We start from the raw sequence: 64416 nt of genomic DNA, 5'->3' as shown, positions 1-64416 counted from the left end.
CAATCAGTGTCTCCTATTGTGGATGGAAGTACCCAACTACTTGAGCCATCACCTTCTGTCTCTCCCAGGATCAACGGTAGTAGGAAGTTGAAATTGGAGTCAGAGCTAAACTTAATTCCAAGCACCCCACGTGGTGTCTTAACTGTTGCACCAAAAACCTGACCCTAATTGTGGGTTTGGTTTCCATTTCCCTGATAATTAGTGATGACCTGTTGGTCATTTGTATGCCTTGTTTTGAAAAACGTCTATTTATTTCTATGATCCATTTTCTAATTATCCATTTTGTTTTGTTTTATTTGCTTGTTTTGTCATTGAGTTGTTAGGATTCCTTAAATATTCTTCTTGTTAACTCTTTGTCAGATGCATAGCTTGCAAACATTTTCTTCAGTTCTGTGAGTTGTCTCTTAACTCTGTTGACTGTTTCCTTTGTTATGAAGAAGCTCTTCTGTTTGATAAAATCATATTTGTCTAATTTACTTTTGTTGCCTGTGTTTTTGTTTAGATGCCAAAAATCCTTGACCATTTCAGCGTGCTGATGTATATCTGCCCTGTTTTCTTTTAGAAGTCTCAAATTTTCAATTATTATATTTTTTTATTCCAATGTATTCCCATCTCCTTGTTGCTCCCCAAATGCCTCAATGGCTGGGGCAGGGTCACACTGGGCTAGGATTCAATCCAGGTCTTCCATGTGAGTGGCAGAGCCCCAAGTACTTGAGCTCCTCCCTTGTTGCCCCCCATGGTCTGTGTCAGAAGGGATCTGGAATCTGGAGCAGAGCCCAAACTTGAAGCCAGAAGCCCGTACTCTGATGGGGACGCAGGCATTCCTGGTGGCATGATTAACTAGGAAGGTTAGAATTCCCTCTCCATCAACTGTTCTGAATAGTTTGAGAAGAATTGGAGTTAGTTCTTCTTTAAATGTCTGGTAGAAGTCAGCAGTGAATCCATCTGGTCCTGGGCTTTTCTTTGTTGGGAGGGCCTTTATTACTGATTCAATTTCTGACTAGTTTATGGGTCTGTTTAGGTTTTCTGTGAGACAGATGTTTCTAAATGAGGTCAAATTCACAAGTTAGGACTTTAATATATCTTTTACAAGAGAACTCAAGTTTGTATATGAATACACATCTTTTGTTCTCTTGGATTTATACCTAGCAGTGGAATTACTGAGATCAAGACAACTCTGTGTTTAACTTTTTGAGGAAATAAAAAATTATCTCCCATAACGGCTGCATAACTTCACATCCCTACCAGAAATTTACAAGTATTAAATTTTCCACACACTCACAAATAACACTTGCAACTTTCATCTTTTAAAAAAGTGTAACCATCCTGGTACAGTATGGAACTAATAATTAAGATTGAACACCTTTTCTTGTGTTTATTGGTCATTTTTGTATTCTCCTTAGGGAAATGTTTATCCAAATCATTTGTCCAATTTAAAACTGCATTATTTGCTTTTTTTCAGTTGAACTATAAGGGTTATTTATTTATTTTGATTACTAAGCCCTAATCACATTTATGATTTTCAAGTATTTTCTCCCATTCTGGGGTTTTCTTTCTCATGTTCTTGATAATATTCTTTGATAAGCAAAGGTTTTAAGTTTTTGATAAAACTCAATTTGTTATGTTAAATGAAATAAGCTAGCTACGAAGATAAACACCTTGTGACTTCACTAATTTGTGGAGCCTAAAATAATCAAACTCATGGAAATGTAGAGTAGAATGGCAGTTGTCAGCTGCTGGGAGATTGTGACATGGGGAGATCGTCATCAAGGGGAGCAAAACGTTAGTTACACAAGATCAGTAAGTTCTGCATGGATAAGACATGGCTTGGTATCTGTAGTTAACAACACTATACTATAGAGTTGAAACTTACTACGGGTGAAGGCCTTAAGTATTCTTACTACTTGAATAAAAAGATACCCGTGTGAGGTGAAGGATATGATAATTAGTTTAACTGTGGTGATTATTTTCCAGTGTGTGCATAACTCAAAACATGTTGTACGAAGATGTGTATGTATATATATGTATTTTATTTTCATAATTTTATAGCTGTGCACACTGCTAGAGCTTAGAGTTGAGGCCACTGGATGGCCAATGAACTCTGAAGTGTAAGTAATATGGGGGCTGGCAATGTGGTGTATCAGGTAAAGCCACCACCTGCAGTGCTGGCATCCCATATAGGCACTGGTTTGATTCCTGGCTGCTCCGCTTCCAATTCAGCTCTCTGCTATGCCCTGGGAAAGCAGTAGAAAATGGCCCAAAATATGGGTCCATGCATCCATGTGGGAGACCCAGAGGAAGCTCCAGGCTCCTGGTTTTGATTCCACTAAGCTCAAACCATTGCGGCCAGTTGGGGAATGAACCAGCAAATGGAAAAGCTCTTATCTCTCTCTCTCTCTCTCTCTCTCTCTCTCTCCCCACGTCTCTCCTTCTCTCTCTGTGTAACTCTGCCTTTCAAATAAATAACTTTTTTAAAAAAAGAAAAAGTGTAGATAGTGTGCTACATGAGGAGAAAGTTTTTTCTGCTAACACCACAAGGGTCCCTGGCCTGATGAAGGGAGTTGGCTAGTGATTCTTGCTACAAGTATGAAAAAAATGTTATAGTTTTGGGGCTGGCATTGTGGCATACTGGCTGAAGCTACTGCCTGCTACCCCAGCATCCTGTGTGGGTGACAGTTCAAGTTCAATCTGCTCTGCTTCTGATCCAGCTCCCAGTAAACATGACTGTGAAAGCAGCAGAAGATGGCCCAAATTTTGGGGGGCCCTGAACCCATGTGAGAGCCCTGAAAGAAGTCCCTGGCTCCTGGCTTCGGCCTGGCCCAGCCACAGCCATTGCAGCCATTTGGGGAGTGAATCAGCAGATAGGACATTACTCTCTATCTGTCTTCATGGCATCTTTTATACTTTTTTTCTTATAATCCTCATATACACAGACTCTCATATAAGATATTGCCTGCAAAACACTTTTCTCCCCCTCTGTGTCCTGGACTCAGCCTTAGCTGAATGAGGGTTGAGCCAGACAATTAGCTTACCCTCTAGGACCACTAAATGCTCTTCCCATATTCTAACCAGCTCAGTCACTGACCCTTGGAAAATCTTGGCTTCACGCAACTGAACAGCAGGAATCAAATATTTCTCATTTGGTTTGAGTCAAGGATTAAAACCTCCCACTGCTTACACCAGAAATGGTGCTACCTTTTTTCAGTATTTTTAATATATATTTTTATTTGTTTGAAAGGCAGAGCTACAGAGAGAGAAGGACAGGAAAGAGAGAGGAAGAGAGAGGGAAATAGAGACGAAGAGAGAGGGAGAAAGGGTGAGGAGGGGAGAGAGAGAGAGAGAGAGAGAGAGAGAGAGAGAGAGAGAGAGAGAGAGTTTTCCATCTGCTGATTCACTCCCCAAACAACTCCAATGGCTGTGGCGGGGCCTGGCCAAAGCCAGGAGCCAGAGCTAGGAGCTTATTCTGTGTCTCCTATGTGGGTACAGGGACCAAGGACTTGTGCCATCTTCCACTGCTTTCCCAAGTGCATTAACAGAGAGCTGGATCAGAAGTAGAGCAACCAGGACTCAAACAGCGCTCATATGGGATGCTGGCCTTGCTAGTGACAGCTTCACTCACTGTGACACATTGGCCCCATTTATTTTCATCAGTGATCAGCAGAGTCCCCATGGCAGAGTTTTTTCTCTGCTTGTTCACTACAGGTGCCTGTGTGTGTGCACATGTGTGCATACATGTATGTAGACAAATAATTATTTTAGGACAGTCATAGCACTTCTTTTAAAAAAAAAAGGCTTTATTAATAACTTACTTATTTTTATTTACTACAGAGAGAGAGAAGGGAGAAATCTCCCATCTGCTGGTTTGCTTTCCAGATGCCTGCAACAGCTATTGCTGAACCTGGCCAAATCTAGTAGCCCAGAATCCAGTCGGGGTATCTCATGTGTGCAGGGACTCCAGTACCCAAATCATCACCCGCTGCCCCCAGGGTGTGCAACAGTAGGAAGCTGGAACTGGCAGTGAAGCCAGGATTCAAACCCAGACTCTCTGGAGTGGAATGAGCATGTCCCAAACGGCGTGCTAACAACTACTCCAAATGTCTGCCCTAAGCGTATATCGGAAAATGAACAAACCAAATCAAGATTCCCTATCAGAGCTCCTGCTGGGATCTGTTTACAATTCCTTATTCTAGTACGGTCTCTGCTACCAAAGAAATGTGCAGTGTCATCACATGGCCTTGGTGTTCCATTAGTATCACATGTGAGAGCTTCGCATGTGAGGGACATATGAGCCTCCCTCTCCAATGGAGGCTCAGTTATGTGGATATTTCCCTTTTTACATGACTCTTTTTTTATTAAACTTTTATTTAATGAATATAAATTTCCAAAGTACAGCTTATGGGTTACAATGGCTTCCCCCTCCCAAAACTTCCCTCCCACCCACAACCCTCCCCTTTCCTGCTCCCTCTCCCCTTCCAATCACATCAAGATTCATTTTCAATTCTCTTTATATACAGAAGATCAGTTTAGTATATATTAGGTAAAGATTTCAACAGTTTGCCCCCATATAGCAACACAAAGTGAAAAAAAATACTGTTGGAGTACTAGTTATAGCATTAAATAAGAGTGTACAGCACATTAGACAGAGATCCTACATAATATTTTTTACATGACTCTTCAGAGATAATCTGAGGAGCTCTGGCTGTGGAGACAGCAGGCAGGGGATACTGCAGGGAGGGACCACAGTTACCCAGCAGGACTAGGGATGACTGGCAGTCTGTCTGTGAGGGTGCTGGTACTGGGCACGAAGCAAACAGGGCCAGATGAATAGGGAGGAGCAATAGACACCTGATCTGGAGCAGAGAGCCCACTCCCCCATACACACATGGGACAGAAGCAGGTTACTCATGAGCCCACAGTCCTGTCCCCAGCTCTCAGCCCACAAACACCAGATTGATGCCCTCAAACTTTGGGAGATTTAAAATAGAAAGAAAACTTTTCCAAATCTCTTGAATGTTTTGATTTCTCTATGAGTTTAAAGAGCTCCAGGATTTACTATTCTTGCATAACTGAACTATGAGCCCATAAGCCAATAAGAAAACCTCTCCTGGGAAGCAGACACTCTGCAGGCCCTCAGTGGCTACTGGGAACTGAGTTTTTAACCTCCTTGGATCTGCAGAATTCTCTGCTCTCAAGTTGCTTGGAGATCTGAATAAGGATGTGTGGGGACACACTCCCCTGCTGGGAGAAAAGAAAAGTTCCATTGCTGTGGATTCCCTTCCTACGACTGCACCCCAAAAGATGCTTATGTGGATGTGTGTGCGTGTGCAGGCAGAAGGGTTAGGAAAGACACAGCGGAGCGCCTTGGTCAGTGGGCACATGAGGCCCAGAACGAACATCCACAGTTACTGATTTCCTTTAAGACAATGTGATCCCACAGTGCATTTATTTTTGGAAATAACAAATTCAAATCAAATAAACACGAAGGTGCTAGGTTGCTCTTTGTCTTGGTCCTTGGTTTGGTCCCTGTGGGATACATGGGGCCTGAGAGGACAAACATTCCTCATCTGTATTCAGGAGAGAAGACGACTGATGGCAGGGAAAGGCAATCTGGTGTCAGGAAAATAGGCAAGAGTGAGAGTGGTCGTTTTAGCTGCAGCAAGGGGCCAGCACAGGGAAGGCCAGGTCCCAGGAAAGGCTTTGGCTGAGAGGGGGGCCAGGACACGACTCACCAGCAGGCAGTTTATGGGTGTAGAGGGAAGGAAAGGGGACAGTGTGGGCCCTGGTACAGAACACCAAGCAACAGAGACAGAGGAATGAGACCAGCAGGTGACCTGGTCAGTCTGTCAATCAGGATTGACCTCAGCCAAGGCCTCAGGCTGGCGCCTGCAGAGCAGCAAGTAGAACAGGAGGGCGCCACCCAGAAGGAGGGCCAGGCCCAGTCTCCAGTGGTTCCTGAGTGACTTCTGCCACTCCCACAGCCGGGCCAGCAGCCAGGAGCCCCTGGACCTCTGCATGCGGGCCGCCACCTTCTCTGCCACCCTTCGGAGGCGCTCCTCAGGGCTGGCCCAGTGCAGGGCCTGCAGCAGACCGTACTCCTCGTTGGTGTAGTGGGCACCTCCATTCTCCCTTACCAGACGCTCCACCAGGCCCAGCAGCTGCTGCACCTGGGCCTCCTGCTCTCGGCCGGTGGCTCGGTTGTCAAAGGCGCAGATTCTGCCCCCGCACTCGGCCGTCAGCTCCCGCAGCGCCCGATTCTCTGTGCAGCGCACATAGTCCTGCAGGCAGCCCCCGGCCAGGTCCTCCTTCCTGGTGAAGACCGCGACTGTCCAAGCCATCACACCCTCCCCGAACATCTCCTTCACCTTCCTCACTGCCTCCTGGTCCTGGGCCGTGTAGCGGCCCAGCTGGGTCACCAGGAGCAGCACGTGGGGCCCTGGGGCCGAGAGCAGGTAGCAGCGACCTCTCTCCAAACCTCCTGGGTCTGTTTTGGGGACTTGGGAGTGGAAAATGTCCGGGGTGTCGATGATGTCCACGTGCCACCTGGCCCTCCTGCAGCTGGCAACGGAGCAGGTTCTGGTGACCGCCGAGGTCTCAAGCCTGGAGAGGAACCTTCTCTGGCCCAGGATGCTGTTCCCCGTGGCGCTCTTCCCGACTCCTGTCCTCCCAACCAAGACGAGCCTCAGCCTGGGCACCTGAGAGGACTGGCTGTCCTCTTCCAAACCTGGGAGAGCAAAGGATTCACAGTCTCATTGCAGTCAACCCAGAGCTCCCTTCAGGACAAAAAACTGTCTTTAGAACAAAAGAGAAGGAGATTTGAACGTTCCCCCTTTTAACCAAACCTTTAGAGCAGTCATCTGCTTATAGATGTTGAGCTCCTGGTGGTGGGGGTGAACCCTGGTTTTCCTTCTGAATTGGGTTTCCCTCATGCCCCCACTAGCCCAGTCCACCTGGTAACTGATGTTCACGCTAGTGCATGATTACAGCCTCTTTGTCCTCTTCTGTGGCAATCACAGCTGGTTTCTTCACCTCCCTTTATTCCTCAGGAACATAGGAGCAGGCTGGTCAGAGGACTGGGCATCTCAGAGGAGGGCTGGGACAGAGATCCAGCTACAGTACAGACCCCAGACTCTTGCTGTTTTGCCCCAGGCTTTGGATGCCTCTGGGATTTGCCCCTGCTCAATCTCAGGGAAGCCCCCTTTGCCCTATTTCTCTAAGCTCACACCTGGGGCAGGGGCAAGGATGAGTTGCAGAGTTGGTTCCTTACCATAGGCGCTCTCTTCATCTCTCACCATCCTCCGTCCTCCCATGCTTCCCTGAAACAGTCCCCAACACAGCGCATTCATTCATTTACTCATCTGTCCAGCTGATGGAGTGCATCAGGCAAAGACCAACCACAGGTGGCATGACCATGACACCGATGACAGGACCCAGCCACTGCCTGCAAGCTTCTTAACATCTATGTGTATAGTTTTAGGGAGGAGCAGGTGGCAAGACAGAATCAGGTGAATTTTTTCAGTTAATAAATTACGTTAAAATTCATCCTATGGGCTATGTGATCAAATATTTTGCGTGTAGAAATCAATAGACTTGTCAAAAAATGGCCTTTCATTTTGTTAACTTTTTATTTGGTTTCAACTTCACTTATTTGTGCTCTGATTCTTATTGTTTCTTGCCTTCTGCTAATTTTGGGTTTGGTTTCTTCTTGCTTATAAACAGACAAAACTTTAGTGAGACTAACAAAAAAATCCTAATAGTTCAGTGAGACTGAGAAAAACCTTATATAAATAAAATCAGAGATGAAAAATATGAGATTACATCCAAAACCATGGCACTAAAAGGATCATAGGAAACTATTAGTAATTCTCAGTATTTAGCTGGAGAAGGATTATAGCCTGTGTGGTTCATTAATTCATTCATTCTAACAGATATAGATGGATACAGCAAAATAGAGACACCAGAAAGTAATACATGTGCATATGGCCAACTGTAGCCTATTGATTTTTGACACATTTTCTCCATTGGAGAAAGAACAGTCTTCTCAACATAGTATCAAGGCAAAACTGGACAGACACAGATTGAAGAAGAATGAAACTAGATACCTGCCCCTCAACACTTATAAAAAGCAACTCAAGATAGATTAAGACCTAAGTGTGTAACATGAAGCTATGAAATTTCTAGAAGAAAACACAGAGGAAACAATTGAAGACTTTGATGGAGACGGTGATTTCTTGAATAAGACTTCAAAAGCACATGCAACAAAAACAAAACTAGACAAAGGGGATTTTATCAAACTCAGAAGCTTCTACACAGACAAGGAAACAGTGAATAGAGTGAAGAGAATCCAACATAATGGGAGAAAATGTTTGCACGCTACTTATCTGACAAATGATTAATATCCAGAATATATCAGAAACTCAAAAACCCCCAAAGAAGTAATCCAGTTAAGAAATGAAAAAAATGGCTCAATGGGCTAATTCTCTGCCTGCAGCGCCAGCACACCAGGTTCTAGTCCCGGTCGGGGTGCCAGATTCTGTCCAGGTCACTCCTCTTCCAGTCCAGCTCTCTGCTATGGCCTGTGAGTGCAGTGGAGGATGGCCCAAGTGCTTGGGCTCTGCACCCCATGGGAGACCAGGAGAAGCACCTGGCTCCTGGCTTCAGATCAGTGCAGTGCACCAGCCACAGCGGCCATTGGGGCGTGAACCAATGGAAAAGGAAGACCTTTCTCTCTGCCACTCTCTCTCACTTTCCACTCTGCCTGTCAAAAAAAAAGAAAAGAAATGGAAAAAGGACATGAATGCAAAGTTCTCAAATGAAGAGATACAAACAACCAACAGCAAGTATGTGAAAAAATATTCAGTGCAATAGCTTCCAGGGAAATGCAAATAAAAACCATAATGAAATATCATCTTACCCCTTTTATGATGGTTGCTATTAAGAAGACAGAAAGTAACAATTTCTGGTAAGGATGTGGAGAAAGAGTAAGTTTTACATGCTGTTGATGGAGCTATAAATTAGTACAGTCACTATAGAAAATAGTAAAAACTAAAAAAAAGAGTTGCTGTATTATCTAGATATCCCACTATGGGCATATATCCAAGAGTCATGAATCCATTATATTAAAGAGATACCTACTCTATTATGCTTATTGCAGCACTATTCACAATAGCCAAGATATGGAATCAGGCAAGGTGCCCATCATCAGATGAATGGATAAAGAAAGTATTGGATATAAACATAATGGAATACTATTAAGCAAAAAAAATGAAATCATGTTATTTGGATAAAAATGGATGAGACTGGAGGGCATGATGTTAAGTGGTGTAAGCAGACATAAAAAGACAAATAATGCATGTTCTCCCTCCATCTGAACACAGAGTGGTGATAACTAGACTCTGGGAGTGGTCGGGGGAATTCAGGAAGTTTGTATTTAAAAACAGGGGAAGTTGAGCACTGTTCTTTAATTTTGACAAATATGTTGTACCAATAACAGATGTTAATAATAGAATCTGGTTCTGGTTTATTTACTGCGGAAAATATATCAAATTTTTTTTTTAATTTTTGATAGGCAGAGTGGACAGTGAATGAGAGAGAGACAGAGAGAAAGGTCTTCCTTTGCCGTTGGTTCACCCTCCAATGGCTGCCGCGGCTGGCGTGCTGTGGCCGGCGACCGCGCTGATCCGAAGCCAGGAGCCAGGTGCTTCTCCTGTCTCCCATGGGGTGCAGGGCCCAAGGACTTGGACCATCCTCCACTGCACTCTCGGGCCACAGCAGAGAGCTGGCCTGGAAGAGGGGCAACAGGGACAGAATCCGGCGCCCCAACCGGGACTAGAACCTGGTGTGCCAGCACTGCAGGCGGGGGATTAGCCTATTGAGCCGCAGCAGCAGCCGTCAAGTTGTTAATAATAGAAGTTGCATATGGTGTATATGGGAACTATTGGTACTACTTCACAGTTTTTGTTTTATAAATCTAAAACTATTCTGAAACAAGAAACTGTCAGACTCCCATAATTTACACCAGAACAAAATGAAACAACTGGTGTATTTAGAGTGCAAGTTAGAGCAAGAATTTAGCTGAAGCAAGAAGCCCTTGTCAATGATGAATAGGGGGAGAAGGGAAGGAGAAAGGATTTAGTCCAAAAGTAAGGATGTGTGCATTCCAGAGCCAGTGAGAATGCTTACCACGTCTTCCAAATCCAGTCCGTTTGAAAGCCCGAGCATCTTTGTCATCCTGGAAGCATGCGGCTATTCCTTCTAGATCACACTCCCTTCTCCCCTCTCTCGATTGGAGGTGCTCACTCAACCCAGCTTCATTTGAGCAACACCTCAGACACTGACGGCTTCCTGCTGTACCCAGTTCCAGCCCCAAGCCCCCAGCCAGCACCCTTCTCTGGATCAGGCTCACCTTTCCTGGAGAGGAGTCCTGGACTGGACTCAGAAAACCCTTATCTGCTGCTTTCCCTTCAGCAAATGCAGCAGGCTCCTTCCTCCCTCACACACAGAGGAAGTCACTCAGAACTCAGGGCTTAGAGCCCAGGAAGGGCACGATGGTGATGACTTAAAGAGACAGAAACCCTCACCAGTGAAGGAGTGGCCATGCAAGATTTCCAACACAAACTGCACCCCCTGCTTTGGACTAGGGTGATGTTTTCAGAGGACCCCTATGACACTGATGTCTTGGCTCTAAAAGGATCTATAACTTCAGACAGAAAATTTTTTGGGTCTCTGAAGCCTATCTGCTAGCCTTTGGTCACTTATCTTAGCTCCAGTTGCCCTTTCATTTTAGGTATTTTCCTATAAAATAATCTCCAGAAAGTCTTCTTTTCCAGGGAGGAATCCTGACAGGAACCCATGATGGGGCACTTGTCTGGACAATGCCGTCACAGCGGTCCTGCCTTCGAGCACATCTCCTGCAGAATCTCTTCATCCACAGAGAAAAGCAAGGCTCTTCTGGCTGTTAAATATAGGGTTTGGTGGGTGTTTGGCATAGCACTTAAGATGCTGCTCGAGATTCCAACACCCCGTATTGAAATGCCTGGGTTCAAGACTTCGCCCTGCCTGTGACCCAGCTTCCTGCTAATGTGTGTTCATCACAGAGGCAGCAGATAGTTCTCAAGTACTTGGGTCCCTGCTAACTACATGATGATGCATGGATTGAGTTCCAGGCACCTGGCTTCAGCCTGGCCCAGCCTCAGTAGCTGCAGCATGAACAAGCAAATAGAAGGTCTCTCTCTCTCTCTCTCTCTCTCTCTCTCTCTCTCTCTCTCTCCCTCCCTCCTTCCCTGCATTGAAAATGGTTTGGCAATCATGAACAGCCTCCATGACATATGTGTGCAGGTCCATTGGGTACATGCCAAGGAACGAGATTGACAGTCCTGTGGTAAGAAAATTGCAAGACTGCTTTCCAAAGTGTCTCAGCCATTTTACATTCCTATCATTAATTAATGGCAGATCCCACTGCGTCCCATCCTTGACAGGATTTGGTATTGTCATTATTGTGTAGTTTGGCTATTCTGCTAGATGTATGGTGGTATCTTGTTATTGTTTTAATGTGCATTTCCCTAATGATATTTGATGTGCTGCATCTTTTCATATACATGTTTGCCATCTGTATATCTTATTTGATGAGATGTCTGTTAACATCTTTGGATCATATTCTAATTAATATTTTCCCCCAAAGAAACCTTTTATTAAAGGGCTAAAACTTCGTTAAGTACAACTTTAGGAATATAGTGATTCTTCTCACTATACCCACTCTCCCACTCCCACACCCATCCTACCTCCTCCTCCCTCTCCCATTTCCAGTCCCATTCTACATTAAGATTCATTTTAAATTAACTTTGTGCACAGAAGACCAACTCTTACACTAAGTAAAGATTTCAACAATTTGCAAACACATGAACTATTAGAGAACAATTTTTACAGTTATTTCTCATAATACAACTCACTGAGGACAGAGGTCCTGCATGGGAAATAAGTTCACAGTGACCCCTGTTGTTAATTTAACAATTAACACTCTAATGTATGACATCAGTGATCATCTGAAGAAGCTCTGGACATGAGCTTCCAAAGGCTATGGAAGCCTTCTGAATCCCCAGTCTCTGTTAGTATTTAGACAAGGCCATAAGCAAAGCATAAGCGCTCTCCTCCCTTTGGAGAAAATTACATCCTTTTTTGATGGCCACTTCTTTCCACTGAGTTTCACTCACAGAGATCCTTCATGCAGGACATTTTTTGCCACAGTTTCTTGGCTTTCCATGTGTGAAATACTTTCATGGGTTTTTCAGCCAGACCAGAATGCCTTAAGGGTTAATTATGAGGTCAAAGCGCTAATTAAAGTGATTGTCATTCTATGAGTCTGCTGTGTGGACTGCTTCCCATGTTGGATATTCTCTCCTTTTTAATTCTATCTATTATTATTGCCAGAACTTGATCTTATTTATATGATCCCTTTAACATTTAATTCTTTTTTTTTTTGACAGATAGAGTTAGACAGTGAGAGAGAGACAGAGAGAAAGGTCTTCCTTCCGTTGGTTCACTCCCCAAATGGCCACTGTTGCCGGGCTACTCCAGGTGCTTCCTCCCGGACTCCCACACAGGTGCAGGTGCCCAAGCACTTGGGCCATCCTCCACTGCCTTCCCGGGCCACAGCAGAGAGCTGGACTGGAAGAGGAGCAGCTGGGACCAGAAAGGGATGCTGGCACCACAGGTGGAGGATTAGCCAAGTGAGCCACAGCATCAGCTCCTTAACACTTAATTCTTATCACTGGGTTTTTAAATTTATTTTAAAATTTTATTTAAGTTATACAAATTTCATGTGTTTCAAAGATACAGATTTAGTGCATAGTGTTACTTCCCTACCTACCTACCTCCGTCCTGCCAAAACTCCAACCCTTAATCCTCCTCCTTCTTCTATTCTCACTCTTAATTTTTACCAAGATTTATTTTCCCTGAACTGGGGTAACTAATAGAGTACCTAAAATGTAATGTATGGGAGTGAAATGGGCACTTTAAGATTCAATGATTGTTTATTGTCTTTGTCTCTTCTGTTGAGGAACAGTGTTTTGTTTTTTTTTTTCTTCATTCTGTTTGTTGAATTCTTTACTAGTTTAGGGTTAACCTTATTAGTATTATTGGCTTTTAAGGGTTATTTGTTATTTGGGATAGCAGTCCTTTACAAGGTATGTTTTTGTAAACATTTTCCCCCAGTCTGTAGCTTGCCTTGTTATTCTCTTGACAGTGTTTCACAGAACAGAACATTTTAATTAAGTTAACTTATCAAGTCTGTCCTTATGGATTGAAACTTTGGTGTTATGTTGAAAAAGTTATCAAGAAATTCATGGTCATCTAGATTTTCTTATACATTATGCTTTGGGAGTTTTATAATTCTGCATCATATTTAGGTCTGTGATTCATTCTAAGTCAACTTTAAAGATTTATTTATTTATTTATTTGAAAGTCAGAGGAGAGATAGAGAGATAAAGAGAAGGGGGGGGGGGAGATGGAAGTGTTCCATATGCTGGTTCACTCTCCAAATGGCCACAATGGCTGGAGCTGGGCTGATTTGAAGCCAGGAGCTGGAGTTTCTTCTTAGTTCCTTCATGATGTGGAGTCCCAGGGACTTGGGCCATCTCCATTGCTTTCCCAGGTGCACCACAGGGAGCTGAATGAGAAGTGGAGCAGCTACTGCTCAAATCAGTGCCCATATGGGATGCTGGGACCTCAGGCAATGTCTGTATATGCTACACCATATTGCCAGCCCCGGAGTCAATTTTTATGAAGGGAAAAAAGTCTAGGTCTAGATTCATTTTTATATGTTGATACGTACAGCTTTCCTAGCACGATTTGCTGAGAATAGTATCCTTCTTCCTTTATATTGCCTTTGCTATTTTGTCAAAGATCAGTTGACTATATTTATGTGGGTTTGTTTTGGATGCTTTCTTCTATTCCATTGATCTTTTTCTCTGCTCTTTCACTAATATCATAGGGTCTCAGTTACTGTTGCTTAATAGTAAATATTAAAGTGGGATAGAGTCAGTGCTTTAACAATGTTCTTCTCCTTTATTATTGTGTTGTTACTCTGGACCTTCTACTTCTTCATACAAGCTTTTCAAGAACTTTGTCAATATCCACAAAATAACTTCCTAGGTTTTGCCTGGAATTGCATTGTTTCTATTGATCAAGTTGGGAAGAATTGACATTTTGACAATATTGAGTCTTCCTGTCATAAACATGCAATAGTTCTTCAATCATTTAGTCTTTGATGTATTCCATCAGCAATTTGTAGTTTTCTTCATATAGATCTTGTACATATTCTGTTAGATTTATACATAAGTCTTTATTTTGGGGAGTGTTAATATAAATGAACTTTGTTTTTAAATTCAAGTTAGTTAAACAAGCTCATTGCTAGACTTTTCTGTAATAATTTCATATCTTGCAACCTTGCTATAATTTTTTGTGGATTTTCCACATTTTCTACATAGATGATAATGTCATCATGACAACATAACCTAAAGACTATTTTATTCATTTCTTTATTTTTGCATGAGCTAGGCCTTCTAGTGTATTAAAATGGAGTAGTAAAGGGGGAATATCATTGCCTTGAGCCTAGCTTGATGGGAAAGCTTCTGCTTTATTCCTCCAGAGTGTGATGTCAGCTATAGCTTTTTTGAGTTATTCCCTCTCAGTGGAGGAGGTTCCCATCTATGCTTGGTTTACTGAGAGTTTTTTTTTTTTTTTTTTTGACAGGCAGAGTGGACAGTGAGAGAGAGACAGAGAGAAAGGTCTTCCTTTGCCGTTGGTTCACCCTCCAATGGCCGCCACGGTAGGCGCGCGGCAGCCGGCGCACTGCGCTGATCCGATGGCAGGAGCCAGGTGCTTCTCCTGGTCTCCCATGGGGTGCAGGGCCCAAGGACTTGGGCCATCCTCCACTGCACTCCCTGGCCACAGCAGAGAGCTGGCCTGGAAGAGGGGCAACCGGGACAGGATCGGTGCCCTGACCAGGACTAGAACCCGGTGTGCCGGCGCCGCAAGATGGAGGATTAGCCTAGTGAGCTGCGGCGCCGGTCACTGAGAGTTTTTGATCATGAATTGGTGCTGGATTTTGTCAAATGTTATTTTCTACATCTATTAATGTGTTCATGTATTTTTTCTCCTTTAGGCTGTTGATGTGATGCGTTACACTAATTGACTTCCAAATACTGAGACTGCTTTTCTCATCTAAGATAAAAGTCACTTGGTCAAGATGTGCAATTTTTATGTGCCTTGTTGAACTGATCTGTTCATATTTTGCTGAGGAATTTTTCACAACTAAGCTCGTGAGATATTGATATGTAGTTTCATTTTCTTGTAATGTCTTTTTCTGGTTTTGGTAATTCAGTGATACTGACCTCATAGAATGAATTCAGATTTATTCCTCATGGATTTTTGAATGTTCACCTTGGAAGAAGTCATCCCGTCTTCCAGATGTCATAGATTCCTTTTGTTAAGGAAAGATGTTCTCCTGAGGGGAGGAGTGGGGATGGGCATGATAGGACACTGTGACACTAGGTCTGATGGGGCCAGTCATACAGTGTGGAGGATGCAGTGGCTCCAGGGCTGGAGGACATGACGTCTCAGTAGCTCACAGCTGAGGTCCGTGACATCAGCAACTGTGTGGTCTTGGTGGCAAGAGTTGCTGGAGGTATACAGAAACTTCCAGGACTCCCAGGATGCTTACCTGTGTCTCTTGGTCCAGTAGCAAGGGATCAGAGAAGGCAGTAGTGAAGGCGAGGTCATCAGTATACATGTGCTTAGGTGTGGGATTGGCTTCAGGCACGTGTGTGATAACAGGGACCAGTGCCGGTATGCCCACAGTGGTTATGACCAGTGTGTGAATCAGGGTCTGGGACCAAATTCAGGCGAACACATGGAGATGGGATCCACTGTCATACAATGCACACCCAAACCTTAATATTCGAGGTGGCTGTGTGCATGTGGAGGGTCAATGCTGCCAGCTGTAGGTACAAGTTGCAATAGGCACTAGGGATACAGTTAGCTTTGGACATGTGTACAGCTAAAGAGGTCAGAAATGGCAGTAAGCACATTTGCAGCTGCAGGTTCTAACTTCGGCACAGCATGGCAGTGGAGACTGGGGATGGCAGCATTTATGGGTCCAGCTGCAGGGATGAGCTGCCATGATAGGCACAATGGTAAGTGTAATGGTCTGTGGTGGGGCTTGGCGTAATTTGTGGACATCTGCACAGTGATATAGATTTATTCAGATGAAATATTATCTTGGGTATGTTTTGGTAGTATGTGAAGTTGTCCAAACTCTCTAAGTAACTTGAGTGTATTTATTTACTTAAAAGTCAGAGTTACTGTGAAACAGGGAGAGACAGAAAGAGAGAGAACTTCTACCTACTGGTTCACTCTCCAAATAGCTATAATGGCCAGGGCTGGGCCAGGTCAAAGCCAGGAGCCAGGAGCTTCATTCAGGTGTCTCACGTGGTGGTAGGGGCCCAAGCACTTCTACCGTCTTCTGCTGCTATTCCTAGGCCCTTGGCAGGGCACTGGATTGGAAGTGGAGTATCTGGGATTTGAACTGGCACCCATAAGGGATGCTGCCACACCAGACACCAACTGCTAAGCAGTCTAATTTGGGGGGATAAATTGTTTATACATTTCCTTATAATTGATGTCTATCATTTTAGTATTAATGTCCTCTATTTAATTCCTATTTTAGTAATTTGAATTGCCTCTATAGCTTTTGATCAAAATAGCTAGAAATTTGCCAATTTTGTTTTTACTTTTTAAATCATCAACTTTTGAATTTTTCTTCTTTCTTCTTTCTATGTTATATTAATTCCTGCTCTAATCTTTATTATATGTTTTCTAAAATACTCTCATGGGCTCTTGAGCCAGATCCGAATGCCTTGAGGGCTGATTCTGAGGCCAGAGTGTTGTTTAGGATGTCTGCCATTCTATGAGTCTGCTGTGTCTCCCACTTCCCATGTTGGATCATTCTCTCCCTTTTTGATTATATCAGTTAGTATTAGCAGACACTAGTCTTGTTTGTGTGATCCCTTTGACTCTTAGACCTATCAGTGTGATCAATGGTGAACTGAAGATGATCACTTGGACTAGTGAGATGGCATTGGTACATGCCACCTTGATGGGATTGTATTGGAATCCCCTGGCACGTTTCTAACTCCACCATTTGTGGCAAGTCCGATTGAGCATGTCCCCAATTGTACATCTCCTCCCTCTCTTTTTCCCACTCTTATATTTAACAGGGATCACTTTTCAGTTAAAATTTAAACACCTAAGAATAATTGTGTGTTAATTACAGAGTTCAACCACTAGTACTAGAACCAAAAAAAAAAAAATACTAAAATGGATAAAGTATTACATTGTACACCAAAATTTTATTTATTTGAAAGGCAGAGAGAGAGGAAGAGGTGCTTACATACAGATGCATAAAGATCTCCCATTTATTGGTTCACTCTCCAAATGCCTGCAATAGTTGAGGCTGGGCCAGAACAAACCTATGAGCTCAGAACCCAATCTGAGCCTACCACATGGGTGACTATCCCTTGATGCCTCCTAGGTTATGCATTAGCAGAAGTAAAAAAAAAATGAAATCCTGTCATTTGCAAAAAAAATGGACACAACTGGAAACCATTTACCATTACCAATAAGCCAATTCCCTAAAGAAAAATACCATATGTTCTCCCTGATCTGTGGTAATATTTTGAGATGTTGTGATTTTTAACAGTCCTTGTCCTGACTCTTGAGGATCTGTGTTTTTTTTTTCATAGTATTTGTTGAACTCTTTACTTAGTGTACAGTTAATCTTATGAGTATAAAGTCAACTGAAAATATATCTTTCTAAAAGCATAAGAATGGGAATATGATAGGGAAAATGAAGAAGGGCAGGAACATGGACAGGAGTGAGGATGGGGGGAAAGTATCACTATCTTCCTGAATTGTACATATGAAATTTGTATACGTCAAATAAAATTTTTTTTGACAGGCAGAGTTAGACAAGGAGAGAGAGACAGACAGACAGAAAGGTCTTCCTTTTCCGTTGGTTCACCACCCAAATGGCTGCTACAGCCGGAGCTACGCTGATCTGCAGCCAGGAGCCATGTGCTTCCTCCTGGTCTTCCATGTGGGTGCACAGCCCAAGCACCTGAGCCATCCTCCACTGCCTTCCGGGACCACAGCAAAGAGCTGGACTGGAAGAGGAGCAACCAGGCGGAATCCGGTGCCCCAACTGGGGCTAGAATCCGGGGTGCCAGTGCTGAAGGCGGAGGATTAGCCAAGTGAGCCGCGGTGCTGGCCAAATAAATTTTTTTTTAAAATTCACAAGTCATGTTGTTCCATCTGGTAACATGTCACACAGGATTCCTCAAAATGTGTAATGGATGTAGTCTGTCAGTAGTAACAGATCAGACTTTGGTCACACTGGTAACTCCCTGCTTCTCCCTTTCTGCTAAATGCATGGATTTTATAGAGATTTATTTTTTCCTTCTTGTTAGTGGCCCTATTAGAATGAAAAGCTTCTAAACAGAGATGCAGTTATCATCTGCCATTGTTTCCTAGGCTGTTATCTTACCTGCAAGTCCTTGGTCTCCTACTACAAGTAAATAGGTTGTACTTGCAGGGGATAAGAAAAATGCTGGTGTCTGTTTTTCTCAAATAGTCACTTAATGACCTTTCACAGCTTAGAAATGAATCATTTACATGCAACTTTCACATTATCTTTCTTCATGATAAATAATGATCAAAAACAGGAGGCTGTTCAGCTCTTCATTGGCTGCTTAGGTTTTCAGAAATCCATTGTTAGAATATATAGAAAGATAACACCACCAATTCACATCTGTTCTAGTGTAGAGCAGAGTATACTTTATTCAGCTCATGCCACAGTCAAAGTGCAAGCTGCTATGCTTGCTCTGAATTGCTTCATCCTTGGCCAGCATCAACCTGAAGAAGACCCAAGGTGGTATTTGAGCATAGTTCAGGGTGATCTCCACAGTAATGTGCTTTCTTGACCAGGACTTACAATTCAGTTTCTTCTGAACACTTTGTAGGTACAAAGAAGGCAACATGGGCCCCACAGCTTTGTACTTCTGCCTGTAACATGACCACATCTTCACTTGACAAGACAGGATGGGGGGAGGTGAGGCAGGAAATGGTCGAGATGGGTAGGATGCATGCTTTTCTAAACGCAAGGTAATTCATACTAAATCCTCTTGTTGCTCATTTCTTGAAAATAGAGAGGAGATCATAGGAAATAAAGAACTTCTGTGGTGACATGCTGAGGTGTGCATTACAATGTGGCTATGAGCCATAGAAAATTATTCCCACCCTTGAGATCCAGTGGAGTTTGTCTTTGATATTGCCTGGGGCTGATCATTGCTTTCTCTGTCCATTTTCCTCTGTTTCTGAGTGGGAAATTGCATAACTGCTAATATATACCTGTTCTAACATTGCATTCTGTGATCAGACAACTTGTTGTCTAGCTTTCCAGATAGAGTTTTTTTCTCTTAGGGTAGAACAACCAGAGTCTGTCTCACCCAGGTCTGATTTAGATGATGTTGGTGATGGGACCTGGGACATTAGGCTGTTGATATTCAGATATTTTTGACTTAAGAGGATGCCAGGATGTGATTAGACCCTTGGGAATGTTAGGGTGGAGTATATGTGTTTTACGTGTTGGATAGATATGAGACTTTGGGGGTCAGAGGGCAGGTGATGGTTCATTTGACAATGCCCCCATAGGCAATTATCTTAATTGCAAGAAACTATGATTGTTTGCTTGTATCAATTAGATTTTGAAGATGTGATTTAGACATGAATCTTGAGATGGAGAGACTACTATGGATTATCACTGGGGTCTTAAATGTAATCACAAATTCTATTAGACAGAGGCAAGAACATAAAAGGATAAAGAAGATAGTATGATGATGGCTGCAGTAAATAGAGGGATGTGATGTGGCCACAAGCCAACATGGATGTCTCTGAAAGTGCAAAGAAGTTAGGTACTGGTTCTGCTCTATAGCTTTACCATGGAACCAAACCCTGATAACATCTCTATTTTATTCCCCATAGTCTCATTTTGGACTTCTGGCTTTTAGAACTGCCAGAGAATGTGTGTATAATGTTGCAAATTTTGGTAACTTGTAGTTAAAAGAGAAAACTGACACACTAGGATTACAACTTAATTTGTATAAGAAACATAATAGTGGTAATTCATCTCCTGTTCCTATTCCACAATGCCTTAATAAATTAAGCTTGTCAATTATCTAACATTGTAGTGGCAGAAAAAGCTAGGAGTGCCTCTCATTCTCTTTCTCTCTCTCCGCCTCACTCTCACGATATAGAAAACTAAATACTGAAATGTTCTTATGGTGATGATTGCCAACTGGGATAAGAGCCAACTGGAGCATTTGTGTGAGCTTTTGCAACTTGCCTCTTGTCTCCAAAAATTTCCACAACAGTGGTGGCTGCTTGGTGCGGAGCTTAGGCCCCTGCTTAAGACACCTGCATCCTGTACTGAAGTGCTTGGTTGGAGTCTTGGCTGCTCTGCTTCTGATCCAGCTTCCTGATAATGTGCCTCTGGGGAGGCAGCAGCTGATGGCTCAAAGCTTGGGTCCCTTCCGCCTACCTGGGAGATTGGCACTGAGTTCCTGCCTTCTGGCTTTGGCCTGGTCAAATTCTGTTCATTTTTAAATGAGTGAGTTGAGAATTTTCATAAAAGACTATAGTAAGAAAACCCATAGCATATACATTCACCAAAAAGTGTACTCAGCTCCATGCTTGGAAACACCAAGATACATGCCTAAGTTACTTCCTCTCCAGAGCATCCCTCAGCCTCCTTTTGCACCCAGGAATGATGTGCCTTGCTCTCTGGTCAATATCTGTGTCACTGAAGCAGGCCCTTTGGAGTTCATCACTACCACCCTAAAAAACGATTTAACTTTACAAATGTTGGTGCTATTGCAGGCATATGTACATAAGGTTTCAACCTGGAAAATTTGGAGCAGCGACCAAATTATGGAACAACATTTCTGCTTCTTTAAGGGTAAATGCTGTCTTCTCTGGCCCCACCCAATCTGAACTTCCTGAATATAGAGGCTGTGCGGAGGGCAAACACTTCCCCCATAGTCACAGCAACAGCACCGCTAAAACAGCCTCTCTGGAGAAACCTGAGAACTCACCAACTTGTTCCAAAGAAGGTGAGCCTGTCTGAGAAGAGGACGCAGAATGACAGAGCTGGGAGGGGCAGTAGGAACAGGGCACTTGGGTGGGGTGGATTCTGATCTAAGGAGGGAAAATGTACAATGCCAACAGGTAATGTTCCATTCAGAGGATGCTTCCAAGGTGGTAGAGGATGGGAGAAGGGAAGGGTAAGAGATTTTCTATCATGGTGTGCATACATCTCGTATTTAAGAGGACAGACTTTTGCTGAATAGGGTGTCTTCCTTCTGACGGCTGTAGTGACAGACACCCAGCATTGTCTGTCAACCTTAATAAGAAAGTAAATGTTCTCAAGGGAAATTTTTAGAGCTGTGAGGTGAATTAGGGAACCATCTGTCTAAATCTCGCTTTTTAGGGAAAAAAATAAGAACCCAAGAGTTTGGTAACACTCCATGGCTTATCCTGATCACTAATGATAGAAGACCATAGAACACAGTTTATTCACTATGTGGACACTTAATAGACAGAAGCTGTGTCGAACAGTGCAATATGTGAGGTGGGGAAGGCAGTGCTATAGGGGGAGGATTAATTACTTCCCCAACCCTCCTATCTACCTCACACACATCATACTCAGTCTACAAGAAGTAGAACAACCTGACAAGTGCTCAAGGTGCGACGCGGCTTTCACTTCCTCAGTTGATTTTTGGTAGATGTGTGTGTGTGTGTGTGCAAGAACACAGAGGAGCTGACTCTCAAGGGTCTGAAAGCACGTTCCAGAAATGCTGAGTCTGGGCCACAGCTCAGGTCGTTGCTCACCGCTCACCCTTTCTGTTACCTGGAGTTCCTCTGGGTCTTCTTGGGAAAGTTTTTAAATGATCTTCTTCTGACTGTGGCTCTCAACTCTGGCTTGTTGGTAAGGAGAAAAGATAAGTGATGAGAGGCCCTCCTCTGGGTCCTGCTGTCACAGGCTTGCTCCCAGTTCACCTTCCTGGAGATAATGGGGATGATCCCCCCGCCTGCCCTGATCAGTCTCGGATCTGATGTAAACTGACATTTAGAGAAGAACCCAAGGAGTGATGTGCAAGGGTAAGAGTGGGTACAGTGGAGTCAGGCAGACTTAACCTCCAATCCTTGCTCTGCCCAATAACTATCTGCACAGTAACCCTGGGCAAATTTAAGAAAGGGAGATAAGGCCAGCACTGCGGCTTAACAGGCTAATCTTCCGCCTTGCGGCACCGGCACACCGGGTTCTAGTCCCAATTGGGGCGCCAGATTCTATCCCGCTTGCTGCTCTTCCAGGCCAGCTCTCTGCTATGGCCCGGGAAGGCAGTGGAGGATGGCCCAAGTGCTTGGGCCCTGCACCCGCAAAGGGAGACCAGGAGAAGCACCTGGCTCCTGGCTTCGGATCAGCGAGATGCACCGTCCGCAGCGGCCATTGGAGGGTGAACCAACTGCAAAAAGGAAGACCTTTCTCTCTGTCTCTCTCTCACTATCCACTCTGCCTGTCAAAAAAATAAAAAATAAAAAAAGAAAGGGAGATACTTTAACAGAATTAGAGTTAAGTTTGCTGGTAAGATGATGCCATTTATCACAGTCTTATATTTCCGTGTCTTGTGTGAACTTGCACTTATGGAGAAGTTCAATCAGATTAAAGCTTGGCGCTTTTTTTGGTGGAATACTTCAAGAGTATAAATCCTAAAACTGCATTAGAAAGCAATTAGTTTGTCTCTCCTTTTGTGATGTTGGCAGGCATTACTGATTCTCTAGAATGAAACCACTGTTTCCAAATAATAATAGACTAATTTTATTATTTTTTTCATTTATTAGATAGAATAATTTTAATATAGAAAGTAAATTCTGTTCAACAATTCTTTCATTTTCTTGGAACACAGTTAAAAGATAAAATATGGGGAAAACCTGATAAATGCTTGACTCCCCCCTGCCTTTGTCAGTGTTCATGATGACGAGTTGCTTTCTTAGCATATTCCAAAAGGAATAATTGATTTCTTTTAGGAAGATGGTATTATTTTGAACTACTTAATTTTAACATGTTTGCTGTGTTTCAGCAATTAGACCTGAGTTTTCTTAAAGATGCTGAAATTGGTGCAAGTTTGTCTGGTTGGAGCTTCTTCAAGATGGTTTTGGAGTCCTTCTCATGGAACCATAAAAACTTCTAGTTTTTTAAGTTATTAATATCAAGAGAACATATTTCATGCATTTAATAGGTACAATTCTAAGATAACCATACTCCCCTCCCCCTCCTTCAGTTTCTCTTCCTTTCCTTTCCTTTATTTCTTTTATCTTTTAATTTTTGCCATAAATTTTGATATTATATAGTTTTTAGTAAAAAGTGTTCTAGGTTGAACTTATACATTTCCTGGCCCAGATCTAGATTCAGCACTTTATTTTTGAGATTTTTCATTTCTTGCGTAAGAAATAACATGTGAAGATTATAATCTGGGCACTAAGGGTGCTCATTACTGTTGGTAGGCCACTCTTTATGTCTTTTAAGTGGACTTTCAAATTCTACACACACACGCACACACACTCACACACACACACAAACCTCTAACAATACACGTGATTACTGAAACTAAAGACTTTTTGCAGGGTGTTTTTTTCTCTGCTTAAGTTATATTCCAGTAAGCATGAACAGTGGAATGATTGCATTTTCAAATCCCTTGGACCAATTCTTTGTGTGGTTCATCTATCACACAAAATACAGGTAGGTTAATTTGTTTGGGTTACTTTTGATTTTTCCTGGGTTTTAAAAATATAATGTTGGATGTATACTTACGTAAGGTATATAATTTCAAGATTAATTCTCCAAAAACGAAACATATTCAAAGTACTTTGAGGGGCCAGCACCACGTCATAATGGGTAAAGCTGCCACCTGCAGCTCCAGCATTCATTAAGGGCGTCAGTTCGAGTTCCAGCTGCCCCACTTGTGATCCAGCTCACTGCTAATGCACCCTGGAAAGCAGAGGAAGATGGCCCAAGTACTTGGGTCCCTGAAGTTACAAGGGGGACCCCAAAATTGCTACTGAGTCCTGGCTACAGATTGGCCCAACTCCAGCTATTTTGGGAGTGAACCAACAGATGGAAGACCTCTCTCTCTCTCTCTCTCTCTCTCTCTCTCTCTCCCTCTCCCTCTCTCTCTTTCCCTCTTTCTCTCTGTCCCACCCCTCTCTGTAACTCTGCATTACAAATAAAAAAATCCAAAACAAAAACAAAACCCCAACTGCAGTGTTCCAACATTAGCATTAGAGTTAATAACTTTAAAAATAAATAAATAGGGGCTGATGCTGTGGTGCAGTGGATTAAAGCTCTGGCCTGGAGCGCCGGCATCCCATATGAGCACCGGGTTCTAGTCCTGGCTGCTCCTCTTCCAATCCAGCTCTCTGTTAAGGCCTGGGAAAGCAGTAGAAGATGGCCCAAGTCCTTGGGCCCCTGCACCCACTTGAGGGACGTGAAGGAGGCTCCTGGCTTCAGATCATCGCAGCTCTGGCCATTTCGGCCATCTGGGGAGTGAATCAGTGGATGGAAGACCTCTCTCTCTCTCTCTCTCTCTCTCTCTCTCTCTCTCTGTAACTCTGTCTTTAAAATAAATAAAAAATAAATTTTAAAAATAAATAAATAAATAAAAATTTTAAAAACTACACACTGAAAAAGTATACATGGATTTATTTTTTTTGCACTAATATATACTTATCTTTTAATTTCACTTTCCATGTTGAAGTACCCCCATACATACTTCTGTATTGTTGCCTGTATACCTTTAAGTCCTAAAATTGGTGTTGATAATCAAATACTAAATGCCTATTCAATCTTTGAAAGATATTATTAACTTATACAAAAGCATTGGACTGTTTTTTTATTCCCACTAATCTTTGGAGATGATCTGCTTCCTCTAAACTTTTCCCAAAAGACTATGTTGGCAAACTTTCGAATCTTGCCGTAGCTATTACTGAGAAGTGGCATCTTGATGTGTGTTTTTCATTTGTTTTTATCTATTATGAGTGAATTTAACCATCTTTTTGTATTCCAGGATCATTTTCATATCTTCGTTGAAGTGCACATTCACATTTCTTGCCTGATTTTCTATCAACTTGCTAGTCTTTGATTTTTCTATGATTAGATAATCTTCGTATGAAAGGAAAATTAATTCTCTTTTATGTAAATTGGAAAAAAGTTTTCTTAGTTTGATGTCTGTATTTTAATTGTCAACTGTGCTTCTTGCCTTATATTACTTTAAATGTTTTATGTAATCAAATGTATCAGCCTTTTCCTTAAACTATTTTAGTCATAGAAATATTCCTGCCATCCCCAGGTTACAAATACTACTGTTTTTCTTTAGGTGTTCATATGGATTTTTGTATTTGCATTTCAAATCTATCTTTGAATTTATGGTGATCAGTTAAGGAATGAAATGAGGAAATGGATGCAATTTTATTTTCTCCATGATTATATAGTTCTTCCAGTATTGCTAATAAAATTGTCATCTTTTCCCCATTGACATGATATACTCCCCTATGCAATGTAAATGTAACAACATGATTGAATATAGATGAGAACAATAAGTACAGTAGTCTCTGTCTGAATTGTTCCTGACTCCATTGTGACTCTGTTCATTCATGAGCTTCACACTACTTCAATTACAGAAACCATAATATTTTCCCCCTGGCAGAACAATGCTGTCATCATTGTTTTCCATTTCCTTGATTGTCCACATGGAATTTTTCTTTTTTTAACTTTTATAGTTAACATTTTTCACAACAGGAAACCAAATATTAGTGACAAAGGTTTTAAAATTTATATTTATAAAGTTCATTTTAAAGAAGTATGCTTTAATTCCTATTTTGTGAAATGCTTCAAACACAAATCAGTGTTAAATTCAATCAAATATATTTTTTATTTTAGATAATTCTCTTATTAATTTATTAACAGGATATGTTATAACAACCCATATTATCATATTGAACTACCCTAACAGTTTTGAAATGTCACACCTAATCAAATCATATTATTTATTAGTGTCTAATAATTCATCTAGGTTTTTGTATCAACACTGCAAATGTGACGAATATGTAGCTTTATTGGTGAAAACTTTATGAACTTTTAGAACCAATACTATATTTGCTTCACAGAAAGAATATAGTTATCCCTCTTTTTATATGCTCAGGAGCAATTTAAATAGCATTGAGATTATAATGTATCTAAAATTCTAATAGGGTTTCCCTGTGAAACTCATCTGTGGGAAAATGTTTTTACTACTCTCTCTATTATTTTTCCATGGTCACGGAACTGCTTCAGTCTCCACTGATGTGAATAGGCATAATAAAATATTACAAATCCTCAGCAAGGACAAGAAGAAGAGAGGATGGGGGACAATTCCTACTCACCTTGGTCTTTTTCTTCCTTCTTTCCTTAAGGTCTATACGTGCCTAAGCTCCTGAGCTTCCTTACGTAAAATGGCTGGCCATCAAAACAATGCATTGAGGATCGTTCTGGTAGGGATGACTGGAAGTGGGAAAAGTGCAACAGCAAACACCATCCTTGGGGACAAAGTCTTCAAGACTGGAATAAGTGCCCAATCCCTTACCAAGAGCTGTCAAAAAGCAACCAGGGATTGGAAGGGGAGAGAACTCCTTGTTGTTGACACCCCAGGGCTCTTTGATACCAAGGAAGGCCTGCCTACCACCTGCAAGGAAATCTGCAAGTGTGTCCTCTTCTCCTGCCCAGGGCCTCACGCATTTCTCATGGTTATACCGCTGGGCCGCTACATGGAATTACAACAGCAAACTATTGCACTGATCAAGGCCACCTTTGGGAATTCAGTGACAAAACACATGGTCATCGTGTTCACCCGCAGAGAGGATCTGGAGGACAGTAAGCTAGATGACTACATAGCAAATGCAGACGTGAACCTAAAAAGCTTCATCCAGGAGTGTGGGGGCCGCTGCTACGCCATTAGCAACAGAGCAGACAAGGCCGAGAAGGAGGGTCAGGTGCAGGAGCTGATGGAGCTGATAGAGAAGATGGTTCTGGAAAATGCAAGGGGATATTTTTCTGAGAATATATACAAGGACATAGAGGAAAAACTGAAACAAAAGGCAGACATTTTGAAGAAAATATATGAGGATCAGTTAAGGAATGAAATTAAACTTATTGAAAATGATTGTGGTCTTAAATCAGAGGAAGAAAAAGCTAAAAAAATACAAGAGGCAAACAAAAAATATGATGAAAAAATGAAAAATATAATGGAAGAAGCTGGACAGAATATATTTGAATATGTCTTCACTTTGGTTAAGAACAACCTTGTGAAAATATGGCATAGATTTTGGAAGTAAATTTCATTCTTTCTGCTTAATTTGCTGTGATGTGTTAAACGATAGATCATATTTTCCAAAATTGCTGTTATAATACCTCCCCTACACACAAAATCTAAAAGGTAAAATGTAAAAACAATTATTCTGTCTATTTTGCTTTACAATATTATGTATATGAGGGCTGGTGCTGTGGCACAGTAGGTTAATCCTCCGCCCATGGCACCAGCATTCTATATGGGCGCAAGTTCTAGTACCAGCTGCTCCTCTTCCAATCCAGCTCTCTGCTGTGGCCTGGAAAAGCTGAAGAAGATGGCCGAGGTCCTTGGGCCTCTGCACCCACGTGGTAGACTGGGCAGAACCACCAGACTCCCGGCTTAGGATCAGCGCAGCTCTGGCCATTGTGGCCATTTGCAGAGTGAACCAGTGGAAGACTCTCTCTCTCTCTCTCTCTCTCTCCCTCTGTAACACTTCCAAATAAATAAATCTATCTTTAAAAATATATTATGTATATGGATACATTATGAAATGATTAAATCAAGATCATTACTATACACTTTGCTTCAGCTATTTATCTATTTTTTTTCTTTTTTGGTGCACTGAGAAAATTTAAGAATTAGTTTCTTAGAAAATCTCAAAAGAAGAAAACATTTTAACTACAGTTACCATATTACACCACAAATATCCAGAACTTATTCTTCCTGCAGAAACAAATCTTTGTAGCCCCTGAGCAACACATCCCACTTCTTCCACCCTCCCTGTCACTGGAAGCCAAAATTATATTTTTTGCTTTATGAGTTCAACTATTTTAGATTCCATACATAAATGAGACCATGCAGTGTTTGTCTTTCTGCACTTAGTTTATTTCACTCAACATAATGTACTCCAGGTTTACCCACTGTATTGTAAATGACAGGATCTCCTATCTTTGAAAAACCGAATTATTATTCTATTGTACACAGGAGTATATATACCACATTTCCTTTATCCATTCACATGCCTATGGGTACTTGGCTTATTGCTACATCTTGGCTGTTGTGGCGAATACTGAAATGAATATGGGAGAGCAGATACCTCTTTAAGGTAACAAATTTATTTTGCTTGACGCTTGTTTTGGCTCAATTGTCCTATTATCACAAAATACTGTAAACAATGTGGCTTATAAACAACAGAAATTTGTTTCTCAGTTATGGAAGCTGCTAAGTCCACAAAGTTCCAGGAGACTTAAGTTTTGGTGAAGGTCTCTTTCTTATAGACACCCATCTCTTAGTCTGAGCTCAGCAGCGTAACGGGGAGTCCTTGCCTGAATTCTTTGGTAAAGAAATTAACCTTTTTCAAGAGGTTTCCACCACATCACTTAATTACCACATAATTCTGCCTTCCTGATACCATCATCTTGGGAGGGATAATGTCAACCTATGAATTAGGGGTGAGGGGGACATAAACATTCAGACCATGGCATCCCTCCTGGCATTCCAAAATTCATATCCTTCTCACATCAAATACAGTCAATCCCAGTAGCCCCTACGTCTTTACTTTTTCCAGAATGAAGTTTAAAATCCAAACCAAAAGCCTCATCTAATTTTCACCAAAATCAGATATGGGTGACACTCAAGTTACAATTCAGCCTGTGGCTGAATTTAAAATTGTGAAATTAAAAATGTTATGTGCATCCAAAATACAGTGGTGGGGCAAACATAGCATAGACATCCACATTCCAACAGGGAAAATTGGGAAGAAGAAAGGAACCTCAAGAAATTCTAAGACCTCAAAGCCCAGGAACAATCTTTGTGTGCTCTGCCTTGCAGCACTTTGGGCTTATGAAGACAGGGGCAGTCCCTACTGTCTCTGAAATGCCCTTGGGGTCATTTTTCCAACTTCTTGCACAATGGGCCTTGGCTGCTGTTTAGATGGCTGACTAATGTCCTTACTGTTTTGATAAACAGCTCCTGGATTCCACCGAGATGTCTCATCATACTAATCTCCTTATCAAAAGATCACCTGGCCATATCCTTCTGCTTTTTTGCTAACAATTTTACCTTTAAGACATTTGTTTTTAAATGTATTTAATTAATTTATTTTATTTGTTTGAGCTTCAGAGAGAGAAAGGGAGAGAGAGAGGAGCTCATCCACTGGTTCCTCTCCAAATGCTCACAACCAGCTCAGGCTGGAACAGGGCCCAGGATGGGATCTGGGGCCTCAGTCCAGGTCTCCCACATGGGTGGCAGGAACCCAACCACCTGAGTCATCACTGCTGCTTCCCAAGGTCAGCACGGACAGGAAACTGTCCTCCTGAGCCTCAGCTGGTCATCACACTAGGCACTCTGATACAGGCAACAGGTGTCTTATCTTCTTCTTGTATTTTACTGTACAGAGTGAAGAGAGATAAAGCAGCACCTTGAACATGTTGCTTAGAAATTTCCTCAACCAAATGTCCAATTTCATTGCTCTCAAGTTTTTTTTTTAACTTTTATTTAATGAATATAAATTTCCAGTGTACAGCTTATGGATTAAAATGGCTTCCCCCACCCATAACTTCCCTCCCACCCGCAACCCTCCCCTCTCCCTCTCCCTCTCCCCTTCCATTTGCATCAAGATTCATTTTCAATTCTCTTTATATGCAGAAGATCAATTTAGTATAAAGATTTCAACAGTTTGCACCCACACAGAAACACAAAGCGAAACATACTGTTTGAGTACTAGTTATAGCATTAAATCAAAATGTACAACACATTAAGGACAGAGATCCCACATGAGGAGCAAGTGCACAGTGACTCCTATTGTTGACCCAACAAATTGACACACTAGTTTATGGCGCCAGTAACCACCCTAGGCTGTCGTCATGAGTTGCCAAGGCTATGGAAGCCTTCCAAGATCGCCGACTCTGATCATATTTAGACAAGGTCATAAAAGACAGAGTGAGGATAGTAACCAATGATCCTAAGAGTGGCATTTACCAGGTTTGAACAATTATACACCATTAAGTGGAGAAGAGGACCATCAGTACACACAGGTTGGGAGTAGAGCCATTGGTGGTAGAGTAGAGGTTATGATTACAAAGGAATGAGGCCCAAGTGCACTAGACAGGGTCTAGAACAAAGGACAGAGTCATTATTAGAGGAGCTAAGAAAGGTGCTGTCTAAGCTACAATTAAGTTTTCTGATTGAGAGGCAAATAGAACCTGATAGAAGGGGCTTGATAATAATCTGGTGGGCTTTAGGCCTTGTAAGTTAAGAGGCCCAGACCTATCTATCTCTTCACATGGGGTATATCCTAAGGGAGGTGTGAACCTCCTAGGGGAAGGCACTCTGTTGACTCTCATTACTTGGCTTGCCTGGGAGGAGAGCTGGCCAGGTAAAGGCAGGTGGCATCTCTAACAAGAAATTTACAGTTCTGCCTGCAATGTTGCTGACCCTACTTGGCTCTCCCCTCAGCTGCAGTGGTCACTTTGGAAGTTGGGCTGAGTGAAGGGCTTTTCAGCTTAGAGCCAGTAAGATCTGTGGCTCTGACCTGGGCATCCTTCGGCTCCAGGGCAGGTCCATTTCCAGTGATCCAACTCTTGGCACAGCTGCCAGGGCTCTTCACAAGCTGACTTCTGCTGAAGCCCAGGCTTACCACATTGAAAGCCACTGCAGTGGACTGGCCTGTTGGGTCTCCTTGAGGGCAGATCACTGTACAGATCAGCCATTAATAGGCCTGCCACCCATTGCTTCTGATGCCGAGCTTTCTTTTCCTCCTGGTTTGTGTTAAAGCAGACCAGAGGATGCAAGTCAAGGGAGTGCCCAAGTCCCATCTCTAATCGTCGGTGACCTGAACTACAAGTCTATAGTCACAGGCATGTTCTGTAGTAGTTTTTCTAAGGTAGACAATGCCCATGAGGAAAATTATATTCTCACTTAAAAACTTTCTTTCCCTTTGGTCTGAAAGGGAGGTTTTTTCTACTTACTGTTTACTTCGCTGATGGCGAAGTGAAACTAGCTATGAGATTATTATTTAAGCTCTTATTTTGGCTATGCTATTACAGAAAAATGTTAGCCATCTCTTTTATAAGGTCTAAAGATTAAATTGTGCATCCTACAGATTCCTTCATAATAGAATTAGTTTCCTACCTTGAAGAGAATAGAGAAATGAAAGAACAAGTTGGGCTTAGAATAGAGAAATGAGGGAGCAAGTCCTAGATCGCTTGCTGACAATTCATTGCTCTCAAGTTTTAACTTCCAGAAATAGCAGAACATGAGCACGAGTCAGCCAAGTTCTTTACCACCTACAACAGGGTAACCTTTCTTCCATTGCCAAATGACATGTTCCTCATTTGTGTCTCAGACCACATCAGAATGACCTTCATCACCCACATTTCTACCAATACTCATACAATGTCCCTAACTACTCAGGTATTTTATAAGAATGAATCTTTCTCTATAGATTTCGTCTTTCCAAAGTCCTCACCAGGAGATATATAATGCATATATATATATATATATATATATATATATACATGGATATATGGATATATATACATACATATATAGGAGATATATAGATACACAGAATATATATATATATATACATACACACATATATATACACATACACACACATACATACACACACAAAGTAGAATGTTATATAAACTAGGTTACTCCTGCATTAAATGTCACACAATTCAAATAGCGGATTTACATGGTTAACCATTCATGAGAATTCTGACTTGACTATTCTAATGAATTTTTACAATTTTTATAGACATATTTATTTATTGGAAAAACGGAGTGAGGGAGGGAGACAAAAACAGGAAGAGAGAGAGAGAGAGTGGGGAGGGGAGAGAAATCTTCCATCTACTAGTTTACTCCCCAATTGGCTTCAATGGTCAGATTTGGGCCAGACAGAGGCCAGGAAACAGGAGATCCTTCTGGATCTCCTATGTGGATGAAGGGGCCTAAGTACTTGGGCCATCTTCCACTGCTTTCCCAGGCACATTAGCAGGGAGCTGGATCAGAAGTGGAGCAGCTGGGACTCGAACTGGTGGCAATATAGGATGCCAGTGTTACAGGAGGCAGCTTAATCTACTTTGCCACAATACTGGCCTCAATTTTTACAGTTTTTATACAATCCAGGTTTTAAAATTATAAACATGTATAATCTTGGTTTAATTTGTTTCAATAAGTTATTTTTTAAACGAAGCAAATCTGCTAAAGCACTATCAGTTTTCATTCCTGACTCTATAACATGCCTTGCTGTTTGTGTACTGTGTTATCTTGCCTGCTGCTGCATTAACTTTCAGAAGTATTTGAAAACTATAGATAAGCTACATTTCTTGCAGTGCATTCCTTTCTGTGGTACTTGTGCTGTGACTGAAGTATAATTATTTTATGTAAATGTTAGCACTTCTGTACTGACTTTGAAGAAAATGAAAATTTTAAAACAGAAAAACTAATTTCATTGTGTTGATTTTGTACATTGTGACTTTATTGATCAATTTTCTTAGTATTAACAGGGTTTTTTGGTGGAGTCTTTAAAATTTTCTATGTGCACATCATTTCCTCTGTAAGTGGAGATAATCTTACCTATCCCTTCCTATCCTTTTTTGCTTAATTGTTTAACTAGGACTTTCAGAACTATAGGACAGGACTGGGTATCCCTGTCTTGTTCCTCATCTTAAAGGAAAAGTGTTCATTTTATTCCCCATTCAACATAATGTTAACTGTGGTTTTGGTACATACAGCTTTACTGTGCATTAGTATAGGTTCTACACCTAATTGTTTGAAAGCTTCTATTACGAAAGGATGTTGTGTGTTCTCAAATACAGTTTCTGCATCTATTAAGATCACTATATGGTTTTTATCATGAATTTTGTTAATTTTGTGTGTAATTTTTTATTTGCATATGTTGAGTCATCTTGCATTCAAGGGATAGTCTCACTTGACTCTGGCATATGGCCTTTTTAAAGTGCTACTCAATTCACTGTGACAATATTTTGAAGATTTTTACGTATATTTTAATCAAAGATATTATCCTGTAATTTACTTTTACTGTGATGTATACTCTGGATTCTGTTTTAGTATCACACTGACCTCGTAAATTGAGTTTGAGAGTGTTTTCTTTCCTTCAGTTTATGGGAAAAATTTTAGGGGAGATTTGCACTATAATTTATCCAGTGATTGTTAAAATTTAAGTGTTTGGGGACTGGTGTTGTGGTATAGTGGATTAAGCCAAGGCTGTGATGCCAGCATCCCAAATGAGTACCGGTTCATATCCCGGCTGCTTCACTTCTGATCCGGCTCCTTGCTAATGTGCTGAGCAATCAGCAGAATGTGTCCCAACTACTTGCACCCCTGCACCCATATGGGAGACCCAAAAGAAGCTCCTGACTTCTAGCTTCAGCTTGGCTCAGCCCCAGCCACTGAGGCCACTGAGGGAGTGAACCAGCAGAGAGGAGATCTCTCTCTCTCTCTCTCTCTCTCAGGAGGGTGTGTGTTTGTGAGAGAGAGAGGGAGAGACTCTGCTTTTCAAATAAGTAAATAAAATCCTTCTAAAAGGAATTTATGTGTTTGTTAGTGAAAGCTACAAATCTTGGGTTTTTCTTATAAGAGAGTTTTTTTGATTACTGATTAAATGTCTGTACTCATTATGGTTCTGTTCATGTTTTCTATTTCTTGATGACTTAACATTTGTTATATATGTCTGGGAATTTTTTCCATTCTTCTAGACTATCTAATTTATTGTCCTATCAATGTTGACTGTAGCCTCTTCTTCTTTTTTTTTTTTTTTTTTTTTTTTGGACAGGCAGAGTGGACAGTAGAGGGAGACAGAGAGAAAGGTCTTCCTTTTTGCTGTTGGTTCACCCTCCAATGGCCGCCACGGTAGGCGCACTGCAGCCGGCGCACCACGCTGTTCCGATAGCAGGAGCCAGGTGCTTCTCCTGGTCTCCCATGGGGTGCAGGGCCCAAGCACTTGGGCCATCCTCCACTGCACTCCCTGGCCACAGCAGAGAGCTGGCCTGGAAGAGGGGCAACTGGGACAGGATCGGTGCCCCGATCGGGACTAGAACCCGGTGTGCCGGCGCCACAAGGTGGAGGATTAGCCTACTGAGCCGCGGCGCCAGCTGACTGTAGCCTCTTAAGATACCTTCTATATCTGTGATATCAGTTGTATTGTCTCCTCTTTCATTACAACTTTATTCATTTGGCGCCTTCCTTTTTTCTTACTTAGTATGACATCAACTTGTGCTCCTATATCCTGGCCAACTCTACTATCAACTGGCCCTCTGCACTCTCAGGCTCCGAGGCTTCTCTTGCAGACATTGGCTCCAGGATCACCCCAGTGCCAGGCTGGCTCTCCTGGCCTCAGGCTTCATATACTAAGTCAAAAAACAAGTTTAAATAGATTGAAGAAGGTTAAAATTATATCAAGTATCTTTTCTGACCACAATGATATGAAACTAAGAATCAGTACCATGAGAAAAATTGAAACATTCACAAGTGTTTGGAAATTAAATTACACACTTCCAAAAATCCAATGGGTCACAGAAGAAATTAAAAGGGAAATATAAAAATATCATAAGACAAATGAAAATGGAAACATGACATATCAAAACGTAGGAGTGCAGCAAGAGTAGTTTTTTTTTTTTTAAGATTTCTTTATTTGTCTGAAAAGCAGAGTTATACACAGAGAGAGGAAGAGACAGAGAAAGACTGTCCATCCTCTGGTTTACTCCCTAAATGGCTGCAATGATTGGGCTGGGGCAGGCTGAAGCCAGGAGCCTAGAACTTCGTATGGGTCTCCCATGTGAATGGCAAGGGACTATCTTCCACTGCTTTCCCAGGTATGTCAAGAGGGAACTGAATGTGAAGTAGAGCAGCTGGGACTCAAACCAGCACTTGTGTGTGAGGCTTTTGTCACAGGAAGCTGCTTACCAGCCTCTGCTAAAGCAATTCTAAGAGAGAACTTTAGAGCAAAAAATGTCCATATTAAGAAAAAGCAAAGACACATGAAACCAATTCTCGGGACCACAAGCCATCAGGGAAATGCAAATAAAATCTACAATGAGGTATCTTCTCACCCTAGTTAGAATGGGTATTGCCCAAAAATAAATAGATAAATATATAGCAAATGCTGGTGAGGTTGTAGAGGGAAAAGGTACACTTTTGACACATTTTTATACAATATTGACAGGAATGTGAATTAGCATAACCGTTATGGAAAACAGTATGGAGAGTTCTCAAAACTAAAAATAGATCTACCATATAACCCAGCTACTCCAATCCTTGGAATACATCTGAAGGAAATGAAATCAGCATATAAAAGAGATACCTGTACTGTCATATTTATAGCAGGCAACTTAATAGCAAAGATATGGAATCAACCAAGATGTCATGAACTTATGACTGGATAAAGAAAATGTGGTGTACACACAACGAAATATTACTCATACATAACAAGAATGAAATCCTGACATTTGCAACAAAATGGATGGAACTGGAGATATTACGCTAAGTAAAATAAACCAAATATAGAGATGACAAATATCACGTTTTCTCTCCTATGTGAAAGTTAACATATAGACAGAGTATATAAATTGCACAGATGTCATACTAATTGTTATACAGATAGTTATAAATAATGTCTTCCCCGAATTACATCATCTGCATATCAATATATCTTTCTTCCCCCTTTATGGTCATTGTTGTGACTCCTACATTATGTGATATAAATATCCATGTTTTCAAGAAAAAATAGAACATATGCGTGTGTACGTAATATTACATTGGAAGAGAATGTAGAAAAATATTAAAAGTTGTTAAATCTTAAATTTAAAAATGCTTCTAGGAACATAAAGAAATGTCACATTCTACCAAATAAATATATATATATACATAATTATTGCTAATAAAATATTTTAGTGGGAAGGAAAGAAGGATCTCAGATAAACAACTAAAGTGTACACCTCAATAAACTATATAAAGAACAATCAAAACCCAAAGTTAACAGAGAAAAGAAAGTACGAAATTCAGAGCAGAAACAGAGAAGAGGGAGGCTGGCATTGCAGCATAGCGAGTTAAGCTACTACCTACATTGCCAGCATCATATAGGGGCACCGGTTAACATCCCAGCTATTCCATTTCCAATCCAACTCTGTGCTAATGTGCCTGGGAAAGCAACAGAAGATGGCCCAATTTGGGCCTTTGGGCCCCTGCATCCACATGAGAGATCCTGGTGGAGACCCAGGCTCTTGACTTCAGCCTGACTCTGCCCTGCCTGTTGTGGCCATTTGGAGAGTGAACTAGTGAATGGAAGATTCATTTTCTCTCTCCCTCAAATTTTAAAATTTTAAAATTTTGAAAATCGAAGCACATACTAGGAAAAAAGCAGTCAAAATAAAACTTTTCTGAATAGATACAAATCTTTAGCTAAGCAATATTTTATATCCTACTTCTTATTCTTACAGTCTGACCTTGCCCCTCTTCCATTGAATCATAGTTTGTGTTCCCTCCTTTGAAATGATTGTAGCCTTGTGACTATGTTGACAAAAAGAGGATGATTGAAACACACCAAAGAATTCTCAGGATAGGGGCCAGCACTGTGACATAGAAGGTTAAGCCTCTGCCTGCGGTGCCAGCATCCCATATGGGTGCTGTTCTTGTCCTGGCTGCCCCACTTTTGATATAGCTCCCTGTTGATGCTCCTGGAAGGGTAGCGGAAGATGGCTTAAATAATTGGGCCCCTGCACTAACCAAAGCTCCTCACTTCTGGCTTTAGATTGGCCCAGCTCTGGCCATTGCAGCCGTTTGGGGAGTGAACCAACAGAAGGAAGACCTTTCTCTCTGTGTCTCCCTCTCTGTGTCTGTAACTCTGCCTCTCAAATAAACAAAGAAATCTTTAAAAAATAATTCTCACATAGGTAAGGAAAATGCCATACACATCCTCCTTGCTCTCTTGAGATGCTTGCCCTTGGCCAGTGTGTTGTGAGGAAGTTCAAGTTTCCCATGGAGAAGGCAGTATGAAGAAGAGCTTCAAAAATACCATGGTTGTACACATTCACACACCAAATGTCTAGTTTCCTCCTTGCACCCACCTATTCTCTAACACCACCTAAGGGTCCTTCAATCCAATTCTTAGCATCCAGCTGATAGCACCAACAGATACCGTAGGTTAAAGGGTTCAGTCCCACAAGACTACCCCCAATTCAGTTGTCAATTGCAAAATAGAACTCTTGTACTTCTGACTTACTGGTTATAAACTGGGAGATCCTATGACTTCTTCCTCAAGTTTTGTAATTTGATATTAGAGTTCATAGAACCCAAGAATACTATGTTTACTGGTTTATTATTAAGTATGTGACTCTGAGACCATCAGAAATAAGAGACATACAGGGCAAGATATGGGAGTGGATAGAGCTTTCATGTTTTGTCCAGTGTGTCACCTTCCCAGGGATGGGATCCCAACAGCATGTGTGGATCTGACCTCTGGATGCCCTAAGTGTCCCTCCATCCCCCCCAAGGGCCAGATATCCAACCCATCCTCAGTGCTTCTTCATCTTCTCCTCCAAACCACGAGGACAAAATCAGACTGGTGACTGGAGGAGAAGGAGGCATAGGGAAGGGTGGGGAAAGAGAAAAGCAGGCCCACCCACAGTGCAGGTCCTTTGATCAGAAGCAGGCACGAGTGGATAAGGAGAAGCTTTAGCCTTAAATGAAGATCAGGTTGGCTACTCTGCTGAAGACCCTAATTATAAATGGGACAATAACAGTGCTTGGATTGGGAGAGTGTTTCCCTTAGAGAAGAACCTGCCCAAGATTTCTTTTATGAGGAGAGAAAGAACTAGTCCTGCTGGGGCAGGTTTGAAGAGGCAGTAAGGAAAAAGGACAAATTTCTCTCTGTCCTTGACCTCAGGAATCCCCTTGTATTGATCAGATGATTACATACAGAGGGTAGAGAGACTTGCTTGTTGTGGAGATCACTGTAAAGAAGAGTTCAAGGTCTTGCCAGTCCTGAAGGTTCCTATAATTGAGACAATTTGTGTTTCAAGTAAGTAGAGGTAGTTGGAGTCCAAGGAAAGGTCACCGTTTTAGAGCAACACTTCCTCTACTCACAGGATAGGGCCTGCAACATCTCAAGAGGGAGAAGTGTCTCTTATGTGCCCAGGCCCCGTCCACTCAAGGCCAATCAGGGATGGATCTTGACTAACTATAAAATCTGTGCTGAGGAGTCTCCCAAGTCCTCCTAGATGGGAAAAGTGGACAGGCAGGAATGAGCTCTGTAGAGGAAGGGCACCATATTTCCACCTGTGCCGAGGCTTTCAAAGCAGATTTGTTATGTGTCTGTGGCAAAACTTTTCACCTACTGTAGACATCACTACTGAACTGATTAAAAATAATAAATTTCATTTTTGACAGAATATCAATCTACTGAATAACCTATGATCAAATTTGAAAGCATGCATATGACCAAGACAAAAACGAAGCTAAAAATTAGAAACTTGTTTTCCTTTGTGGCAATTAACTCTGAAGATGATTCTATCAGAGCACAAACAGAGATACTGTGATGTTGAGCTCTGAAGTCAACAGAGACACTTTTGAGAGTCAGAAGTCACTTGCCAATATGCTGTGCACATATTCCATCAATAACAACCAAAATTTCTTCTCCATAGTCATTTGTTGAATATAGATGCATAATTATAAAATCTTGGGCATGCTTTTACAAAACAACCTTACTGATATATAGGGTTAAGGTTATAAAAATATTAAAATTTAAATATCTAAGGCAGGGATTCTCAAACGGGAGTGGTTTGGGGCCCCATAGGACATGTAGCAATATTTGAAGACACATTTTGTTAACAGAACTGGAAAGACACATTTTGTTAACAGAACTGGGAAGGGTACTACTGATATCTAGCAAATAGAGGCCAGGGACACTGATACACATCCTATAATGAACAAGCCTTTAATTATACCACTGCAACTTTATCCTTTTTTTAAAGATTTATTTATTTATTTGAAAGCCAGAGTTACAGAAAGAGATGGAGAAGCAGAGAGAGAGAGTCTTCCATCCACTGGTTCATTCCCCAATTGACAGCAATGGCTGAATATGTGCCTATCCGAAGTCAGGAGCCAGGAGTTTCTTCCAGGTCTCCCACGCAGGTACAGGGATCCAAGGACTTGGGCCATTTTCTACTGCTTTCCCAGGCCACAGCAGAGAGCTGGATTGGAAGTGGAGCCACCGGGACTCAAACCAGCGCCCATATGAGATGCCGGCACTGCAGGTGCAACCTTACCCATTATGCCACAGTGCCAGCCCCTACATTATCCTTTATCCCTCTTATATCTGTAAAGTTTGTCCTTCCAAAAGGATGGTTCTCTAGACTGGGAACCTCTCTGATAAACATATAGCAGGTACCCAATGAAAGTCTGTGGAGAACCTGAGATCACATGAGATGCCATGTGAGGATGAGACACTGAGGTCACTGAAAACAGTACAGTAGAAAACCTGATATGACAACTTCACATCCTAGAAGATTCTATTAAGGTCTAATCCTGTGCTTAGACCAAGAGGAGAGAGTTCTCTTCACTTCGCTCCCAAATTCTGAGAGATTCAACAGTATCCTTAACCCAAAACATTACATCCCTTCTTCTGATTTAAAAAAAAAAGCATCTTGGCAATCTCAAATTCTGTCTGAAATGAGATTGTGTTTTCTTCATTTGGAATCACTGAATTGCCACATTATAGAAGGTGGTAATGATGGTAATGCGAGTCATCTCCTCCTCCTCAGAAAGAGTCTGACATCACAGGGTTGGATCTGGCTATTAGTCGCTCAAGTGTTTACAGCAAGGGATGTTTTCTGAGAACATAAGCATAGAGCATATCACTGGTGCCCGGGGTAGGGGTAGGTGGCTGGGACATGAGGACACGTGTGTATGATGGATATGTCCCGTACCTGACTGTGGTGATGTTTCACTGGTGTACGCATGGCACAACTTACCCAAGTGTGCCCTTTAATTGTGTGCAGTTTATTGTGTCAGAAATGCTTGTTCACCACCTAGGAAAGCAAGCAAAAACCAAACGCAAAATTAATAAAGGAAAAAATAATGAAATTAGAAAAGATAAATTAAATTGAAATTAAAAAATGACACAGAAGATCATTGAAATTAAGAAGTTGATTTATAAAAAAATAGATACACCATTGGCCTAGCTAACTAAAAAAGAGGAAAAGACCTAAATTAGTGGAATGAAAGATTAAAATGGAGATGTTCCAATGAATACCTTAGAGGTAAAAAGAATCATGAGGAATTACTACAAATGGATATATGCCACCAAATTGGAAAATCCAGAAGAAATGGATCTATTTTGGACACATACAAACTACCAAAATTAAGTCATAAAGATATAAAAACTTAAATAGACCAATAACCAGGACAGATATTGAATCAGTAATAAAGACCCTCCCAAGTGTGATTTATCTCTGGTAGGTAGGGATTTTAAACATCTGTATGGCAATAAATATGATACATCACATTAACATATTTAAGAATAAAACCATATGATTTTATCAATAGATTCAAAAGAAAGCATTTGATAAGATACAACATCTGTTAATGATAAAAAATAAAACCTTAAGCAAATTGGGTATAGAAGGAATATTGCTCAGCACAATCAAGACATTATATGACAACACCACAGCCAGCATAATATTGAATGGGAGAAAGTTGGAAGCATTTCTGCTAAGATCTGGAACCAGAGAAGGATTTCCACTTTTAGGATTGCTGTTCAATATAGTTCTGGAAGTTTTAGCCAGAGCTAATAGGCAAGAAAAAAAATCAAACGGATATAAATTGGAAAGGAAGAACTCAAAGTGACCCTATTTGAAAATGCCATGATTCTCTATATAGGGAAACCAAAGGGCTCCACTAAGACTATTGGAACTCATAGGAGAATTTGGTGAAGTTGTAGGATTATGAAATAAACATGCAAATGTCAATAGCCTTTATATACACAAACAATGCTAGGCTGAGAAAGAACTTACAAGAGCAGTAACATTTACAAAAGCTTCAAAACAATAAATAACATATGAAACAAGTCCCCTATCTTACACAAATCAAAAATCAATTCACAGTGAATCAAAGATCTATATCTATGAAATGATACCATCAAATTACTAGAGGAAAACATTGAGGAAACTCTGCAAGACATAAGCAAAGATTTCTTGGAGAGGATACCAGAGGCGCAGGCAATCAAATAAAAAATAGACAAATGGGATTACATCAAGCTAAGAAACTTTTGCACAGCAAAGGAAACACTAGGCAAAATGAAAAGGGAAATGATAGAATGGGGAAACTCATTTGCAAATATGCAACTGATAAAGGAGTAATATCCAGGTTCTATAGAGTGCTCAGGAAACTCAACAACAACAAAACAAACAATTCAAACAATCCAGTTAAGAAATGAGCAAAGAGGATAGACAGGCATTTTTTGAAAGATGAACTACAGATGGCCAATAGACACATGAGAAAATGCTCAGGATCACTACCCATCAGGGAAACACAATGAGGTTTCACCTTACCCCAGCTAGGATGGCTATCACCAAGAAATAAAAAAAATAATTCTGATGAGGATGTGGGGATAAAGGTACCCTAACATATTGTTGGTGGGGATGTAAACTAGTAAACCCCTATGGAGAGCAGTATGGAGATTCCTAAGAAAGCTGGAAATAGATCTGCCATATGACCCAACCAACATTCCTGGGAATTTATGCAAATGAAATGAAATAAGCATATGAAAAAGTTATTTGCACTCCCATGTTTATTGCAGCTCAATTCACTATAGTTAACATATGAAATCAACCCAGATGTCCATCAACTGATGACTGGATAAAGAAGAGGTGATATTTATACATTATGGAATACTACTCACCATACGAAAGAATCAAATTCTGCTATGTAAATAAAATAGTCACAACTGGAAACCATTATGCTTAGTGAAATAAGCTAGTCCCCAAAAGACAAATATATGTTTTCTCTGATTTGTGGTAGTTAATATAGAATACCAAAAAAATGTATAGGAATGAAATGGACATCTTGTAATTTGATTGCTGTCTCTAGCTCTTGCTTATATTCCTGTGAAACTGTGGTTTTTCTACTCTTTAGTTGTTGAATATTACGGTTAGTGGTACAGTAAGCCTGTTATTATAGAGTGAATTGAATTTATGTTTTTGTAAAATTAAAAACCAAAAAAGGAAGGAGGGGGATTGAGGGAGGGAAATGGGGAGGGAAGGGACATATGGCTATCTTCTTAGAATTATATCTATGAAATATAGGAAATCTTTTCTACTTATATTAACAAAAATAGAAAATGAAAATGCCAGTTTAGACTGTCTATTTTAAACTTAGGTTACTTGTTGGGGGCTGGTATATTTGTCATATTAATAATAACAGTGCCTTTTATGCTCTGCTTTACATCAGTTACATATATACATTCTTTATGTGGAAAATGGCATAGAAACATTTTCTATCTGTAGTTTGCTCTTATATTTATTATTTCTTGCTGCTTAAGATATATCTTTTGCTGATTCACCTTCATTCACTTTTTCTTTTCTTTCTTCTTTTGGGTTTAAGATTTTTGTACGTATGTATGTATGTATTTGTAAAGTAGAGTGACAGAGAAAGAAAAGAAAAGGAGGAGGAGAAGAAGAAGAAGAAGAAGAAGAAGAAGAAGAAGAAGAAGAAGAAGAAGAAGAAGAAGAAAGAGGTAGAGGAGGAAGAGGAAGATGGGAGAGAGAGAGAGAGAGAGAGAGAATCTTCCATCCATTGGCTACTCCCTCATTTGACTACAACAGCCAGGACTGGACCAAGCCTAAGAGGATCCAGGAAGTCCATGTGACTCTCCCACATGGGTGCCAGAATGTTGAGCCAATCTCCATTGTCTTCCAGGTGCATTAGCAGGAATGTGGATTGGCAGCCTAGGAGCCAGGCCTCGAATTGGCACTCCAATATGGAATGCTGACAGAAGTCAACAGCTGAACTGGTGCCACAGCACTGGCCTCTCATCTTTTCTTTTCTAGGATATGCATTTAAAGCTTAAATCCAATCTTTAATCACTATATTCATTGTATTTCATAAGCTTTGGTGTGCAATATTTTTATTACCTTTGTTCTAAATATTTACCAATTTTTTTTAGTGTTAAGAAAACACCATTATTCTAGAAGGCAACACCATTGTACTTGGCAATAGTCTGTCAGAAAATTTTCATTAGACATCTGGAGTGGGAGAATATTTCACTAAGAGTGGTTTTTTTTTCTTCTGGTTTCTGTATCAGGAAAAGAGAACAACAGCCTGAGCCAGCAGATAAGTGGCAGTGTTTGTGATGCCTCTGGTTGTCCTGAAGAACACAGGTTCCGATAACAAAAGGGTTGATTTTTAATCCATACAACTGCTGTTTCTGTTTCCAGTATTTACATGACACCACTTACTACACAGCAATTTCTGAGATATAATAATGTTTCAGTCTTCTCCTATTCCGTTTGGTTAATTATTAACACACACCAAATTAACCCTTAGATGGCATTTGAGAGACTGAAGATAAAGACTACTGAAGAAAACAGAGTGCATGGAAACCAAAATCTCAGTCAACCGTGATTCTCCAATCATCACTGCCCATTCCTGTTATCAGCTCCATCACAGAGTTGCACGCAGCCGAAGGAGAGCAGTCGCCCTGAAGCCATGGCATTAAGACAGGGCTGGAGAGTCCTGCTGGTCCTCGGGGAGAGGAGCTTCCCCCTGCTCCTCACTCATCTCAGTGGCTGGCTCTTCATCTAGGGGCTCACCGAGCTCCTCACTGCCCCTTTCACTCTGCTCCTCACTGTGCTCCTCACTGGGCTGCACTGTCTGTTCCAGGCTATTAATACTCCAGAGGTGCGGGAGAATTATTGCTTATTCTACTTTCCTCTTCAGCCATCACGGGTAAGGGCTGGGGCGCGGGCAGCGGAGGATGAGGCTGGATGGTACTTTCCACAGAAGAGAGGGGGACTTTGCTTAGAGTGGCATCATTGCAGTCTCATTCTGAGCAAAGGTAACTTTTCCACAAGTTTCCACTGAATGATGCTCATGTCTTTTCCACCAGTTGAAATCAGATGACTGTCATTGTAAGTAAAACTGACGTTGGTGACATGGCTGCTGTGGGCACTGTACTTGTGACTAGGAGCCTTTGCTTTGGAGCATGGATACTGAAACAGATGGACTTTGCAAAAGTCATCAGCAACAGCTATCATATTTCTGTTGTGGGATCGCACCAGTGCATGGAGGTCTGTTCCATCAGATCCTTCTGGCCAGACACCAAAGACTTGAAAGCCTAGCACACAGGTGTATGTCGTCCAATCAATGTCCTTACAATCTGATCGGTTCCTGATTAGTTTGCAGCCACCTGGAATGTCCCAGTATAATATCTCATAATCTCCAGAGTTAGACATTATATTCTTGTTGTCTGGGGACCAGTCAAGGTGTGTGATGTAGCTGGAAGGTCCAGTACACTTTCCATATCTGCTATATTTTCTTCCGTTTTCTGAGACTACGTAGAGGTAAATAAAGTTGTCATGAGATCCTACAGCCAAGAAGGTGCCATCTACTGAGTATAGCATCACAGAAAGCTGCTCATTTCCATCTGTGTGGATAGAAACTAGATCTCTGGTTTCTGCATCCAGAACAAACCACCTGCCTGAGTGCGTTCCTATGGCCACCACTGTGCCACTTGGATGAAAATCTGCACAGTGTCCTGGTTCATCTACGAGCCTGGTCCATGCCAGCTTAATATTTACCAATTTTTATTATCATATCATACTTAATCCATCCATGAGTTACTAAAACTATATTCCAACTATATATTGTATTATATTTACTTATTTATCATTTAATTACACTGTGGTCACGAAACATGATCTATGACCTTTCAATCCTATGAAATATCCAAACTATTTCTTTATCGGTAAACATAAGATCAATGTTCATAAAGGTCCCCTATGTGTTTGAAAACCACTGACTGTAATTTTCTGAAATATTCTGTATGTATTGTTCCCACTACTCAGAATTCACTTTTTTGGTTTCAGTTACCAGTGGTCTCCCACTGATAAGAAGAATGGTAGGTACAGTACAAGAAGGTATGTTGAGAGAGAAGAGTATTTTCATACAGCTTTTACTACAGTATATCATTATAATTGTTCTCTTTACCATTATTATTAATATCGTACTATGCTTGATATATAATTTAAACTTCATCATAGGTATGTATGTTTAGGAAATAATACAGTGTTTTTGAGGTTTGGTACTATACATGGTTAGAGGAACCCACAGGGGACTTGGAACATATACACTCTGAATGAAGGAGGACTGCTCTAGGTGGATTAGGTCAAGTTTATAGTTAATTGTGTCATTTAAGTATTCTATGCGCTTCTTTATTTTTTCATCTGCCTATTCCAGTAATCACTGAGGGATATATGTTAACGCTTATCATCATAACTGTAGATTTATGTAGGTCTATATGTCATTTAAGCATTCTATGTACTTCCTTATTTTATCTGCCTATTCTAGTAATTACTGAGAAATATGTGTTAAAAACTATCATCGTAACAAGATTTATGTAGATCTATTTTCTCTTGCAATTCATTTACTCCCCTACAAATATGATGTCTTTTTGTTGTACTTATAAATGTAAAATCATATTTTATCTTCATGATCAGGTCTTGCAGTTATGCCTTAGCAACAATATTGAAACCTTTAACATATCTTCTCCATCTCCTGCTCTTCTTTACCATACAGCATTACCTTCTTTATTATGTTAATAAATATCTTCTCTTTGTTTTTTGATCTTTTTATTGTGATTTTACTTTCTATTTCTTTTATTTGAACTCTTGTCTCCATTGTTTCCTTCCTTCTACTAATTTTGTATTTGGTTTGCTCTTAGTTTTCTACTTCATTGAGTTATGACCATATATTGTTTATTTGAGACCTTTCCGTCTTTTATGATATAGCATTGATAGCTATAAACTTTCTTGACATATGCACTGATCATTTTACTCATTTTTACAATGATCTACAATGACCATTTTACTTAATTCAAGACAGAACTGTGATTATTGTTAACTATTTATACTCTCCAGATTGTGAACTCAGAAAAATTCCCCTCTGCTTTCCTCTTGGACCAACACTAATCTGAAGAGAAGCCCAAGGAGGAACCTTGGCACAGTTCAGAGTCCAGAGACCTTCTTGGGTATTTCTTTTTCTTCCCCAGGCTTCTCTCTACAGTGCTTTTGGCAGCATCCTATGCACAAGGTAGGGGACATGACCCCTGTGTTCTAACATTTCTTTGCTGTTAAATGACCACAGCTAGTTGTGATGAGTAAGAGAAAAAGGTGAAGGCATGAGACAGGAAATGGTTGTGGCTGGGGCAGGGAGGAAGTGGCACTGTGCATAGCTGCTTTTGCAATCAGCAATCTTATTTTAATAACAGAGAGTTCTGGGAAATGAACTGGGTTTCATTTTACACCACAGACTTTCTGGGGAAGTGCTGTGAAAATCATCCTCTGGTATCTTTATCACGTAACTTCTAATAAAGTGGCATCAATATTTTTATAGGTATGAGAGGGGAGACCATGGTTTTAAAAAAAGATATCAGATTGTGACCATAAAAGGGACATGGAGAGAAGGAAAGAAATTATTGAAAACATAACTGCAGCACCACCGAGGGCTGGCCACTTTTATTGAACAGGGGTCTTTCTGTCACCTGCCCAAGTTCTGGCAGAACTTGGAGGATTCTCCCCTGGTTCCAAGGATCAAATGGCTACAAATTCACAGGACTCTTTTTATAATCTTTTTTTAACTTAATGTATATAAATTTCATGTATATCATATAAATAGATTTAGGAATGTAGTGATACTTCCCACCCTACCCTCTCTCCTGCCCATGCTCCCACCCTTCCTCATCCTTCCTCTCATATTAGCTCTCAATTTATTTTAAAGATTTACTTACTTATATAAAAGGCAGAGTTACAGAGAGGGAGAGGCAGAGACAGGAACGGGGACAGAGAGATGGTTCATTTGCTGGTTCATTTCCCAAATGGCTGCAATGACTGGGACTGTGCCAGGCAGAAGCCAAGTAGCCAGGAGCTTCATACAAGGTCTCCCAAGTGGTGGCAGGGAACCAAGCACTTGGGCCAACTTCTACTGCTTTCCCAGATCATAGCAGAGAGCTGGATCAGAAGTGGAGCAGCCAGTCTTGATCCGGCACGCATATGGGATGCCAGAACTGCAGGCGGCAGCTTTACCTGCTACACTACAGCCCTGGTCCTTCTCTTTTAATTTTTTTTTCATTTTCAAAACTCTTTATATAAAGAAGATCAATTTGGTATATATTAAGTAAAGATTTCAACAGTTTGCACAAACATAGAAAAACAAAGTGAAACATACTGTTTGAGTACTAGTTATAGCATTAAATCACAATGGACAGCACATTAAGGACAGAGATCCCACATGAGGAGCAAGTGCACAGTGACTCCTGTTGTTGACCCAACAAATTGACACTCTAGTTTATGGTGCCAGTAACCACCCTAGGCTGTCGTCATGAGTTGCCAAGGCTATGGAAGCCTTCCAAGATCGCCGACTCTGATCATATTTAGACAAGGTCATAAAAGACAGAGTGAGGATAGTAACCAATGATCCTAAGAGTGGCCTTAACCAGGTCTGAACAATTATACACCATTAAGTGGAGAAGAGGACCATCAGTACACACAGGTTGGGAGTAGAGCCATTGGTGGTAGAGTAGAGGTTATGATTATGAAGGAATGAGGCCCAAGTGCACTAGACAGGGCCTAGAACAAAGGACAGAGTCATTATTAGAGGAGCTAAGAAAGGTGCTGTCCAAGCTACAATTAAGTTTTCTGATTTAGAGGCAAATAGAACCTGATAGAAGGGGCTTGATAATAATCTGTTGGGCTTTAGGCCTTGTAAGTTAAGAGGCCCAGACCTATCTATCTCTTCACATGGGGTATATCCTAAGGGAGGTGTGAACCTCCTAGGGGAAGGCACTCTGTTGACTTTCATTACTTGGCTGGCCTGGGAGGAGAGCTGGCCAGGTAAAGGCAGGGGGCATCTCTAACAAGAAATTTACAGTTCTGCCTGCAATGTTGCTGACCCTACTTGACCATCCCCTCAGCTGCAGTGGTCACTTTGGAAGTTGGGCTGAGTGAAGGGATTTTCAGCTTAGAGCCAGTAAGATCTGTGGCTCTGACCTGGGCATCCTTCGGCTCCAGGACAGGTCCATTTCCAGTGATCCAACTCTTGGCACAGCTGCCAGGGCTCTTCACAAGCTGACTTCTGCTGAAGCCCAGGCTTACCACATTGAAAGCCACTGCAGTGGACTGGCCTGTTGGGTCTCCTTGAGGGCAGATCACTGTACAGATCAGCCATTAATAGGCCTGCCACCCATTGCTTCTGATGCCGAGCTTTCTTTTCCTCCTGGTTTGTGTTAAAGCAGACCAGAGGATGCAAGTCAAGGGAGTGCCCAAGTCCCATCTCTAATCTTCGGTGGCCTGAACTACAAGTCTATAGTCACAGGCATGTTCTGTAGTAGCTTTTCTAAGGTAGACAATGCCTATGAGTAAAATTATATTCTCACTTAAAAACTTTCTTTCCCTTTGGTCTGAAAGGGAGGTTTTTTCTACTTACTGTTTACTTCGCTGATGGCGAAGTAAATCTAGCTATGAGATTATAATTTAAGTTCTTATTTTGGCTATGCTATTACAGAAAAATGTTAGCCATCTCTTTTATAAGGCCTAGAGATTAAATTGTGCATCCTACAGATTCCTTCATAATAGAATTATTTTCCTACCTTGAAGAGAATAGAGAAATGAAAGAACAAGTTGGGCTTAGGATAGAGAAATGAGGGAGCAAGTCCTAGATCGCTTGCAGACAAAAGCAATATCACATGAATACTTAGCAAACCGTTTCAACCATTAGATAACAACTTAAGAAAACATTTACCAGAAAGTCCAATGCCTTCTATAAATTTAAGAATCATGTATTTGGAAACACCTCTTAAATATCTAACATGGTGTAGTTTGTTTAACCAGTAAACTTAAGCACAACCATATAAAATGTTTTTAGTTTCTTTCTACCAACAAGTATAAAACATATGATATGAGATTCAGGTCACACGAATTAAAATGTGTCTTTGATTAATTTTAGCAGCTTAAATTTATGGACAATCTTATCTAAAAGCCATTTAAAATAAAACTCTTAGTAAAATTTCCCCATGTGGACATACAATATGTACACACATATAACATAACATAATAGACCAAGATAGCAATTTTAATAATAGCTTTTAAAATCTTTTAACTCTTTTTGTAAAATGCCAATTGATTTGAATTGCTTTTTGTTTTTAGTAACCTCAGTTAACCATACTTTCTCTCAGTTGGTACTATTAATACATTATTGGCGTCATCTAGTTACAGAGCAATCCCAAAGTACTGAATACAATAGAAGTGGCTGGAAAAAGGTCATAGGAACCTATAAGAGGACAACTAAACACAGAACCAACAACGCTTTAGTTTTATGAGCAGCAAATCATATATAACTGTGGATGACAAAAGACTTTAAGTTGCCATGTTTAAAATTATAAACTCATCCACCAACAAGAGGCACTTGTTTACTTCACAGATTTTTGTTTTTTTTTTTTTATTTAATGAATATAAATTTCCAAAGTACAGCTTATGGATTACAATGGCTTCCCGCCTCCCATAAATTCCCTCCCACCCGCAACCCTCCCCTTTCCCACTCGCTCTCCCCTTCCATTCACATCAAGATTCATTTTCAATTCTGTTTATATACAGAAAATCAGTTTAGTATATATAAAGATGTCAACAGTTTGCCCTCACATAGCAACACAAAGTGAAAAAATACTGTTGGAGTACTAGTTATAGCATTAAATAACAGTGTACAGCACATTAACGACAGAGAACCTAGATTATTGACGCCATGAACAGGAGTGTCAAATTGTTAAGTCAGCAACAGGAGTCACTGTGTACTTACATCCCATGTGGGATCTGTCCTTAATGTGTTGTCTAATGTGCAGTGATGCTATAAACTAGTACTGAAACAGTATTTTTACACTTTGTGTCTCTGTGTGGGTACAAACTGATGAGATCTTTACTAATTATATACTGAATCGATCTTCTATATATAAAGAGAATTGGAAATGAAAAAGAAAAAAAACCTGGTGTTAAATTGGAAATGGCATAGAAAATTAATTAATTTTTAAGAAAAATTTATTATGTAGGATCTCTGTCTTTAATGTGATGTACACTGTTATTTAATGCTATAACTAGTACTCCAACAGTATTTTTTTCATTTTGTGTTGCTATATGGGGGCAAACTGTTGAAATCTTTACCTAATATATACTAAACTGATCTTCTGTATATAAAGAGAATTGAAAATGAATCTTGATGTGAATGGAAGGGGAGAGGGAGCGGGAAAGGGGAGGGTTGCAGGTGGGAGGGAAGTTATGGGAGGCGGGAAGCCATTGTAATCCATAAGCTGTACTTTGGAAATTTATATTCATTAAATAAAAGTTTAATAAATGAAAAAAAAGATCGATTAATTTTTTACGTATTTCACAGTATTTTTGAAAGCACCTGTAGGATTTTACAAGTATTTAACCCTTTAGGCCTCTGAGGCTTTCTCATTAAGATAACTATCATGTCTAGTAACACAAGATCATTAGACTTTTTAATTCTCAAACATTTGTATTAATAGCATTTTCCATTATAGAAACTTAAAGTTTGGTACCACGTCACATCTTGACAGTACTTCTAATATAATCCAAATAGCCTGATTAGTTGGTGTCTCTATAAGATGAGAGACATAGGTCCTTCGATTTTTTCAGTTGGGCCCAGACTGGAAAAACCAAAGTCCAAGATTTACTGGAAATTTTAGAGTCCAGATTGTTTGAAACTTTGATTTTTTGAATGCCTGTCAAGAATGCCAAGAAGGCTCAAAATCCAAAATATCTGATTGAAATAAGATTATGTAAAATCATGACATAACATAGACCAAATTTGATCATTGTTACAAGGTGATTATTCAAATCTTTGAAAATAAGCACATATTTAAATAACCCATAGCTCTTAATAAAAATTCAGCTGTTTTTGAACAATTAGAATTTAACAGACATCAAGAGAACATAATAGATTACTTTAAACATTGCTTTAACAGAGCATCTGATTTTAATTTTTTGTCAAAGAGACATTGAGCTTCCTGTGATCTTTTGCTGTGAGGTTTCCTTCCTTTACCTTCTTTCATATTGATGACCATGTTTCTGTGTTTCTGTGTGTAACACATCTTTAAGCGTCTTTTGTAGGGCAGGACAAGTGCTGACAAATTCTTTCAATTTCTGTTTGCTATGAAAAGTCTTAATTTCACCTTCATTCACAAATGAGAGCTTTGCAGGATATAATATTCTGGGCTGGCAGTTTTTCTCTCTTAGAGAGAATGTTTTGCCATTCCCTTCTAGCTTGTAGGGTTTCTGATGAGAAGTCAGCTGTGAGTCTAATTGGAGATCCTCTGAGAGTAATCTGGCGTTTCTCTCTTGCACCTTTTAGAATCTTTTCTTTCTGTTTCACTGTGGTGAGTTTGATTACAACATGTCATGGTGAGGATCACTTTTGGTCATGTTTATTAGGGGTTCTATGAGTTTCCTGTACTAGGATATCTCTGTCCTTCTCCAGACCCGGGAAGTTCTCTGCAAGTATCTCACTAAAAAGGCCTTCTAATCCTTTCTCCCTCTCCATGCCTTCAGTAACTCCTAGAACCTGAATTTTTTTTTATAGGCAGAGTGGATAGTGAGAGAGAGAGAGACAGAGAGAAAGGTCTTCCTTTTTGCCATTGGTTCACCCTCCAATGGCTGCTGCGGCCGGCGCACCACACTGATCCAAAGCCAGGAGCCAGGTGCTTCTCCCTGTCTCCCATGTGGGTGCAGGGCCCAAGCACTTGGGCCATCCTCCACTGCACTCCTGGGCCACCGCAGAGAGCTGGACTGGAAGAGGGGCAACCGGGACAGAATCCGGCACCCTGGCTGGGACTAGAACCCGGTGTGCCGGCGCCGCAAGGTGGAGGATGAGCCTGTTAAGCCACGGCGCCGGCCCCTGAATGTTGGGTTTTTTAAAAGTATCCTGTAGATTCCCGACAATATTTTTTAGATTTCTAATTTCCTCTTCTTTTCTTTGATTTGACTGTATACTTTCCTGTGCTCTGTCTTCTAAGTCTGATATTCTCTCTTCTGCTTCACCCTTTCTTTTTTTAAGGCTCTCTAATGTGTTTGTCATTTGATCTATTGAGTTCTTCATTTCATTATGATTTCTTGTCACTATCACAATTTCTTGTTCTACTAGTTGTTTCATTTCATTTTGATTCCTCCTTAATATTTCATTTTCACGAGAGAGATTTTCTATCTTGTCCATTAAGGATTTCTGTAGTTCAAGAATTTGTTTTTGAGAACTTCTTAATGTTCTTATCAATTTTTTGAGATCCGCTTCTTGCATTTCTTCTATCTCATCATCTTCATAATCTTGCATTGGGGTGTCTTTTTCATTTGGGGACATCATAGTGTCTTCCTTGTTCTTGTTACCTTGGTTTTTGTGTTTGTTGCTTGGCATATTGGAGATATTCTTTGGTTTCTTCACAGTGGTGTTTTTTCTTGTTAACTATGACTCTAGATTAAGTGGACTGTCTTCTTTCGATGGAGTCTTAGAGGCTTGAGATGTGTGTGGCCTGAGAGCTGTGTTTGGTTCCTCAGGGTTGAGGGTGTGCCAAAGGTGACACTCCCAGGTTAGGCATGGTAAATCTCTCTTTCTTTCATTCTTTTTTTTATTCAAAAGGGAAGTAATTCCGCACAACTGAGCAGAATTGGAGGTAGTTAGCAGGCGAATGATATACCCACAGGAGCCAGGGATCAGAAACTCTTTCCCTAGGACCACACAGGGAATCTGTGCTGCCCTCAGTGTGGGCTCAAATTCTCCTGCAGTCTCCCACTGGGTTGCCAATGTTACCGAATTGTAGTGTCTCTGGAGAGTACTCACGTGAATTCCATGAGTTCTCTCCCCCACTGTCTCTTTTTTCACAGTCTCAGTTCATTAGCACCACACATTCATTAGGTCCTAATCTCCTGCTATTTCATACCCCAGAGTCAGGTTTTTCTGCTAGGCTCAGGGCCAGTGCAGACCTAAGGTCTCCCTGCTTATGACGTATGTCCAAAATGGCGCCTGCTCTTTGTCTTGCTCGCCTTTGAGAGGTGAACAGAGAGAGAGAAACTTGTGTCCGTATCGGTCACTTTTTTTTCTCTCTCTTCTAGTTAGCCTGGTGAACTTTTCCCCACGGAGTTTCAAGCCTTGTTCCCTCTAGTCTCCTCTTTCCACATTCCCGATGGTGTCTCGGGCTATTGAGATTTGGCTCACCTCGCATTCCAGCGCTAGTGTGTTGAGTCTGCCGCTGGAGTCTTAACTTGGGCTCCCACGCTCTCCACGCAGGTCCACTGTGAATCACTAGTTCCGGAAGAGTTTCCTCTGCTGTTTCTTCCCCTACTCTTCCTTGAACATGCTATCTCCACTTCTATTAAATTGTCTCTCCCCGGACTATCAGTGTGCTCCCTTCCTATTCTGCCATCTTGCTGCTCTCCAATTATTGTTAATATTGTATTTTAGTGGGAAGAAAAGAAGAATCTCAGATAAACAACTAAAGTTTACACCTAAATAAACTGCATAAAGAACTATCAAAACCCAAAGCTGGCAGAGAAATGAAAGTATGAAGTTCAGAGCAGAAACAGAGATGAGGGAGGCTGGCATTGCAGCATAGCGAGTTAAGCTACTACCTACATTGCCAGCATCATATAGGGGCACCGGTTAACGTCCCAGCTATTCCATTTCCAATCCAACTCTGTGCTAATGTGCCTGGGAAAGCAACAGAAGATGGCCCAATTTGGGCCTTTGGGCCCCTGCATCCACATGAGAGATCCTGGTGGAGACCCAGGCTCTTGACTTCAGCCTGACTCTGCCCTGCCTGTTGTGGCCATTTGGAGAGTGAACTAGTGAATGGAAGATTCATTTTCTCTCTCCCTCAAATTTTAAAATTTTAAAATTTTGAAAATCGAAGCACATACTAGGAAAAAAGCAGTTAAAATAAAACTTTTCTGAATAGATACAAATCTTTAGCTAAGCAATATTTTATATCCTACTTCTTATTCTTACAGTCTGACCTTGCCCCTCTTCCATTGAATCATAGTTTGTGTTCCCTCCTTTGAAATGATTGTAGCCTTGTGACTATGTTGACAAAAAGAGGATGATTGAAACACACCAAAGAATTCTCAGGATAGGGGCCAGCACTGTGACATAGAAGGTTAAGCCTCTGCCTGCGGTGCCAGCATCCCATATGGGTGCTGTTCTTGTCCTGGCTGCCCCACTTTTGATATAGCTCCCTGTTGATGCTCCTGGAAGGGTAGCGGAAGATGGCTTAAATAATTGGGCCCCTGCACTAACCAAAGCTCCTCACTTCTGGCTTTAGATTGGCCCAGCTCTGGCCATTGCAGCCGTTTGGGGAGTGAACCAACAGAAGGAAGACCTTTCTCTCTGTGTCTCCCTCTCTGTGTCTGTAACTCTGCCTCTCAAATAAACAAAGAAATCTTTAAAAAATAATTCTCACATAGGTAAGGAAAATGCCATACACATCCTCCTTGCTCTCTTGAGATGCTTGCCCTTGGCCAGTGTGTTGTGAGGAAGTTCAAGTTTCCCATGGAGAAGGCAGTATGAAGAAGAGCTTCAAAAATACCATGGTTGTACACATTCACACACCAGATGTCTAGTTTCCTCCTTGCACCCACCTATTCTCTAACACCACCTAAGGGTCCTTCAATCCAATTCTTAGCATCCAGCTGATAGCACCAACAGATACTGTAGGTTAAAGGGTTCAGTCCCACAAGACTACCCCCAATTCAGTTGTCATTTGCAAAATAGGACTCTTGTGCTTCTGACTTACTGGTTATAAACTGGGAGATCCTATGACTTCTTCCTCAAGTTTGTAATTCACAGAACACAGAATCACTGTTTACTGGTTTATTATAAAGTATATAAGTCTGAGACAGTCAGAAATAAGAGGCACACAGGGCAAGTTATGGGAGTGGACAGAGCTTTCATGTTTTGTCCAGTGTGTTGCTTTCCCAGGGATGGGATCCCAACAGCATGTGTGGATCTGACCTCTGGATGCCCAGCTGCTGAGAGTTGAATTCACCAACTGGAGAGACAATGCTAGCCATCAACTGGAATTTGATTTGCAGATTTAGAGGGAAAACTGAGGAGTCATCAGTGGTCCCCATGAGAAAAAGAGCCACTAAGAAGTCTCTCCATTCCCTCAAGGGCCAGATGATATCCAACCCAACCTCATTGCTTCTTCATCTTCTCCTCCAAACCATGAGGAAACCAGACTGGTGACTGGAAGTGAAGGAGGCATATGGAAGGGTGGGGAAAGAGAAAAGCAGGCCCACCCACAGTGCAGGTCCTTTGATCAGAAGCAGGCACGAGTGGATAAGGAGAAGCTTTAGCCTTAAATGAAGATCAGGTTGGCTACTCTGCTGAAGACCCTAATTGTAAATGGGAGAATAACAGTGCTTGGATTGGGAGAGTGTTTCCCTTAGAGAAGAAACTGCCCAGGTCGGTGCCATGGCTCAATAGGCTAATCCTCCACCTACGGCGCCGGCACCTGGGGTTCTAGTCCCGGTCAGGGTGCCGGATTCTGTCCCAGTTGCCTCTCTTCCAGTCCAGCTCTCTGCTGTGGCCCAGGAGTGCAGTGGAGGATGGCCCAAGTGCTCGGGCCCTGCACCCTCATGGGAGACCAGGAGAAGCACCTGGCTCCTGGCTTCGGATCAACGTGGTGCAGTGGACACAGTGTCCCAGCCGCAGTGGCCATTGGAGGGTGAACCAACAGAAAAGGAAGACCTTTCTCTCTGTCTCTCTCTCTCACTGTACACTCTGCCTGTCAAAAAAAAAAAAGAGAGAAGAACCTGCCCAAGATTTCTTTTCTGAGAGAGAAAGAACTAGTTCTACTGGGGCAGGTTTGAAGGTAGCAAGGAAAAAGAACAAATTTCTCTCTGTCCTTGGTCTCAGGAAGCTCTTCATATTTGATCAGATAATTACGTGCAGATGGTACATAGCCTCCTTTGCTGTGGAAACTACTGTAGAGAAGAGTTCAAGGTCTTGCCAGTCCTGAAGGCCATGTTCCTATAATTGAGATGTTTTGTGTTTCAAGTAAGTGGAGGTAGTTGGAGTCCAAGGAAAGGTCACCGTTTTAGAGCAACACTTCCTCTACTCACAGAATAGGGCCTGCAACATCTCAAGAGGGAGAAGTGTCTCTTATGTGCCCAGGCCCCGTCCACTCAAGGCCAATCAGGGATGGATCTTGACTAACTATAAAATCTGTGCTGAGGAGTCTCCCAAGTCCTCCTAGATGGGAAAAGTGGACAGGCAGGAATGAGCTCTGTAGAGGAAGGGCACCATATTTCCACCTGTGCCGAGGCTTTCAAAGCAGATTTGTTATGTGTCTGTGGCAAAACTTTTCACCTACTGTAGACATCACTACTGAACTGATTAAAAATAATAAATTTCATTTTTGACAGAATATCAATCTACTGAATTTGAAAGCATGCATATGACCAAGACAAAAACAAAGATAAAAATTAGAAACTTGTTTTCTTTGTGGCAGTTAACTCTGAAGACGATTCTATCAGAGCACAAACAGAGATACTGTGATGTTGAGCTCTGGAGTTGACGGAGGCACTTTTGGGAGTCGAAAGTCACTTGCCAGATTTCAACTACACTCAATTCCACTCAGCCATTCGGAATTACTTCCCAACTGAGTCAAAAATAAGAGAGAGAGAGAGAGATCCAGAAAGGAGCAAGGTGAGTCACTTTTTGCACAGCCTTAAACCCGAAGAATCAAGCAGAGCTCTCTGGCCACAACCATCACAGCCTCTAAGGATCCATCAAAGCAGACAGCCCACTTAGAGGCATAGTATAACAAGAAAAAATCATCACAGCAAAAATAAATAAATAAATAAATTATCTCCAACATGCCAAACAACAAACGTAGAAGCTGAGGTAACAAGAGCAAGGAAGACACTATGATGCCCCCAAATGAACAAGACACGCCAATCCAAGATAATGAAGATGAAGAGACAGAGGAAATGCAAGAAGCAGATCTCAAAAAACTGATAAGAACATTAAGAAGTTCTCAAAAACAAATTCTTGAACTACAGAAATCCTTAATGGACAAGATAGAAAATCTCTCTCGTGAAAATGAAATATTAAGGAGGAATCAAAATGAAATGAAACAACTAGTAGAACATGAAACTGTGATAGTGACAAGAAACCATAATGAAATGAAGAACTCAATAGATCAAATGACAAACACATTAGAGAGCCTTAAAAAAAGAATGGGTGAAGCAGAAGAGAGAATATCAGACTTAGAAGACAGAGAACAGGAAAGGAAACATGCAAACCAAAGAAAAGAAGAAGAAATCAGAAATCTAAAAAATACTGTCAGGAATCTACAGGATACTATTAAAAAACCCAACATTCGGGTTTTAGGAGTTCCTGAAGGCATGGAGAGGGAGAAAGGATTAGAAGGCATTTTCAGTGAGATACTAGCAGAAAATTTCCCAGGTTTGGAGAAGGACAGAGACATCCTAGTACAGGAAGCTTATAGAACTCCTAATAAACATGACCAAAAGAGATCCTCACCATGACACGTCGTAATCAAACTCACCACAGTGAAACATAAAGAAAAGATCCTAAAATGTGCAAGACAGAAACGCCAGATTACTCTCAGAGGATCTCCAATTAGACTCACAGCTGACTTCTCATCAGAAACCCTACAAGCTAGGAGAGAATGGCGACATATAGCCCAGGTACTAAGAGAGAAAAACTGCCAGCCCAGAATATTATATCCTGCAAAGCTCTCATTTATGAAAGAAGGTGAAATAAAGATTTTTCACAGCAAACAGAAATTGAAAGAATTTGTCGCCACTCGTCCAGCCCTGCAAAAGATGCTTAAAGATGTGTTACATACAGAAACACAGAAACACGGTCACCAATATGAAAGAAGGTAAAGGAAGGAAACTTCACAGCAAAAGATCACAGGAGTCTCAAACCATATATTAGAAAAATTCTTTGGCAAATGGCAGGGCAAAGTTACTCCTTCTCAATAGCCACATTGAATGTTAATGGCCTGAACTATCTAGTTAAAAGACACCGATTGGCTGATTGGGTTAAGGAACAAAACCCATCTTTTTGCTGCTTACAAGAAACTCATCTTTCCAACAATAATGCATACAGGCTGAAAGTGAAAGGCTGGAAAAAGATATACCATGCCAACAGAAATGAAAAAAGAGTGGGCGTAGCCATCTTAATATCGGACAACATAAACTTTACCACAAAAACTGTTAGGAGAGACAAAGAGGGGCACTATTTAATGATTAAGGGATCCATTCAACGGGAAGATATAACGATTATCAATGTATATGCACCTAATTACAGAGCACTAGCTTATTTAAAAGACTTGTTAAGGGACTTAAAGGGAGACTTAGACCCCAATACAATAGTACTGGGGGACTTCAATACTCCACTCTCAGAGATAGACAGATCAACAGGACAGAAGATCAACAAGGAGACAGTAGATTTAAATGACACTATAGCCCAAATGGATCTAACAGATATCTACAGAACATTTCATCCTACACAGAAAGCATTTACATTCTTCTCAGCAGTACATGGAACCTTCTCTAGGATGGACCACATACTAGGCCATAAAGCAAGTCTCAGCAAATTCAAAAGAATTAGAATCATACCATGCAGCTTCTCAGACCACAAAGGAATGAAATTGGAAATTAGCAACTTGGGAATCCCTAGAGCACGTGCAAACACATGGAGGTTGAACAACATGCTCCTGAATGAACAATGGGTCATAGAAGAAATCAAAATAGAAATCAAAAATTTTCTGGAAGTAAATGAGGATAAAAGCACAACATACCAAAACCTATGGGATACAACAAAAGCAGTGTTAAGAGGAAAGTTTATATCAATAGGTGCCTACATCAAGAAATTGGAAAGGCACCAAATAGATGAGCTTTCAAGTCCTCTCAAGGATCTAGAAAATCTGCAGCAAACCAAACCCAAACCCAGTAGGAGAAGAGAAATAATTAAAATCAGAGAAGAAATCAACAGGATTGAATCCAAAAAAACATTACAAAAAATCAGCCAAACGAGGAGCTGGTTTTTTGAAAAAATAAACAAAATTGACACCCCATTGGCCCAACTAACTAAAAAAAGAAGAGAAAAGACCCAAATCAATAGGATCAGAGATGAAATGGGAAACGTAACAACAGACGCCACAGAAATAAAAAGAATCATCAGAAATTACTACAAGGACTTGTATGCCAGCAAACAGGGAAATCTATCAGAAATGGACAGATTCTTGGACACATACAACCTCCCTAAATTGAGCCAGGAAGACATAGAAAACCTAAACAGACCCACAACTGAGACAGAAATTGAAACAGTAATAAAGGCCCTCCCAACAAAGAAAAGCCCAGGGCCAGATGGATTCACTGCTGAGTTCTACCAGACATTTAGAGAAGAACTAACTCCAATTCTTCTCAAACTATTCAGGGCAAGCGAAAAAGAGGGAATCCTCCCAAATTCTTTCTATGAAGCCAGCATCACCTTAATTCCTAAGCCAGAAAAAGATGCAACATTGAAAGAGAATTACAGACCAATATCCCTGATGAACATAGATGCAAAAATACTCAATAAAATTCTGACCAATAGAATGCAACAACACATCAGAAAGATCATGCACCCAGACCAAGTGGGATTTATCCCTGGTATGCAGGGATGGTTCAACATTCGCAAAACAATCAACGTAATACACTACATTAACAGACTGCAGAAGAAAAACCATATGATTCTCTCAATAGACGCAGAGAAAGCATTTGATAAAATACAACACCCTTTCATGATGAAAACTTTAAGCAAGCGGGGTATGGAAGGAACATTCCTCAATACAATCAAAGCAATATATGAAAAACCCACGGCCAACATCCTATTAAATGGGGAAAAGTTGGAAGCATTTCCGCTGAGATCTGGTACCAGACAGGGATGCCCACTCTCACCACTGCTTTTCAATATTGTTCTGGAAGTTCTAGCCAGAGCTATTAGGCAAGAAAAAGAAATTAAAGGGATACAAATCGGGAAGGACGAACTCAAACTATCCCTCTTTGCAGATGATATGCTTCTTTATTTAGGGGACCCAAAGAACTCTACTAAGAGACTGCTGGAACTCAACGAAGAGTTTGGCAAAGTACCAGGATATAAAATCAATGCACAAAAATCAACAGCCTTTGTATACACAGGCAATGCCACAGCTGAGGAAGAACTCCTAAGATCAATCCCATTCACAATAGCTACAAAAACAATCAAATAACTTGGAATAAACTTAACCAAAGACGTTAAAGATCTCTACGATGAAAACTACAAAACCTTACAGAAAGAAATAGAAGAGGATACCAAAAAATGGAGAAATCTTCCATGCTCATGGATTGGAAGAATCAATATCATCAAAATGTCTATTCTCCCAAAAGCAATTTATACATTCAATGCAATACCAATCAAGATACCAAAGACCTTCTTCTCAGATCTGGAAAAAATGATGCTGAAATTCATATGGAGACACAGCTCTCAAATAGAGCTCTCAAATAGCCAAAGCAATCTTGTACAACAAAAACAAAGCTGGAGGCATTACAATACCAGATTTCAGGACATACTGCAGGGCAGTTGTTATCAAAACAGCATGGTACTGGTACAGAAACAGATGGATAGACCAATGGAACAGAATAGAAACACCAGAAATCAATCCAAACATCTACAGCCAACTTATATTTGACCAAAGATCCAAATCTAATCCCTGGAATAAGGACAGCCTATTCAATAAATGGTGCTGGGAAAATTGGATTTCCACGTGCAGAAGCTTGAAGCAAGACCCATACCTATCACCTTACACAAGAATTCACTCAACATGGATTAAAGACTTATATCTACGACCTGAAACCATCAAATTATTAGAGAGCATTGGAGAAACCCTGCAAGATATAGGCACAGGCAAAGACTTCTTGGAAAAGACCCCAGGAGCACAGGCAGTCAGAGCCAAAATTAACTATTGGGATTGCATCAAATTGAGAAGTTTCTGTACTTCAAAAGAAACAGTCAGGAAAGTGAAGAGGCAACCAACAGAATGGGAAAAAATATTCGCAAACTATACTACAGATAAAGGGTTGATAACCAGAATCTACAAAGCAATCAAGAAACTCCACAACAACAAAACAAACAACACACTTAAGAGATGGGCCAAGGACCTCAATAGATATTTTTCAAAAGAAGAAATCCAAATGGCCAACAGACACATGAAAAAATGTTCAAGATCACTAGCCATCAGAGAAATGCAAATCAAAACCACAATGAGGTTTCACCTCACCCCGGTGAGAATGGCTCACATTCAGAAATCGACCAACAACAGATGCTGGAGAGGATGTGGGGAAAAAGGGACACTAACCCACTGTTGGTGGGAATGCAAACTGGTTAAGACACTATGGAAGTCAATCTGGAGATTCCTCAGAAACCTGAACATAACCCTTCCATACAACCCAGCCATCCCACTCCTTGGAATTTACCCAAAGGAAATTAATTTGGCAAATAAAAAAGCCATCTGCACATTAATGTTTATTGCAGCTCAATTCACAATAGCTAAGACCTGGAACCAACCCAAATGCCCATCAACAGTAGACTGGATAAAGAAATTATGGGACATGTACTCCATAGAATACTATACAGCAGTAAGAAACAACAAAACCCAGTCATTTGCAACAAGATGGAGCAATCTGGAAAACATCATGCTGAGTGAATTAAGCCAGTCCCAAAGAGACAAATATCATTTGTTTTCCCTGATCGGTGACAACTGAGCGCCAAAGGGGAAACCTGTTAAGTGAAATGGACACTATAAGCAACAATGAACTGATCAGCTCCTGTCCTGACTTTAGATGTACAATGTAATACTTTATCCTTTTTAGTATTTGTTGTTGTTGTTGTGGTTCTAGTACTATTGGTTGAACTCAGTAATTAACACACAATTATTCTTGGGTGTTTAAATTTTAACTGAAAAGTGATCCCTGCTAAATCTAAGAGTGGAAAAAGAGAGGGAGGAGATGAAGAGCTATGGGTTATTTAACTATGTGCTTATTTTCAAAGACTTGAATAATCACCTTGTAACAATGATCAGATTTGGTCTATGTTATGTTATGATTTTAAGGAATCTTATTTCAACCAGATATTTTGGATTTTGATATTGGTCTATTATGCTATGTTATATGTGTGTACATATTGTATGTCCACATGGGGAAATTTTATTAAGAGTTTTATTTTAAATGGCTTTTAGATAAGATTGTCCATAAATTTAAGCTGCTAAAATCAATCAAAGATACATTTTAATTTGTATGACCTGAATCTGTGTATCATATGTTTTAAACTTGTTGGTAGAAAGAAACTAAAAACATTTTATATGGTTGTGCTTAAGTTTACTGGTTAAACAAACTACACCATGTTAGATATTTAAGACGTGTTTTCAAATACATGATTCTTAAAATTTATAGAAGGCATTGGACCTTCCGGTAAATGTTTTATTAAGTTCTTATCTAAGGGTTGAAACGGTTTGCTAAGTATTCATGTAATATTGCTATTGTCAGCAAGTGATCTAGGACTTGCTCCCTCATTTCTCTATTCTAAGCCCAACTTGTTCTTTCACTTCTCTATTCTCTTCAAGGTAGGGAACTAATTCTATTATGAAGGAATCTGTAGGACGCACAATTTAATCTTTAGACCTTATTAGAGATGGCTAACATTTTTCTGTAATAGCATAGCCAAAATAAGAACTTAACTAATAATCTCATAGCTAGATTCACATCGCCATCAGCGAAGTAAACAGTAAGTAGAAAAAAAAACCTCCCTTTCAGACCAAAGGGAAAGAAAGTTTTTAAGTGAGAATATAATTTTCCTCATGGGCATTGTCTACCTTAGAAAAACTACTACAGAACATGCCTGTGACTATAGACTTGTAGTTCAGGCCACCGAAGATTAGAGATGGGACAAGGGCACTCCCTTGACTTGCATCCTCTGGTCTGCTTTAACACAAACCAGGAGGAAAAGAAAGCTCGGCATCAGAAGCAATGGGTGGCAGGCCTATTAATGGCTGATCTGTACAGTGATCTGCCCTCAAGGAGACCCAACAGGCCAGTCCACTGCAGTGGCTTTCAATGTGGTAAGCCTGGGCTTCAGCAGAAGTCAGCTTGTGAAGAGCCCTGGCAGCTCTGCCAAGAGTTGGATCACTGGAAATGGACCTGCCCTGGAATCGAAGGATGCCCAGGTCAGAGCCACAGATCTTATTGGCTCCAAGCTGAAAAGCCCTTCACTCAGCCCAACTTCCAAAGTGACCACTGCAGCTGAGGGGATGGTCAAGTAGGGTCAGCAACATTGCAGGCAGAACTGTAAATTTCTTGTTAGAGATGCCCCCTGCCTTTACCTGGCCAGCTCTCCTCCCAGGCCAGCCAAGTAATGAAAGTCAACAGAGTGCCTTCCCCTAGGAGGTTCACACCTCCCTTAGGATATACCCCATGTGAAGAGATAGATAGGTCTGGGCCTCTTAACTTACAAGGCCTAAAGCCCAACAGATTATTATCAAGCCCCTTCTATCAGGTTCTATTTGCCTCTCAATCAGAAAAATTAATTGTAG

General features: G+C 40.9%; 2 protein-coding genes and 1 pseudogene across 4 annotated transcripts; 1 reads left to right on the top strand and 2 right to left on the bottom strand.

Annotated features, from left to right (window-relative positions):
* Nucleotides 1–4515: 4515 nt before the first annotated feature.
* Nucleotides 4516–10453, bottom strand: GIMAP1 (GTPase, IMAP family member 1). 3 transcript variants are annotated; one of them, XM_062193786.1, is made up of 3 exons: nt 10403–10453; nt 7265–7313; nt 4516–6721 (listed from the first exon to the last, which is right to left on the bottom strand). In XM_062193786.1, the coding sequence occupies exons 2-3, from the start codon at nt 7305–7307 to the stop codon at nt 5844–5846; spliced, it is 921 nt and encodes a 306-aa protein (XP_062049770.1). In that variant the 5' UTR covers nt 7308–7313; nt 10403–10453; the 3' UTR covers nt 4516–5843. The 3 variants fall into 3 exon arrangements, with proteins under 3 accessions (XP_062049770.1, XP_062049768.1, XP_062049769.1); XM_062193784.1 differs by having other exon boundaries at nt 10180–10444; XM_062193785.1 differs by lacking the exon at nt 10403–10453 and adding an exon at nt 10180–10239 and having other exon boundaries at nt 7265–7456.
* A 10694-nt stretch (nt 10454–21147) lies between these two features.
* LOC133761121 (GTPase IMAP family member 7-like) lies at nt 21148–27550 on the top strand. Its single transcript, XM_062193783.1, has 2 exons — nt 21148–21218; nt 26614–27550. The coding sequence occupies exon 2, from the start codon at nt 26653–26655 to the stop codon at nt 27529–27531; it is 879 nt and encodes a 292-aa protein (XP_062049767.1). The 5' UTR covers nt 21148–21218; nt 26614–26652; the 3' UTR covers nt 27532–27550.
* Nucleotides 27551–44222: 16672 nt separating this feature from the next.
* On the bottom strand, nt 44223–46110 carry LOC133759274 (echinoderm microtubule-associated protein-like 4; annotated as a pseudogene).
* Nucleotides 46111–64416: the final 18306 nt, after the last annotated feature.

The sequence above is a fragment of the Lepus europaeus genome, chromosome 5, assembly GCF_033115175.1.
Source record: "Lepus europaeus isolate LE1 chromosome 5, mLepTim1.pri, whole genome shotgun sequence".
Lineage (NCBI taxonomy): Eukaryota > Metazoa > Chordata > Mammalia > Lagomorpha > Leporidae > Lepus > Lepus europaeus.
Note: the sequence above shows the minus strand (reverse complement) of the source record. Positions and strands in the feature narration are given on the sequence as shown.

Coding starts and splice junctions, on each gene's coding strand:
- GIMAP1 (XM_062193784.1), bottom strand. CDS start 10,227: ATGACAAAGATGCTCGGGCTTTCAAACGGACTGGATTTGGAAGACGTG. Junction 7,314..10,179: donor GACTGGATTTGGAAGACGTG/GTAAGCATTCTC, acceptor GGACTGTTTCAG/GGAAGCATGGGAGGACGGAG. Junction 6,722..7,264: donor AGATGAAGAGAGCGCCTATG/GTAAGGAACCAA, acceptor TTGCTCTCCCAG/GTTTGGAAGAGGACAGCCAG.
- LOC133761121 (XM_062193783.1), top strand. CDS start 26,653: ATGGCTGGCCATCAAAACAATGCATTGAGGATCGTTCTGGTAGGGATG.